At 36.8% G+C, this 70,544-nt stretch overlaps 6 protein-coding genes and 1 non-coding gene across 12 annotated transcripts; 2 read left to right on the top strand and 5 right to left on the bottom strand.

The window, feature by feature from the left end:
- Positions 1-11,033: 11,033 nt before the first annotated feature.
- Positions 11,034-14,090, bottom strand: LOC112202103 (organelle RRM domain-containing protein 2, mitochondrial). Its single transcript, XM_024343014.2, has 4 exons — positions 13,854-14,090; positions 12,673-12,741; positions 12,475-12,581; positions 11,034-11,383 (listed from the first exon to the last, which is right to left on the bottom strand). The coding sequence occupies exons 1-4, from the start codon at positions 14,005-14,007 to the stop codon at positions 11,288-11,290; spliced, it is 426 nt and encodes a 141-aa protein (XP_024198782.1). The 5' UTR covers positions 14,008-14,090; the 3' UTR covers positions 11,034-11,287.
- Positions 14,091-17,114: 3,024 nt separating this feature from the next.
- Positions 17,115-20,495, top strand: LOC112166949 (putative beta-glucosidase 41). 4 transcript variants are annotated; one of them, XM_024303888.2, is made up of 13 exons: positions 17,116-17,432; positions 17,521-17,587; positions 17,700-17,758; positions 18,112-18,187; positions 18,273-18,344; positions 18,434-18,521; positions 18,609-18,864; positions 18,952-19,067; positions 19,177-19,400; positions 19,719-19,750; positions 19,832-19,934; positions 20,009-20,117; positions 20,199-20,492. In XM_024303888.2, the coding sequence occupies exons 1-13, from the start codon at positions 17,316-17,318 to the stop codon at positions 20,404-20,406; spliced, it is 1,527 nt and encodes a 508-aa protein (XP_024159656.1). In that variant the 5' UTR covers positions 17,116-17,315; the 3' UTR covers positions 20,407-20,492. The 4 variants fall into 4 exon arrangements, with proteins under 4 accessions (XP_024159657.1, XP_024159656.1, XP_040375639.1 ...); XM_040519705.1 differs by having other exon boundaries at positions 17,397-17,432; positions 17,499-17,587; positions 18,067-18,187; positions 20,199-20,495; XM_040519704.1 differs by having other exon boundaries at positions 17,401-17,432; positions 17,499-17,587.
- Positions 20,496-20,775: 280 nt separating this feature from the next.
- On the bottom strand, positions 20,776-20,847 carry TRNAW-CCA. The gene has a single exon. It is a non-coding gene; the product is annotated as a tRNA-Trp (tRNA).
- A 94-nt stretch (positions 20,848-20,941) lies between these two features.
- On the top strand, positions 20,942-26,443 carry LOC112166950 (mRNA cap guanine-N7 methyltransferase 1). The gene is made up of 14 exons (XM_024303891.2): positions 20,942-21,209; positions 21,491-21,605; positions 22,110-22,249; positions 22,338-22,406; positions 22,479-22,550; positions 23,426-23,527; positions 23,681-23,737; positions 23,851-23,989; positions 24,919-24,983; positions 25,112-25,162; positions 25,258-25,320; positions 25,556-25,679; positions 25,789-25,850; positions 25,948-26,443. The coding sequence occupies exons 2-14, from the start codon at positions 21,530-21,532 to the stop codon at positions 26,038-26,040; spliced, it is 1,113 nt and encodes a 370-aa protein (XP_024159659.1). The 5' UTR covers positions 20,942-21,209; positions 21,491-21,529; the 3' UTR covers positions 26,041-26,443.
- Positions 26,444-26,798: 355 nt separating this feature from the next.
- On the bottom strand, positions 26,799-28,779 carry LOC112166951. 2 transcript variants are annotated; one of them, XR_002923503.2, is made up of 4 exons: positions 28,318-28,779; positions 27,588-27,765; positions 26,938-27,445; positions 26,799-26,902 (listed from the first exon to the last, which is right to left on the bottom strand). XR_002923503.2 is itself a non-coding variant. In XM_024303893.2 (3 exons), the coding sequence occupies exons 1-3, from the start codon at positions 28,662-28,664 to the stop codon at positions 27,059-27,061; spliced, it is 912 nt and encodes a 303-aa protein (XP_024159661.1). In that variant the 5' UTR covers positions 28,665-28,779; the 3' UTR covers positions 26,799-27,058. The 2 variants fall into 2 exon arrangements, 1 of the variants encoding a protein (XP_024159661.1); XM_024303893.2 differs by having other exon boundaries at positions 26,799-27,445.
- Positions 28,780-40,028: 11,249 nt separating this feature from the next.
- LOC112167409 lies at positions 40,029-41,841 on the bottom strand. Of its 2 annotated transcripts, none has more exons than XM_024304425.2 (2): positions 41,315-41,841; positions 40,029-40,449 (listed from the first exon to the last, which is right to left on the bottom strand). In XM_024304425.2, exons 1-2 carry the CDS (start codon positions 41,730-41,732, stop codon positions 40,394-40,396), a joined length of 474 nt encoding a protein of 157 aa, XP_024160193.1. In that variant the 5' UTR covers positions 41,733-41,841; the 3' UTR covers positions 40,029-40,393. The 2 variants fall into 2 exon arrangements, with proteins under 2 accessions (XP_024160193.1, XP_024160192.1); XM_024304424.2 differs by having other exon boundaries at positions 41,303-41,840.
- Positions 41,842-52,403: 10,562 nt separating this feature from the next.
- On the bottom strand, positions 52,404-55,187 carry LOC112167657 ((-)-germacrene D synthase). Its single transcript, XM_024304707.2, has 7 exons — positions 54,989-55,187; positions 54,554-54,836; positions 54,082-54,457; positions 53,635-53,853; positions 53,375-53,513; positions 53,033-53,281; positions 52,404-52,833 (listed from the first exon to the last, which is right to left on the bottom strand). The coding sequence occupies exons 1-7, from the start codon at positions 55,112-55,114 to the stop codon at positions 52,540-52,542; spliced, it is 1,686 nt and encodes a 561-aa protein (XP_024160475.1). The 5' UTR covers positions 55,115-55,187; the 3' UTR covers positions 52,404-52,539.
- Between the last annotated feature and the right edge of the window lie 15,357 nt (positions 55,188-70,544).

Here is a 70,544-nt window from a genome sequence, read left to right as displayed (position 1 = left end):
AAATGCTTCTCCATTTGCATCTCTTCCTTCGTCCCTAAATTTCTTTGTACACAAAATAAAATAAATTAACAAGGAGAAATATAAAAAAGAAATTTAATCGTACCGCAGCCGCCAGCCGGCCGGTTCAGTAGGATCTCCTCACAGACGACAGTGACAACTTCAGAAGACTTGAAATGCATGTAGAAACTATTTATACGAGGAGCCATTTCTATTAATCAAACTACACGAAGTACGCGATCGAAAGAAAACAATTAGAAAAAGTTAAAATGACGTGTAATTGACACCAAATATATAGTCGTCGAGCCTCGAGCGAGTCTCATGAAATTCTGGAACTAGATAATCATAATCTCGTGACTCAGAATGTGCAATAACTTAATTTGATAGAGATCGAGCAACCTGGAGGTTAGTGGAACTAGTTAAATAATAAAACTGGTACTATTCACACGTAAATTGCACCAATACTGGTTTTATATAAAATACTGTAAGACGATTACTTTGCCGTCGGACCCATACGTTTTCTTGTTCTCTTTGATGATGGTTCATACAATCCATTAAACTAGGTCAAAATGATTTATAATGCACAGACAAGGCGATCAAGCAGTTCTATTAATTAATCCTTGAATACTTATCAGCATGTAAATCGTTTATGAAACAACTATTAACTATCAAGCTCCATTTTCGTTTGGTACTCAGATAAAGAAATATATATATATATATATATATATATATATATGTCGGTTAAACGACGAACATACGATCAAATGTGTCCTTTACTTTCAGATCGACCAAATTCTTGATATGGTTTCATTTACAATGTCTTCAAGGTTTTAATAATACAATTGTTGATGGTCTGCAAATATTTTTGGAAGTACGCATCCAAAAAAAAAAAATTTGAAGTATTAACTAGATCATCATCCTTACACTTGGTAATATGTTACTATTGGTACTTGATAAATTATGGAAGCAAAAAGTTTTATGTGGTGGAGGGAATAAAGGTCTATTGAGGAGTAATAGACGTTTATTAGGGGGCAATAGACGTTTTGAATTGATGTAATCTCCTCGTTTTTTTTTCTTTGATCAAAGTTTCATTTGTCTAATTTTAAGAAGATTAGTTCATATTCCGGTGACCGAAAGTTCGATTGGGGGGCAATAGACCTTTATTGCCCCTCTATTGGGGGGCAATAGACATATATTGGCCCATGTCTATTGGGGACAATAAACCTTTTCGGTGAAGTTTTCAGAAAAATTCGTTGGGCGGCGGCCGGTGACCGCATTCCAGCTGCCGGTGATCGGGCTCCGGCGAAGTCCCCTATTGTTTTTCTCTCTCTCTACGTAACAAAGGTGAGGGTAAAATGATATTAAAAAAAAAAATCTTAATGGGGTATTAGGGAAGATCTCCTTAGAGTGTTTTGGGTAAGAGAGAATTAAAAAAAAACTTAATGGGGTAAGTGGGAAAAAAATATCTAGAAATGGGGTAAATGACAAAAACCCTTTAATTAAAGATAACAATTTAAATAAAATTAATCTAAGATTAATATTTTTTTTTAAATTATATATTTTATGAATAAAATTTATAGCTTTAAATATTAGACAATTTATCACTATAGAGACATAATTTATTTTTAACTTTTAAAACTATAACAAAAAACTTATTAATGTTGTCAAAAATAAAAGAAAACAATTGAAAAAATAACTTCCCAGCATGCATGATTCAAACCTGAGACCAGCTGCAAAAACCATCCATACTTTGCCACTACACCAAGTCAGCTGGCAATGACTTTTCATAAACTCCAAGCTACTTATCGTCGTTTTCATGTACAAAAATTGGGGCACGAGACCCACTGGGTCCCCACGTGGCTCCGCCATTCATATTCATACCAAATCTAAAAGGAAAATGATTTGTGGCCTCAATCCTAGGTGTCATGTCATGTCATCTACACACATCACCTATTTGCCAAATCATGTTATGTAATTCTTGAGTAAAAAGACTATTTTATCATTCCAAAATCTAATGGCTCTAAATTATTTTGGTTTTCATATAAAAATAAAATATATTATTTGGATTTTTTTTCTTTTTTCGTTATATATATAATTATATATATATATATAATTCGTCCAAAAAAAATTATATACAAATATATGTTTGTGTGTATAAATATATATATATATATATATATATATTAATGTCATAATTCTAACCCACAAAATTAAAAAAAAAAATTTGATTAAAAAAAAGTCAAATTTAAAATTGATTCTACAAAAATAGAAAGAAAACATATTAATATCTTAATTATAACCCATCAAATTTGGTAAATTGAAGTAATATTCAACTCTTTTAATAAATGAATTTAATAAAATTAATGGAAGATTAGTTTACCTTACACTAACAAGTTAATTAGAAAAGTCAAAAATTAAATTGGATCCACAAAAATGGAAAGAAAATGTATTGAAATCGTAATTAAAACCTATGATATCTGGTAATTGAAGAGGTAAGAAAATATCATTAATAAATTGAATTGATAAAATTTTAGATTCCATCATTTCAAAATTTCTCGATAATTTAATATTGTCTCATCCAAACGTAACATTAGGAAGTGTTCCTTAAAGGTCAAGTGAGACTTCATTAATACAACTGTTCGTTTATTTTTACATGAAAAAACAATTATAATGTTATTAATACTATGTAGAAATTCAATGAACAATAGGTGTATAACACAGCAATAATCAAAGAAAAAGTGCAATTAAGGAAGGTGTAAAATAGAAGTCATCGTCCACATTAACATAAAAGTCAGCTAACATGTCTTACACGAACAAATAAGTAATAAGTAGCTAATAATGAGCCAGTAAAGTTTACTGGGGACTTTTCCCTAAAGGCATATTTACACTGAAATTTAAAGTCAGCTAACATGTCTTATAATAACAAATAAGTACTAAGTAGCCAATGATGAGCTAGTAGAGTTCACTGGAGACCTTTACCTAATGGCATGTTCACACTTAAATTGAAGCTATCATCTGTTGAAACTGAAAAAGCTAACATGTCTTACACGAACAAGTAAGTATTAAGTAGCCAATGATGAGCTAGTAAAGTTTACTGAGGACCTTTTCCTAATAGCATAATTATACTAAAATAGAAGTCATCATCCACATTGTTTTACAGTAACAAATATGTACTAAGTAGCCAATAATGAGCTAGTAAAGTTCACTGGGGACCTTTTCTTAATGACATAATTACACTAAAATAGAAGTCATCATCCACACTGAAATTTAAAGTTAGCTAGCATGTCTTACATGAACAATAAGTACTAAGTAGCTAATAATGAGCCAGTAAAGTTTACTAGAGACCTTTCCCGAATGGCATATTCACACTAAAATAGAAGCCATCATCCATTGAAACTTAAAATAAGCTAGTGTGTCTTGCACGAACAAGTAAGTACTGAGTAGCCAATAGTAAAGTTCAACGGGGAATCTTTCCCTAATAACATATTCACACTAAAATTGAAGTCATATATCATTCACATTGAAATTGAAAGTCAGCTAAGTACTAACATGTCTTATACAAATAAAAAGGTACTAGGTAGCTAATAATGAACAAGTAGAGTTCACTGGGAACTTTTTTATAATGACATATTTACACTAAAATAGAAGCTATCATTCACATTTAAAAATCATTATTGTCTATTGAAAAATTTGGGATCAACAAAACAAGTATACTTTCAAAAATTAATTTCCTCATGTGCAATATATTGTATTCCATATTAAGCAATTTGTTTTCAGATATCAACTTCCCAATCAATTTAGATATCTAGGTTTTCAATCACCAGACTTTATGAGTTAAAATTACGATTTAAATACATTTTCTTTCCATTTTTGTGAATCCAATTTAATTTTTGACTTTTCAAATTAACTTGTTAATGTAAGGTAACTAATCTTCCATTAATTTTATTTATTAAAAGATTTAAATATTACTTTAATTTACCAGATTTCATGGATTATAATTACGATATTAATATATATATATATATATATACACACACACCACATTCATTCTCCATCGAAAATATATAAATTTTGTGGACGAATTATATATATATATATATAACTTTGTTTTTAACGAATTATATATATACACCCACAATTTTTTTTGAATATGTATAAGGGTCCTTGACCAAAAACCCCAAAATGAGTAAAAATTATCCCACTTACCCCAACAACAGATTTTTATTCCCACTAACCTAATTTAAAATAAAATGACAAATATGCCCTCAGCCTAATTAATAAACTACAACCATGCCATTGTCTCTCCTCTCTCTCCCTCCACGATTCCATGATGCAGCTCTCCTTCTCTGTCCCCCCGTGCCCCGATTCTGAACCTAACGCCTCCGGCACGACTAGGAATCGAAATTCTCTATCTCCGATCTGTATTGTTCCTGCGCTCTCTCTCTCTCTCTCTCATCCCTCTCACTGGATCTGCGTCGGCGTACTCGTCGAAATCACGTCTCGGAAAACGGAAAGTCAATAGCCTTAACGTTAGGGACCATGGTGGCTGGAGTGCAGTACCTCACGACCTCAAGCACCACTGCGTGCGTGTACCTCATCCGCGCCAGCTGGTACGCCGTGATCAGTTCCCGGACCTTGGCTAGAACCTCCGGGTGCAAGTCGAGCGACGCCACTGCCCACAGTATCGACGACGTGGGGCGTCCTGAGCAGCAAATAGAAAGAAGAAGAAGTCGACTCCGACTGCCGGGTTCGAGGGTCCGAGTTCGACTGCAACAGGAATGGAGAAGAGGACATGGGTGCCTAGAGCTTTTCTCTGGGTGCCCAAATCCATTTCTCTTTCTTTTTTTTGGGTAAAATGGTGCATAAGGCCCAAAAAGAGAGAAAAAAAGAAAAGAAAAAAAAGTACTATTGGGGCAATAGATGTTTGTTAAAGCGTCTATTGGGAGGCAATAGACGTTTTAAAATTGATATAATTTCTTCGTTTTTTCTTTAATCAAAGTTTTATCTGTCTAATTTTAGGAAGATTAGTTCCTATTCCGGCTACTGAAAGTTGTATTGGAGGGCAATAGACGTCTATTGGGGGGCAATAGACCTCTATTAGGGGGCAATAGATATCTATTGGGTGCAAAAAAACTTTTCGGTGAGATTTTCAACAAATTCCGGTGGGCGGTAGCCGGTGACCGGAATTCTGCGAACGTTGACCGGAATTCGGCAAAAGTTGATCGGATTCCGGTGACCGGAATCTGGCAAAGTCTCCCATAGTTTCTCTCTCTCTCTCTCTCTCTCTCTAAGTCACAAAGGGGTAAGGGTAAAATGGTATTAAAAAAAATTTAAAAACAAAAAAAAAAATCTTAATGGGGTATGAGGGAAGACCTCCTTAGAGTGTTTTGGGTAAGAGAGAATTAAAAAAACTTAATGGGGTAAGTGAGAAAAAAATGTCTAAAAATGGGGTAAATGAACAAAAACCCTATGTTTCCAAAATAATGAAAAATAAAGAAAGAAAGAAAAACCAAACAATATTTTTTTTAGAAGAAAGTCAAAATAATTTAGAGCCGTAATATATGAAGAGTTTTAAATACACACCCCTATTTTCTTAATACACACCCCACAATCAATACACCACCTATTTAATTTTTCATTCTAATATTAGACTAGATACACCACCCAAATGACCTAAAATACCCTTAATCTCTAAAACCATGAAATATCATATTATCTGACTATATTAAGATTATTATTTAATATGATTATTGTATATTAGTATATTGAGATTTCATAATTTTCTTTTACATATTTTCTTCTATTTTTTGCTGGAAATTTTGGCCTATCCCAACTCCATTATGACATCAATCAATTGGAATTTGAAAATATAAAATTTCGAACATTTGCAAGTCCTTCAAAATTTAAACTTTCAATATAGTCTCCAAAATTTACACTTTCATGCACTACATGTTCAATATGTTACGCAAGATGAAAACTAAAAACTGATAGGAAAAAAAAAACCCAAATGCTTTGCTTTCTTACTCTACTCACTCTATAACTTACTGGTTACCACCTCCAAAACGACGGTGGATCTCAATGAGATAGCTCTCGAGATTACGTTGAATTGTATTCAATACAAGATGAAGAATACATATCTCAACTGAAGATTGTTGAATGAGGTCTTCAAATTCATGTCCATAGTCGAAATTCAGGTGATGAAGTGCGGAGAAGAAAGATGTATTGCAACGTATAGGGTTTAGAAAAAGAGACATAGAAATGCGTGATTCAATTTTTTTTTTCTTCTAATACATAGATGTCTATTTTGGTCATTTAACCTACTTATAAAATCTAATTTGAAATATAAAATAATAGGGATGTGTATTAAGTAGTTAGGTGTGTGTATTTAAAAGTTCTCATTATATATTCAACAACATATATATATATATATATATTTTGACGAATTATAGATATATATATATATATATATTCACAAAAATATATAAATATAATTTTTTTAGACGAATTATATATATATAATAATAAAAATAATAATGTATCTTTTTTAAAAGAAAGCTAAAATAATTTAGAGCTATTAAATTTTAAAAGGATAAGATAGTCTTTTTATTCAAGAATGACATGACATGATTTGACAAATTAGTGAGGTGTATAGGTGACATGGCTTGACACCTAGGATTGAGGTCACAAATCTTAGGCCTCATTGAGGCCCTATATCATTGCCCAATCTAAAATATCTCACTCGTCATACATCGACTATGTGTTGCCAAAGCATGCAGGTACAGTAAACTCTAAATTCTGGATTCCTGGAAAGTAATCGAACTCCACGTTTTTTTGCAACAATCCTTGACATTAGTATTCATATTCTTTTGTTCTTTCTTCTTTGATTTGAGATATATACAATTTCCCATACGTTCTTGATATATATATATATATATATATATATATTCCATGTGTACGTGTAACATAAATGTGGGAGTATTGTATATCTTCCGTAAAAATTCATCAACTGAAGAGGGAGATGAGAGGGAAATGAACATGAAAGAGAGGTGGATGGAGTATCCTCTCCTTTAGTTGAATAAGAAGATAAAGGATATTTTGCGTCCACTAACCATGGATAGTGACCGATCATCCATACCAAAATTAACACCATAAGACTCGTAAAGTTATTTTCTCACATTGCTTCTAGCTTGCACCGTTATTCTTTTGTAGTGTTTGTACTTGTAATGGTTCATTATATATAGAGAGAGAAGATCAAGAGAGGACCTCCTTAAACTTGAAAAGTAAGGATGTTTTTATTCTTAGTATGTAATTTAATAATCTAAACCATTCATTCTCATGTTACGTACACACATATGAATCCTACAAAATATTAGCGAAATCGGAAAATGTTTAACCATTTGATTAACACAATGTTCGTTTTAATTTTATCTAACAGACTACATTTGTTTACCAATTTTGAGTGACCAAATAGTTATGAATTTGGTCTATTTTTTGTGAGATTTTCTAGTGAAGTGCCCTTTCATCTACTTTAGTCTTTCTCCATATATTTCACGTTTATTCGTTTTATTTTATCTTTATAGGTTATAATGATGTTGGCATCACTTGAGTCGTTGAGATTTGGTTTAGGGCATGTAAAACCTTTCATACAATGTTGTTGTTACTTCTATGTCAACTTCGCAATATTAAAAGTAAAAGCTTTCATAACACGATGAAACATTTTCTTTCATAACAAACTTTTGGTAGAAATCAAATCTCAAAATTTTAATAAAGATGTATTTTGGTTAAAAAGAGTCGACTATCAGCTCACTTTCACATCTAGAATTTGTCATTTCATACAAGTGAAATCATGAGATACTGATGCATTAATATTATGTCTCCGGCAAATTGGATCCGCAAAGAAATTAAGTCATATCAGGACGTGAACGGATAACATTATCCATTAGTATTCTCCTCTTCTGCATATTGATACGTGTAATAAGCGGAGTTACTAATATAGGAGAAGAGAAGGATTACGGATCTGAAAACTTTCCATATATTTCCGTATGGAACTTGTAAACACCAAAGTAGTCTATCACAAATCAACAGATGACGAACCAACTTAGAGAATCCAAACTGTCTGTCAAAGAATTGTCTGGACACCTCAACATATAGGCCATTTATTTCTCTACCTTCCTCAGCTATTCAAATTCATCTCCACCACAATTCTAATTCTAGTCTTCCAGAATAGCAAAAGTAGAATCTTCTAAAATCCACTATTCATACCCTATTGGTGACTCATGAATTCTTTCACTTAAATGCAAACTCTCTATCAGAAAGCAACAATCCAGATTCCAGAAACCTCTATGACTCACTGAGTTTCAGAGGCCCAGCTGTCACCAAGGACTGAAATGATGGTTGCTGAGAAACGACGACGCATGCTATATCGCCTTCCTTTAATTCCTACCAACTATTTTCCATCTAACTAAAAAGGATTTGTTTGTCCCCATTGGATGACAAATCGATGGATTTCAAAATATCCAATGTTTCGTAACTTTCAGGCATCAGGGTTATAAATTTTTCTTGAGTTGCTTCAGTCACAAGGCACTGCCCTGTGGCAGAGAAGCTATCGGTTGGTTTAGGCCACCACCTGTAAGCTATTGTTATTAATGCACAGACGCTATGAGAATGTGAGTTTGTAATGTTGTGGGCTGAATTCATCTTCATCTAGACGCCATGGTCAAGCAAAAGGAATCAAACAAATGTCGAATCATCTTGAAAAGAACTGCAAATGGGGCATGCAAAAAAAAAAAAAACCACACACACACACACACTTTGTTCACTCTACCATGCTTAGGTCAGGGACCGAAATTTACTCGGTTAACTTATAACAGACAACTGAAAATCCCCCATACATGCCTGACTGGTTCTCTAATAATCGGAAACTAGACAGAGCTTTTAAATTGTTCTTCAAATTACTGCTTACTTTGAGTTAACCGTATTTTCGAAAATAAAAATGCAAAAGTGAATGAAAACATAAAAAAAATGCAAGACTTATATATAAATTGAACCATTTTTTATAGAGACTGAGATGGGTTGAACGTATTGCGGGTTTGGATGCAGATCTAGGGTATTGCACTGTATCTCGTGTCCCGAAAGAATTCATTCTCTAGTTGGTGCAACGGTGCAACCCTTGGTTATGTGATTGAAATTGATTGGGAAAGCTTTGCTCCAAGGTGAACGGAAATGTCAACATCCACATGTTACCTGGCCTTCAGTTTTTATTGTTGCTCAATTTTGTCCATCTGTATTGCCCTAATTTATTGTTTTCTAAAGACGTGTGGTCTTGTGTGCACATATCCCACCTGATCTAAAAAGTCTCACATCAAAAATATAATAAATTTTAGATAAAAATTCCAGATAACAACGAGAATTCATTAGTGAAATCATGAGCTTCCGAAGCTCAATTTATTATCATCATTGATCAGATGAGCGATCCATGGATGTGGGTGGACTTGCGCTGATGAGAGAACAAATCTACACTGGTCCGCCGTCAAAAGGTGGTCGAACGGCGGAGATCCAACCTAGGCGAACCTAGGCGGGTTTGGCTTGAAAATGGTCGATAGCTTTTAAGTCAGGGCAATAGCTTTTCTATTACCTAAAAATAGCTTTTTGGTTCAAGGCAATAATTTTTTAAAAGATGACAATAACTTTTTTTTAGAATAACAATAATTTTTCAGGAGAATAAAATTAATTCAGTGGCAATATCCTTTCAGTTAGGGACAGTAGCTTTTAGAAAAACAGTAATTTTTCTAGTAAATATCAGTAGCATTATTACAAAAGAGTAATACAAAGTAAACAACATTTTTGAATATCAAACGCATCCCACCATTTTTAATATCACATGCATCACAAGCTAACATCAAGTTCTAACCTTCACCCGTCGCTAATGTCTGGAGGTTTGTGGCCCTTTCAATGCATCAAAACCCACTATAACAACAAAGCAAGAGAAGCGGATCCAAATCTACAAGCCCCAAAGATCAAGGCCTTAGAAAATCTGCCGAGAGGAGCTCGACAATGAACCTAGCCCGATCTTACTAGAGAAACAGTGAGTTCCAAACAAATTCGGCGTTGAAAGGACATCCGCATGGATCCCAAAAGCTTCCCATCTCACCACCCGCACCGGGAGTCTAACGCAACAGCAAGCATCTGCAATCAACCCAAGCATGGTGGATTGATGGGTTGGTTCAAAGGCATTTGGGTAACTTTTCCTTACAAGCTAGGTTCTTGATTCTAGTTCACGTGCCAACTTCATCCCGCATAGGGTGTTCACGACTTCCTCAACTTATTGTTTTTCTTTCTCCTCCACACCTCTAGTTTCTTTTCCTTCATCTCTGAGGATTTTTCTCCTGCCTCTTTTTATTAATCGTCATACAAGTCCCAATGATACTAGAAACCGAACCAATCCAATCTAAGATGTAGGCATACAGACACTATCAATTAAATTGAGAGCTCGGTGTGTTTTGCTGAACCAACTACTACAATTCAACAGTTAAGGTTGATTGTACATTTACAGGGGTCGGTATTGAACATTGCTACGGGAAAGGGAAAAAACAAAACTAACTAACAAGTAACAGCCTTCTGTCTTATCGAGCAGTTACACCCAAATCAAATTATTTTTGCCTCAGACTCCTGCACTGGAGCATATGCCTATTCAGTCTTACACTACAAGAAGCGAGTGTAAATTGGCTAAAGATGAGCGATGTAGACTAGAAATCAAACTCAGAGATCATCTGGAGGCAACACAAGTTATATAGCTTCAGATAGTGTGTAATGAGCTATATTAACTGTGGTGAGAAGAAATCCAAATTATCAACATGAACTGAAGGATATTTTGAGAATCACTCTTGAAAGTATCCATTCATCGGTAATATAAGTTTTCAATCAAAACTATTCACAAAGGTTAGACCCAAATGACGAGGAAGGTACGATTTTAATTTCATATCCTGAGCCATAACAATGCAATTACTTAATTTTTTTTAAAGATAAAAGAAACAAAATCATGGGAAAGCTGGAATAAATTAAGAATAGATCAATACAAGTTCTACATGTTCCACTAAATGAAAGGGTTCTTTCACGTTGTCTTAAACAGACAATCTTAATACATGATTTCCAACCTTATTGGTTCTCAGATTAGGATCATCTCCTCCATTTTAAGAATCAAGGAATCAAGAGGACCAAATTATGAAACAGGATCAAAGAGTCCGCCTGACAAATATATTAATGAATAACCTTGTCGTTTTGAATACTGGAATTAGTAACGGCCATACTGAGTTGAATTGTTCTCAGGAGGTGGTGTAGTTGTTCTGGGCCTTGCATATTCAGCAAATATAACCCAACCATCCAGAAACTACACAAACAAAAACAAAAAGTTACAGTTTCGACATAGACAAGTAAAAATGAAAAAAGTTATATGTTTTTTAATATATTCAGTATTATGATACATAAATTTCCAATTCCTATATGCTTTCTGCATTTGTGTGGGGCTGACAATGTAAAAGGGCTAGCTTTGTGAGGATACTCATGTAGAGGTGTACAACTTAGAAACTCTTGGACAACAGAACATTTGGTTTGGCGGAAGAGGGAATGCACAAACAACCTACTTGTTGAGAAGGGTTCACCATGATCATGTTTATAATTTTGAGATTATCTAACCACGGACTTCCACAGAGAAATTATATAGATGTCCACCAGGGGCTATTACTAGTCTGTCATATTCAATTGCAGATTAAGTCCCACAACCCAGAGTAAGACTACAGAAAAGAGATATTTAAGATGATATAGAAGAAGGGTGCAGTCCTGTATATATATATGTATCACAATTTTTTTTTTGTTTATGTGGATAGAAACAAGAAAACTTAACTATTAGTTCGACTTTTTGGTTGAAGGGTTGATTTCTTGGCTATAGTGAGAGGATTAACATTTCAAATAGATGTTACAAAACAATTGAATCTCGTGAGTCACTGCTTCAGCGGTTCCTGGAAACAGTAGGGTTTTCTTAGCCATGCTGGTATTTATGTTTATCTTAGATTCTCATCCCATGAGCATGTATTTTCCATCAAACAAGGAACAGAAAAAAAGATATATTTTTCAAAAGGAGCTAATAATGATGGTGTTTTCAGTTTCATTTATTTTCATTTTTTTTTTTTTTGAGAAAAATAATCAGTAAGTTCCGTCTTCTCTTAGGGACGTGAGCTTATGCTTTTCACTAAGAAAGAGTTTCATTCACTATTTTAACTGTTTCAGCATTTACATGCCAATATGTGCCCAATGATCACCCTAATAGTAAAACAGACCCCTTTTAGTTGGGTGGAGGAGGCGACATCAAAATTACTAAAATCTAATTTGGCTTTTTCAAAACTATTTTTTAAGAGAATCTATTTTAGCTTAATGTATAAAGTCGAACAAACTTTAACAGTATCGAGAATACTGCCAACTGACCTGTCCATCCATGCCTTGTTTGCCTTTGGCAGCATCTTCTAAGGTTGAATACCTTACAAAACCAAATCCCTTGGAGAATCCTGATACCCGATCAGTCACCACTCGAGCTGTATACAATAGAGAATAATTAGATTATGTTCTAAGAATTTAAATATTAAAAAAAAAAAAAAAAAAGCCAACAATTTCACAGAAGAACACCTTGAACTACTTCACCAAATGCAGAAAAGGCTTTATGTAGTCCTTCTGAGGTAGTACGCTTGTTAAGCCCTGCAAACAAACAGATATTTAATCCAATACAAATCAAAGTACATCAAAGGGAACTCAAGTGTGATAAAATCTAGACTAGTGAAGTACTCACAAACACCACATATGGAGAGAAATGGCTGTAAGATCATATATGTACAAGATAATCCATAAAACACCACATGATCTCAGTTTTATTAAAACAAAAACAGATCACGCCCTTCCATCACTTAATAACAAAAAGAAACAGAAACAATCAGTCATTTGGATGAAACGATTTCAGACAAGAATTAGCATTTGAGAACAAGGATAAATTTGTTAAGAAGGACTAAATGACATTGCATAGAATGTATTTATTATGACTAGAGGCAGTATATGCAATGGATTTGTAACAATCATACAGAAGGACACATTTGAAATTCTATTGTCTCCTTCTAGTTTGATTCTTGACATAAATGGACTGTAATAGGCTAATCAAGCATTTATATATTAACAAAACAGCAAGAGTTGGAATCGGTCTTTTTAAAATCGACCTAACATGGTTAGGACATAACAAATGAAATACATCTGCCGGACTGCCATTGCTCTGTAAAGACCATTAAAAGGAAAGTGATCTTAATTTCATTTCATCAAGATCACCTATGTACTGTTGGCAGCGAGAAAAACAACGTAGGGTGTATTACATAATCATGGGTTCCTGGAATCCTCTTCCACAGCCACTATTTTTCAGTCACTTAAAAACGGTAGTATTGACCAATTTTTTTTCTTCCACAAATGAAAGAGAGATACTTGGAGCTAATGTCAAATGTCAGAGAAAGAGAACACTAGAAATTGATGTTACAATATATACAAAATCAATTGATGTTTCGAAAAACCCATCACTGATGGGTGTTCAAGTTCTATGATGGGTTTTCAAGTTCTAGGTCGCCAAAGTAATAACACATACATATAAATAGTTATCTGTTCTCATTTTCGTCACCAGAGACATTCCTAAAGTCCAGAAACATTGAATAAACCAACACACAAAGGTACGAGCTTTTCCCAATTTTACAGAGGAACAGACCAAAACGGCGATAACCCAATACGAAAGAGAGGTAAATTAGAAGAAAGTCAGGGGCAGAAAGGGGAAAGAGTACCGGAGACGAAGAGGTTGGTGCTTGGTTCGGCCTCTACTCGAGGATTAGGCGGCGGAGAGTTCATCGGAGGAACGAAGCCAGTCGAGAACAGCCGTCTCAAGCCGCGAGTGGGCCCCGCCGCTGCCGCCGCCGCCGCTCTCATAGTCAAAGCCATTGCTATTCGGTTCCCAAAGGGTTTATGCTAAAACCCTTCTTTCCCTGGTCCTTCTAGAGAGAGCGAGAGAGAGAGAGAGAGAAATTCACCAAATGGGCCTCTAAATTGTTGAAATGCTTGTTAAATTACATAAATACCCCTAAAAAGAAGGTGGAAATGCAAATGGTTGTGGGCATTTTAGACATAGGGAAATGAAGTTGGTCTTCGGCTTGGACAACTTGGGCTTTTTCCATACCCAGGATCAAAACTTCCGTATACACCCCAAAAGAGAGCAATAGACAAAATAAAACATGTCTTTGTTTCGTGTTTTTTTTTTTGGAAATGGAATCTAGTAAGAACTTGAGCCTAAGAGTTATTCGAACATGGTGGATACGGGCCGAGAAGAGTTATTCGGTCCGTGGAAACCGTGGAGAGCCGAGGGGGAGACCATCCTCCATGTCACCAGTGGAATGAGGCCCAATCAAACCTGACATATGAAGGTTTGCCCAACATTTTTGAAGGTACAAGATCTTCCTCCGTTTTATTGAAAAACTATTACCAAAGCCTTGCAACTCCTTTCGATATTTTTAATGCACCATTCTCGTTCGAACTTGAGCTTTTTTGTTTTTTTTTTGTTTATGACAGAAAAAAGTTTACAGAACAAAACCACGAGAGACACCCCCTTCCACTTGATCTAGATGGAATGCTGGAGACACAGAAATGGGAATACAAGAAAACCAAACCTTAGGATGTACATGATTATATGCCAAAAAGGCTAGATGATCTGCAACAAAGTTCGCTTCTCGGTAAATATGCCTAAAGATAATAGACTGAAAAGTTGAGGCCAGCATTTTGATGTCTCTGACCAACACTTGAATTCTCCAAGGAACAGCAGCGTTTCCAGAAAGACAATCTATCAACAACTTGGAATCACCTTCAACATATAACTTTCAATAAATTATGCAGCTGAGCTGTGTGTGAGCCTTCATGAAGAGCTATAGCCTCTGCAACCAAAGCATTAGCTGATCTAGGGATGGCAATGGGGCGGGTTGGGGATGGGGATCACAATACCATCCCCATCCCCGGGGTCATTATCTACCCCCATCCCCGCCCCAATCCCCAATAAAAATATATTGGGGATTCCCCGTCCCCATCCCCACTGGGGACTAAGCCTCCAAACCCGCCCCAAATCCCCAATAAGAATTTAATAAATAAAATGATTTTATCTCATATTGCCTTTTTTAAAATCAAAATCTACAACAAATAAATTTAAAATATGATAAAATTCATAAATCATAATTCAGTGAGTGCAAAAGTCAAAACACCATTAAAGTAAAAGTGTAGCCATTAAAATAAAGTAGTAAATGTATATATTTGTGATTTATATTATAAAAAATAAATTAATATATATATATATATATATAAGTTAAATATATGCATATATTATTGGGGCGGGTTTGGGGATGGGGATCACAATACCATCCCCGCCCCATCCCCAATCTTAGATAGCGGGGATTGGGGATCCCCATCCCCATTCCCCATTTGTCCCCGAAAATACCCCCCATTAGGGGCGGGTATCCAATGGAGCTCCGCCCCGCGGGGGATTTTTGCCATCCCTAAGCTGATCCAATATTTCTACAAGCTGCTACAAACGGATTCCCTTGAGAGTCCCTAATAATAAAACCTATAGAGGCTTGATTATTTTTAACCGAAATGGGACATTTTTAGTTGTTTCTTTTGTTATATTCCTCATTAGGTGTATGACATATCAATCTTATTTCTTTACTCGGTCAAGTTCCTGCTCAGTTGTACTCAAACGTCATTGGATTTAAATCCAAATGCAGAGAATAAAGAGAAAAATAAATAAATTCTAATTATAATATTATTCTCCACCCTGTCATCTATATTCAATGGAAGTATTGAGCAAAAAATAATTAACTGAATAACAAGTCTCTATCACATATATAAAGGCATGCTCACCTAAGAGACAGTTTTTAAGGGACTGTGAGGGACAAGTGAATCTGACTGCTGAAAATAAATGCACAGTTTTAAGTTGTTATAATTTCTGCTTTTATATTTAATACATGTGGTTGAGATGTATTTGTCTCTCACAGTCCTTTAAAACTGTCTCTTAGGTGAGCAAATCTGCACATATATAATGTGTGTAAAAGATTCATCTTTATGTAGAATTGTATTTGCATAAGATAAGTAGAATCTATTCTAAAAAAAAGGACAAGTAGAATAAAATAACACTGAACAGAGAATTAACTGAATAACAGGACTCTATAACAGCGAAAATGTGATCGAAAAGTAAATCTCACAAAAAAGTCATTAACTAGTCCTCATTTTAGTGGTCTTCATTAGAAGAGCTCCCTTATATATAATGTTTGTTAAAGATCTTTATTTAGAATTGTGTTTGCATAAAACAAGTAGAATCTATTCTAAAAAAAGAAACAAGTAGAACCAAAAAGCTTGATTTTTGTTGTATAAATCTGTCATGTCTCCCGGTTTGATGGATAAGTCCGTATGTTCCACGCAATTGCACGCCAAGTTCTCTATCCCTTTACTCTAGAAATCCATGTTGTATAATATCTAGGTCTAGAATACCATTTTTCTTTCTTTCTTTCTTGTACAATATCTAGGAAAAGGCAACGTTTCTCAACTAATCATCATTGTAATAAGACGACAACGTTTGTGATGTATGCAGATAGGAGCGGCTAACAATACCTAGTCCTATAAACAAAAGAAAGGGCGGCAATGGAGGTGGTATATATTAGTCCTCTTCTCACCAACCCAGAACTGAGGTTGCAGTGGATGGTACGTACCATTGCTCAAGTTTTAAGACTTTAAGTTTACCCGTCATTTGGACTCTTGCTTGATGCTTACCATTCCTCTCAATCACACCTCTTCTTCCACCCTCGAGAAAAATTTGGGCTAGTCAATTGTTCCATGTGACAATGTTGAGCGACAGAACAATTCAATTGAATTTTTTATTTTTTTATACGTATTAACTTAAAAGTTTTTATTTGTTCGGCACTCGACCCCTTACTGGCGTGTCAAGTGTATATATCAACCAAGTTAAATAAGGAAAAAGAAAGAAAATATCTATTCCTTCAAATAGAAAATATCACACATGTCACCTTCTTCCTACGCGGCTGCTTTTGCCCATTTCTTCTTCCATATATTCTTCACTTTACAGTCAAGGCAGCTTAACGCCCTCTATAAATTTAGAATCCCCGGAAAGCAATCCTTTTATTCTTCAATGACGCTGGAAACTCACCTGGAACACCAGAAGAATTTCCAGCTCGGAAACTGAAGACTACTTCATCATGAGACTATGCATCGTCCTGTTTCTGATGACCAGACTCTTTACAAACTCTCAATCTCTTAGCAGGGCTGATTTCCCACAAGGGTTTGTTTTCGGAACAGCTTCTTCGGCATACCAGGTACTTCTGTGTTTTTGTTTTAACAACATTTAGGAGCTGGCCTGCATATTAAGAGCAGTTTTACAGTTATGAGGTTTGTATTTGGTAGTTCGAGGGAGCTGTAAATGAAGGAAACAAGGGAGAAAGTGTATGGGATACTTTCACAAAAAAACCAGGTAGAATTCATATTCACTAGCAGGTTTAATTGAAGCACAAAAATTCACAGAATTCATCACCTGAGAAGCAGATTTGCAATTGCCTAATTTCCTTCTTTAATATGCTTAACAGGAAAGATTTTAGATTTCAGCAATGCAGACACAGCGGTAGATCAATATCACAGATTTCAGGTGAAGTGAATAGGACGTTTGTTGACTCAGTATTTTCATTTTGAAGAGTTTTAAGCTAACAAGCAACCTCATTACTTCCAACTCACTTTGTTTACATTTCATCCAAGGTTTTTCTAGTTTAGACAAAGAGTTATCTTACCGAATGAGCACAAAACCTGTCACATTCAATGGTAGAAGGGTAATTTCTTGAACATTATATTGAGGAATCTTGCAAAAATAATGAAACTAGCATAAAATTCAAAAGTAAGAATATTCAGATTATGATGATCGATGACAATGATGCATTATCTTCCTTGTTGGCAAAACAAAATAAATTATTAGCCATATAGCGATTAAGCATTCAAAATTTACAGGGTGATGTAGACTTGATGAAGGATATGGGAGTAAATGCATACAGATTCTCAATATCGTGGCCAAGAATTTTTCCAAGTAAGATGTGATTTTGTTCAGATTATCTTCTTCGCTACTAGTTGTCCTGTAGCTACTAAGTGCTTTCGAAACTATCCCTAAACAGATGGAACAGGAGCACCCAACTCAGAAGGAATAAGCTACTACAACAGCCTTATAGATTCTTTGCTTGCAAAAGGTTACCATGAATAAGACCTTTTATTAGGAATATAATTCTTTTTTGAAGTACATTCATTATTGAAAGGTCAAACAATTCTTTCCAATCAGGGATCCAGCCTTTGGTGACTCTATATCATTGGGATCTTCCGCAGATGCTTGAAGACAGATATGAAGGATGGTTGAGCACACAGATAGTGTGAGTGTTTTATAATACCGTACATGCAGAACATGTTATAAGAGTACTGATTTAACTAAGCATTATATATACCTCAATCACTCGCAGAAAAGACTTTGAACAATATGCCTTCACCTGCTTCCAAGCGTTTGGAGACAGAGTTAAGCACTGGATCACCATCAACGAGCCTCATGGTTATGCACTCCAAAGTTATGACTTGGGAATACAAGCTCCCGGGCGATGTTCTATTCTTGGTCACTTGTTTTGTAAGAAAGGAAATTCATCCGTTGAACCATACATTGTTGCTCACAACATCCTCCTGTCTCATGCTGCAACTTATCATATGTACCAGAAATTTTTCAAGGTACCCTGACTTGTATATGTAATACCTCCAAAATCTTTTAGTAATCATTCTTTGTTTTTACTTTTTATCTTCTGTTGGGACACCTAGGAGAAACAAGTAGGTCAGGTTGGAATTGCACTGGATGCAAAATGGCATGAACCTCTATCGGAAAGTGATGAGGACATAGATGCAGCACATAGAGCGAATGAATTCACATTGGGATGGTAACTTCTTTGTAAATATGTTATTTATTCCTACCATTTAGGAGTAGTAAGGAAAATTGTGTATAAACAGAAGTTACAGTACATATATAACACGGAAAAAGTGAATCAGGTTCCTTGATCCACTATTTTTTGGCGACTATCCTCTCTCAATGAAGAAGCTTGTGGGTAAGCGATTACCTGAGATTTCGCAGGAAGTATCAAAATTCTTGGTGGGATCTGTGGACTTTATCGGCATAAACCACTACACCACATTATATGCTCGGAATGACAGGACACGGATTCGAAAATTTATATTGCAGGATGCTACATCTGATGCTGCAGTCATTACAACACGTAAGATACCACAGAACAATCTTCTGCCACTTGGTAGTGTTTGGCTGCTGGAATGAACATAGGAGTGGGATGGAAAGATATCCAAATAAGAATGAATAGGGAAACAATTAAAGGTGACTGTAGTGAAAATTGGTCAGATGTGCAATTGGTATCGTCCATTCCAAACAAGAAAGTGAGCATTTAATAAGAATGCTTATTCCATTCCAAGGTTCATTCTAGTGAACTAAGCACTACCTAAAAGGCTTAAAGTACAAGTTATAGAACCAAAAAGAATTCGGGATTTCAACTGATAACTGTTATACCTGATTTTGATTGTAGAATACAAAGGAGGAGTGGCGATTGGAGAAAAAGTACGTCTCAACCACTTGATATAGCCCTGAATAAACCTTGGTTTAATTTTTAAGAGAGCTCATCACTTCTTCCTCCTCCAGGCAGCTTCTCGCTGGTTACGCATAGTCCCATGGGGCATCCGAAAGTTGGCAAGATACATCAAAGATAAGTACGGGAACCCCCCAGTGATGATAACAGAAAATGGTGAGTAGGTTCAGGTTCAAGTTTCATCCATCAAACTTTCTTGAAATAACAAACACTTTCAATTGTGAAATCAGGTATGGATGATCCAAATAAACCTTTCATATCTATGGAGAAGGCTTTAAATGATGAGAAGAGGATACGATTTCACAGGGACTATCTCTCAAACCTATCAGCTGCTATAAGGTAATAATGGAAAGTTTGAAATCCTATGTTTCCTGATTTAACATTGTAAATGCTACTTGACAGAAAACTGAATCAATACAGGGAAGACAAATGTGATGTTCGTGGTTATTTTGTGTGGTCATTACTTGACAACTGGGAATGGAACATGGGCTACACTGTCAGATTTGGGCTCTACTATGTCGATTACAAGAAGAACCTTACGAGGATTCCTAAATCTTCTGTTCAATGGTTTACAAGATTTCTCCAAGTTAACAATCATCAGAGTTTTGTGCAGACACAGCATATGTAAAATGGATTGATTATTTGATTATTTCAAATCAAAAGTGAACAAAAAAAAAAAAAAAAAATTCAATGGAGCTCTAGAAATTCCAATCCTTTCATCTCTGTATTCCCCATTATCAAACTAAAATCATTCTAACAAAGAAAAAAGGGGGAAAAAAATATAAAGTGATGCAGAACCAAACACTAAAGCACATGTAAAATGCATGGATTATTTCAAACGAAAAGTTAACAAAGGGAAAATTAGCTCAAGAAAGTTCAATCCTTCTCATCTCTGTATTCTTCATTACCAAACTAAAAATCATTTAAGTAAAAAGAAAAAGAAGCAACATAAGAATGATGCAGAACCAAACACACAGACGAATACCAAAAACATCTTTGAACCCGACGTGAATCGAACACGCAACCTTCTGATCTGGAGTCAGACGCGCTACCATTGCGCCACGGATCCAATTTAGGAATGTTCTTATCTAATTAGAAATATAACTAGATCGAACACAAACATGTCTTATACAGAGACCTATAAATCTGCACTTCTAACAGGTGGGTTATAAATCGAAAAGTGTAGCCCATGAAGTGCAATACTCATTCAGCCGAAGATTACTTTGGAATGATGTCAAATCTGTTGTGCATAATATGAAAACTGGACCAAGATTACAGAATATATTGCAGCAAGCCAAATCACATCGGTGAAAGGCTGCAAACTAAAGAGCGTGGTGATTAAGGTCCTACCCGGGAGTTTGCCACAGCGGCGGAAGACGTCTCGTGAAGGAAGACAAAGATTCAGGCCCCCGGAATATCTGAACTGAATAGGTTGGTACTGTTGTCTCTGTCTTTTGATCAAAGAAACAGTCGACATGCTACTTTTAGATTTCCATTTTTTTTCTTCTTCTTTTTTACTTGGCATTAATAAACAAAATACACCCATCAATTAGGTCCACACATTCCAGCAAGCACAAAATCGATGCACTACTCAAACCCAAAGCCCCTTTAAGCCTTTGTCTCTCTCTCAATAAAACCACAATCAATATTTGTTTCTTTGCTTTTCGATAGCAAAGCTCTGATTTTGAGCCGCATTCGATTCTCTCCTGCAGAACCCAAATTGTGTAAGACTGCCATTTTGATCCTTGGCCATGAAACGAGGCTACTCGGAATCGTCCTCCACCTCTGTTGGGCCTCCTCAATCGAGGTTCAAAGCCAACCCAGAAGGTAATATTTACATACCATTTTGCTCTTTGGCTGGGATTTGTAGTTTCATGTGGTAAAGTTTTGATCTTTTTGGTTAGTTTGAGGGGTTTTGGATCTGGGTCTTGTAGTTTTGTGGTCTGCTCTTTGTTGGGTTGCTGGGAAAGTGAGGGAAAGGGAGAAAGATGAAAGCTTTCAAGTGTTTTTTGGTTCATGTTTTCGATTAGTATTTTATAGGTGTAGCATTATTATGCTGATCAATTCGAGCTGGGTTCTTAGTTTGGTACCTTGCATTGCTGCTTGCTTAATTGTCCAATTGGTATTCTTTATTGTTACCCCTTTTCTGAATCAACTACAGTGTCTTATTTACTAGAACAAAGCAAAAGAAAAAGGATATGTTAATAGACAAATGATGAAGAATCTGAATTTGAAAGCTTCATTTGTATTTCCTACAACGCATGCAATATGGTGAATGCAAGCATTTTGTTAGGATTTTGTCTTAATCAGTGTCATACATTGTGCTCTCAGAGGATTCAAATTTTTTGGAGGATGAAAGTACAAAGATATTTGCACGTAAAGTGGCCGATCATTATAGTGCAAGGACAAATCAAACTCTGGAAGAACGAGAAGCTAGTCCGATCATCCATTTAAAAAAGCTCAACAACTGGGTTGGTCTTTTAATCCTCTGTGTACTTGAACGGTATGGTCACACTATATACTTTTGTTGTTGATCTGGTTCCTTCTCTTATCGAGCAGATTAAGAGTGTCTTAATTCAACTCTATGCTCGCCGAGGAGATGCTGTTCTTGATCTTGCATGCGGCAAGGTATTGGTTGTCCAGTTATCTTCCCATCCCCTTTTGTTTTGCTACATAATTTCTAATATCTTATTTCGGTAGGGAGGTGATCTCATCAAATGGGACAAGGCCAAAATTGGGTACTATGTTGGCATTGACATTGCTGAAGGCTCTGTAAGTGCTATCTTATTATAATTTACTCATTGGTTGATATTCTTTTTATAGATAATGTTTGCAGTGACAGAATCATTTTTCATTGCCCATCTGTGCTCTTCATCATAGTTTGTCTTTTTGTTGGAGTCCAGAATTTGATTCTAGAATCATTTTTCATTGTTTTGTCACGGCGTTGCTGGCCTTTTTCTCAGAAGGTGTATATTTGTATTAATACTTGTAGATTTCTAGTTGGCACAAGTTATAGCTATTATGAAGTGTCTTGTATTCAGTTCTCTAGTTTGTGTCCTTGGTCAATGTTGTAAAGTGCTTATTAGTTTCTGGTTTGGTGCGGCTTGAAAGTCTTTTTCTTGTGAAATAAGGAATGGGGTTGGGAGAACTATAACTTGCAGAAAATCCTAGTCATTAGGATGATATTCAAATGATTTCTGGAGTCCTGAGTTGAGAAGTTTAGAGAGGTGTTAACAGATCCTTATTGTTTAATATTAGAATTTGATCTTCCCCCCATGGAGGGTATATTTTCTGAACTTTGCTAATTCTGTTTGCTTGTTTGTTATTCATTTGTTTTCATTTTTGTCTTTTATTTTAGAGAAGAAGGAAAAAAAAAAAACTTCTGGACAATCTCATAATGTGGCGATTCATCGCAAACCTCTTTGTAGCAGTAAATGATTTTAATTATTCTCAGTACCACCCTTCCCAATTTCTTGTTTCCAAGTATGGCATTTTGATTTCCTGAGGACAAACCAACAAAGTAATTACACCTCGGCGCTCAAGTCCTCATCAAGACATGCTGAAGCCTTTTTTTTTCTCTTTAAATTCTTTTATTTTTAAATGTGTGTCATTAACGATCTTATTATCATCTCTTAAACTGTTTTCAGATAGAAGATTGTCGTACCCGTTACAATGGTGATGCTGATCATCATCAACGCCGTAAAAAGTTTACATTTCCTGCACGCCTTATCTGTGGAGACTGCTATGAGGTAACGGCTGCTAGCTAAACTATTATTTTTCACCTAGTGAGCTTGCCTGTGCTTCACTTAGTCAACTATCAGCTATTAAGCAACGTGTGTGGACATGAATCCTAAAAGTAGTTCTTTGCCCTATAAATATTAATGTCGTGTTCATGTTTTCAGGTTCGACTGGATAAAGCCCTAGCAGATGATGCACCCTTTGATATTTGTAGTTGCCAGGTAATCCTTCATGCAACTATAGGATACATTTAAATTGTAACTAATTAAAATAGGAAGTGAGGATAGCCTTTGAAACCGAATCATCATAAGCCAAATCATATTTTATCTTGCAGTTTGCCTTGCATTATTCCTGGTCCACTGAAGCACGAGCACGGAGAGCCTTGGCTAACGTTTCAGCCTTACTTCGCCCAGGTGGAACTTTCATTGGAACAATGCCAGACGCTAATGTGATTATCAAAAAGCTGAGAGAAGGTTATTTTACACCTTAGAGCTTCTGTTTTAGAGTGATGCTAAAGAAATGTTGAATCCATAGAAAAAAAAATCATGCTCTTTGTCAAGTAAATCCTCACATAAGCTGATAAGAAGTTTGATTGTTTTTGGCTTCAGTGGAAAGAGGAGTTCATTAGGATATGGGTGAAAGGAGCCTTAAATGGAAGTTGTAGAGTATGGGATCTTTGTTGGCATGATAATCCCCTTTTGGGAGATGTTATAGTACTCGTGAATGAAACCAGTGGAGTTATACACAACTTCCCTGATTCTGTCTAGAAAGATCAAGGCCTTAATCAACCTTAACACTTTTGTCAGTGTTGGGCTCCACTAAATGGTAGCCCCTCAGTGAGGATCCTTCCTTGTTGAGTACTCAGTTTTATGCCAACCACATGATGGAGGGATTGTTCCCATTTTCTAGCCTGGGTATGTGAAGTGGTTTTAGGGGATTTCTGAGTATAAAATGAATAAATAACTAGCATCGCTTTAGACCACTTCGCAATGAGCAATGTTCTCTGCTTCTTTCCACTGTACGGTTCTTTAGAAAGAAATGCATGTGAGTTCTGGATTTGAAATGGAAAACTCTTGAAGTTGGACGCCAGACATTTAGTTGAAAGGACAAGAGGGAGGGCAGGGAGGCACATGGAAAGACCTGGTTGTGACTGAATGATTGTTCTAACAAATCCTAAGATATTTTATCCGACTATTTTCTTTTCCTGTTATGTTCTGTATACTTCTGTTTAGTTATGTTTTACAGGCAAAATAGTATGTATGATCACCTGATGAAGCTCATGAGAGTAATTTCTCCCTTGTATTTGTGCCGAACATTTTTGAGTATCATACAAAATAATTTGTACATTTTCTCCTTTTGGTCATTATTGATTGGTGATGCTATTTTGTTTTTGATTGTTCAGCTGAAGGCTTATTCTTTGGAAATAGTGTCTACTGGATACGATTTGATGAAGAATTTTCTGAAAAGGTATCTAAACTAATGTTGCAATTATACGCTCTTTGATTTCCAATATTTAGTTCTTCTCCAAGCTGAGACATGATAGATTAAAATTTTGTTTTCCTTCTAATTTGACGGAAATATAATGTGTGGCTCAGAAATTTAAGTCTTCAAGCCCCTTTGGTATCAAGTACAAGTTTCATCTGGAGGTATCTAACTTGTTTCTTTACATTCCCTTTTGCTAATATTGGTTGTACCTAAAATGTTATTCTAGATCATTATGTTTGAATTCTTTGCTTTGCAGGATGCTGTTGATTGCCCTGAATGGATCGTCCCCTTTCATGTATTCAAATCATTGGTAGAAGAGGTATAACTTCTTTTGAAATGGTTTTGATGTTTCTCATAGGAAAATGACCGTTATGCTGCTCAACACTTAAATGAAGATTGAAGTGCATTCAGCTATTTTGACATGCTTTTTAACTCTCAATTTTAACGTTTCAAGTCAGTTATAGTTCAAATTTGATGTTGTCGATACTTTAGGTGTTGTGCTCTCTTAGTCTTTGAATATGCAGACAACTTAAAAATGTATTGACCTCTTGCAGTATGATATGGAGTTAATTTTTGTGAAGAACTCTCATGAATTTGTGCACGAGTATATGAAAAGACCAGAGTACGTAGAGTTAATGCGGAGGCTTGGTGCATTAGGTGACGGTAACCAAGATCAGAGTATGTTCTTTACTCGTACTTGTTTGGCCCTTAACATCTATCACTGACATGATATCTGAGATCAGTTTGGGTATTGATACATTTTTTGTTCTTGCTTTGTGATATCCAGGTACACTATCACAAGATGAATGGGAAGTAGCCTATTTGTACTTGTCATTTGTCTTGAGGAAGGTAAGTGCACATTGGTGCAAACAACCAATATAATTCTAATTTTTGTTGCTGTCACCATTCTTATATGCATGTAACAATGAACCTGTGTTATTTTCAGCGGGGCCAACCTGATCGGACTCAAACAAATAGTAGAAGAGATAAAGGGAAGATGCATATATCAAAAGAGGACGTATTGAACATTGAACATTAGTATATCGTACACCGATCATGTTTCAAAGTTCCATTTTCATAGCACAGAAGAACAATGCCTTTGCAGCACAAGAAACCCTGCTTGGCCAAATGGGAGAGGGAAGAGCTGACTGCTAGGCTGTTCTACTACTTGCTCCAAGAAATTTTGTAGATTTTGCTCCAATCCTAGATATGTATTAGACTACACTGAGCTCATGTCCAGTGGTTTCTCTCCAGTATTGGTCTATTGGATGAGGCTGTACCCATCTCCACAGACCAAAGAAAAAGATATTTGTAATTTACTCGCTAACTGTCGAGGAAGTTACAGTTATGGTACGTTGGTAACTGGAATGATATCAGCCTGGTTGTTGAGTGATTGATTCAACAATGAATAAAAATAGTTCCGAGTTATGGGTATTTGAACACTGACGCTCTTCATAGAAACTAAGAAAATGTACGACATGCAGCAAAAACATTTGTGAAAGTGTGGAGCACTGAAGTCTATTGAAATTACCAAGAAATCTACTGTTCTATTATATTGTGTTGAAAAATAGCAAATCTCGGGAAATTTCTTTCTTTGGCATCCACCAGCAAGGAAATTCTCCCCCGGTTGTATGGAAAATGAAGTTGACATTCCTACCAGCATATCAACTACGACCAAAAACAAACCAAAATCATGTAAATGATTAAATTCAACATTAGCAACTTCAAATTTTTGGAAATGCGTTTGAAATCAGTGAGGATGTAAGGACAGGTTCTGTTGAAAGTAGAAACACAAAATAAAGCAAAGCAGCATCTATGTAATTATCAAATTATGATTGCCCAAATTATGTCTGAGCAATAAACTGTACAGACATGTCATACACAGCCATTAGCAAAATCATCTCTAGAAGTAATTTTTTTTTTGGTATAGAATCATCTCTAGAAGTATTGCTAAAGGATAACAAGAAGGAAAATTTAATCTTATTTATTAAACACTCATGCAGCGAGAAACCATTTTGGATTGCAGTTTCTGATAATTTAGGCAGACCGATAAAGCTCTAGGCACGCTTCAGCAAAACCACCATTACAACCATAACTGCCAGTCCCATGAACCCAGATGCTATTAAAGTTTTGGTAGGCCCATTGTCATCTGCAGGGGGTTCAAAAATGTTTTGAATGTATGTCGACAAATTGCTGACAATGGTATTGACAGTAAGCTTGACTTTATCCACAAAACCATTGAACAGACGTTCCAGGTCAAAAGATTGGCTTGAATCATGTTCCTCTACGATCTCCGATACGGGATTGAAAACCTCTGAATCTGAAGCAGATTCATACCGAGCATAATTTATGTTTTGTTGAGACTCCATGAATTGTTTGACCGCAGAATTTTCCATCATAGCATTCCAGATATTTGGGTCACTTGCAATCGAAGCAACAACATTCTGGGAATAAAACCAAGCAATTAATAATTCCCCTAATAAATTCTATAGTCAGTCAGTCAGTCACATTATTTTTGTAGCTAGAGCTGAAACACTGAGAATCTGAGATACACGTCAAATTGGGAGGTGGAGTTTCAGTCATTACCTGAGCCTCAGTACTTCGACTCAGCAATTCAAATGCCTGGTAAGCATGTTGTGGCACTGAAGTCCTAGTAATAAGAAGGGACTCTGCCTCAGGGTTTGAAAGCTGAGACAGCCCCGACACCTTATCAGCAGCAGTCAGTTCCCCAAGCTCAGTAATTGTGGGTGAAGATAGGTATGCCCTGAAAGTTAACGATTGATAGAATTAGCTTAAAAATATAAACAATACACCAACAATTAGTCAAAATACAAATTAGATCAACCGGTAATGACAGCAAAATCTTTAGAGAGTAAAAATTTGGTGCCTAGGTACATGTTAGAACAACCCCATTATTTCCCCTGATAGATCGAGTTTCCAGACTCGAGCAAAAAACAAAGAAAAAAAAAAAAACACTGAAGTAGTTCCACTACGGAGCAAATATTCAAAGTTTGAAACTTTTCTAATAACATAGGATTTGCATTAACAAACCCTATTTGATCTTCAATTTTTTCATCATCCAACTATTCAACAAACTAGGATAGAATCATTTTGCTATCCAGATCAAAACTCACAAAAATAATATACCAATTACCAAGTGATTCTGATCAACCAAATGATGCTAATCAAAGTCAAGCAACAAAACACACCATCAAAATTAGCAAAAAAAAAAAAATGCAGATTCCCGTGCGCAATTCTAAAGAACCAAAAAAAGAAGAAAGTAAAGTTCTTTTCTTAATGGGGAGGAGCAATATACTTATCCAGAGCATCTTTCAACTCGTCGGTGGCCTCTTTGGCCTCCTGGAAGCTCGGCGCGGCGCCGAACACAACCCTCGGCATCGGCTCGCCGGCCGACATCACCAACTCCCCCTCGCCGACCACTTGCCAGTCCTCCGCCGTCGTCGCCTCCAGCAACGGCTTCTCGATCGCCGACCTATCACCCCCCTTGCCGCTCTGCGCCGATATCCCCGCCGCGACGGGGATCGAGGCCGTCCGCACCGACTTCCCGGGCGACGGAACCGCCGGCGAGCCGCGCAGCCCGCCGTGCATGACGCTGCCGATGCCGGCCACCTTCGCCGCCGTTCTCATCACGCCGCCTCCCATCGGAAAATCGAAAACCCTAGAGTAGAGGAGAGTCTGGTGTTTTTGGGGAGAGAAGGAAAAGGGGTGGCGGTATTTATTGTGGCCTGAAAAAGAGAAGAAGAGGCGTCATCGGCGAGGGAATTGGATTTGCTTTTAACGCGGGGCCGTGTCTCATCTTTGGTGATTCTCTTCGTGCTGCCACGTGGTGGATAAATTTGTTAAATTTTATTGTTTTGAACTTGTATTTACTATTTGCAGATCTTCCTTTTCCCCCCGCGGTACAATGTTTCTTCTGTTTTTTACTATTTCATTTCTTATTATGAGTTTGTGTAGATATCAACTTTTGGGGTTATCCAAGAAAATCATTATAGTGAGTTTATCTTTCCTAATTTTACTCTTGTTGTTATTTTTATGTTTTAAAAAAAACTAAATGATTCATTAGATCATGCGCACATGAGTGAAAAAAAGCTATTATGATATTATCTATACTCAAATATCTTCATACCATGGATTATAGTAAATTAATGTTTAATAAATGAGGGATATAAATGTAATTAACAAACTAACAGAAAAAAAAAAAAAAACTTGAAAGATAAAAAACTTTATCTGCAGATATCTCTACCCATAATCTGCAGATAACTTTCTATCTTTTTTTATAGAAATTTTATATTGAAATTCATCAAGCAATATAAAAACAATGTATATCCCTGCGAGATCGTCATAAAATGTCGTTTACAAAGTACCCTAAAACTCTATTCTAAAAATAAAATAAAAACTAGTATACCCCAAGTACACCCACCTTTTATTTATTTATAACAAAAACCCAAGAACTTCGAAAGACTAAAGAGACAACAGAGTCAAAGATCTTTGCGACCTGAAGAAAAAAATTAAATAGTACTATGAGAAAAGGATGAAAATTCACCCTCAACTCCTTCATCTGAAAACCCAAAGAAAAGTGTCTTTTGGACCCAAGACACCCCATTCCAGCAGCCCCACAACATACGGGTAGCCCACTCCCAAATAAGCCCTAGCCCAATGAGTCCAAAGTAAGAAGCCCAAAAGATAGGGTTATAGTTCCAACCTAATGTGGCCCAGTGGGTGACACCTGCAACACCACCACCTCCGACTCGCGTCTCCGCTGCAGAGCAGCGGTGTAGATCCACCAACAAGCCACCACGACCAAGCCAACTCAAACCACTCCCTGACGGCGCCAGACGACCGTCCTTTACCAACACCAGATCGCCACCATCAACTCTAGCAGTAGTAGCTGCGACTAGCCCTCGACAATGCTCTGGGCTTGACAACTAGGTTGTTACGCTGCCAACGATGCAAATACCAGAGGGCAGCCACTTCCTCCACTTCTATGGATCGATTGTGTTATCCCCAATACCTTCATCACCCAACCCATTTAGATTAAAAGTCAGAGCCAAGCCTGGATTTAACAGTCCTCCACCAAATTCCAAAACAGCGAGCACCAGGAAGAAGAAAAGCATGCAAAGACAAACGATCGGCAACGCTGAAAACAAAGCATGACACGCGGGAGAAGGGGGGGTTTGTGGCAATGGCCATAGATTTGAGAATTTTGTCGAAGACGAGAGGCCAACAAGTAAACCCTAGCAGAGCGGCTAGGTCATGTATGGAGATAATTTTCTGTAATCATGTTTACGTTGAAACCAATAAATTTGAATAGTACATTTGTCTCTTCTTATAAAACTTAAACACTGCAAAACATCTTTCCTTCTCCACAGTCCACACTTCATCACCCCAATTTCAATCATTGACATGAATTCTCAAGACGTGGATCAACAACTTTCAATTGAAGTATGTGTTTTTATGTTGTTTCTCATTAAGATAGAAATGAATTTTATAAATATAATAGACCATTTCTTAGTTCAATAATGCTCATTTTGTGGTCTTAATTATCATTGATTAGTCCATTTTTACATTATAAAATGAGCTCTTTGATGGAGGGTCTTAATTATCATTGATTGGTCCATTTTTGCATTATAAAATGAGCTCTTTGATGGAGGGTGACTGATAACATATTAGGCAAAGTGATCATCTTCTTATATACAGGTCATTATAGTTTGTTCACATTTAGATTTGACTTTCTAAAATGATGTTTTAATTGGTCTGCATTAAGAAAGTGTTTCGCCTTTAAAAAAAAAAAAAGTGTTTAGTGATTATTTCAATTAATCAATACTAATAGATACTAAATATTAGTCTTAATAATTATTTTTTTTGAAACATTTCCTTTATAGTTTTTTTTTTTTTTTTGAGAAAATTCTTTTATAGTTAAAACACTAGAATAATTAATGATTTCTAAGATTAATGGCATTTTAGATAGTGTATTTAGTAAAATATTATAATGAAAAATTAAGGATTAAATTTTGTTTAGTTCCTGTACTCTGATTTTTTTCTCGTTTCAGTCCTTGACGTTCTTATTTAATCTAAAAAGTCCCTAACGTCACAATTTCCTTCCGATCGGTCCTCACCGTTAACATTCCGTCAAATCGGGCTGTTAAGACAATTTGCATGCCATGTAATATGCAAATTGTCCAATATACCCCTGCCTTTTCCCCTATTCTTGACCAAAAAATAACACCAAAGTGCTTGAATTTGTCACTCCAAACCCCACACTTGCAGCAGCAACTTTTCCAAACATATACATTGAAACTCTAGCAAGCTTCTTAAGTTTCAAAACTCCATTCTTTGAGCTCTCGGTGCATAATCACATAGCACCGACAAATTCTAGCTTTGCTTTATGGTTCATGCTCCACAGCTCCGATTATCATATTAACCAACTTAACAAGTATGAATACCAGAAATCAAAGAAAACAACTGCTATTTCTTATCTTCCCCGAGCAACCAGTTTAACCTTCCAATTATCTAATTCCTCCATTTCTTGAATTTAAGCATAAATAAGTAATTAATACATGTTCCTGACCAGTTTAACCTAAAAGCGTTGATCAAGTTTCATACATCACTTACCATCAACGGTGACCGGAGTCGCCAGAAAACTTGCTGGAAGCACCCAAGTTTTCTGGCTTCAATTCTCTCTCATGCCTTATCATCTGGACAAACCAACACCGTGGATAGGTCGGCGAGGACGAGAGGAAGCTTCTGACACCGGTGAGCCACCACGATTTGGCCGGAATCGGAAAACCTCGTTGGAAACCCATGAAGCTTTCAGGCTTGGATTGGCCACCGTCGCCACTCGTTCGGAGCAAGGAAGACGGGAGTCCGGTTTGCTCTGCCAAGAGGAGTCGAATGATACAAGTCCAACGTCAAGAGGTAGCCAAAAAGTAGAGAGAGGGTTGGTCACCGTCACTGCAACATGGGTCGGAGCTTCTCAAAAAATTGACGGAGAAGGGTTCAATATGATGCTTCTTAGATTTAATAAAAGAAGGAGAAAGTGGTCACGATTTGTGTTGCAACATGCTTCTCGATCTAGGTCACCGTTGTTGCAACACGGGAAAGTGGAGAGAGGGCTCGATCTGATGCTTATCAAGAAATGGACGGAGAAGGGTTTGGCCTAAATACCCGTAATAGAGGGCATGGATAGTATGGACATTTCGCAATTGGAAAGGCTTACGTGGCGCTAAGTTGACATTGACTTTAATGCCACTTCATCCTACAAACAGAGCAATTAGACGTAGTGTACTGATCAGACGGAAATTGTGATGTTACGGACTTTTCAGATTAAATAAGAATATCAGGGATTGAAATGAGGATAGAGTCAGAGTACATGGATTTAAAAAAAAATTAATCCAAAAACTAATTGTATAGTGTACTAAGCATGTATTGTGTATGATGTAGTAATGAATATGCATTTAAAACATCTTTCTTTGTTTTTTTTTAAAATAATTTTTACTATTTTTATTTCTAATAAGAAAATTTTCTTGCACATTCAGAGCATGTGGTTGCATGCTACTCTGATATTATTTCAGGACGTGCTCTAGATGTTTATTGTAATCAGAGGTTTAGGCTCAATGTCCCCCCCCCTTATATTCGGCAATTTCATTAATCAAGGCTGGAGGGTAGCCAAAAAAAAAAAAAAAGAGGCTTTGTTAGCCAAAATTAAACATTTTGATAGATTTAACCCTGAAAGATTAAAAAACTTTGAGAATAAATTAAATCACAATGATAAATATGACAATTATAAAATAGATTTTATTAAGAAAATTAAAAAGAAATAATTCCACAACCCTCACTTTTCTCTCCCGCTATTTTCTCTCTGCAATAATTACCAGTGAATCTATTTCTTCTGTAATAACTGTCCACCTTTTTTTTTTTAAACTAAAATTTTTCGTACACATGCAGAGTATGTGATTGCAGATTAGTTTGAGAGATGAGAGGTTGTTAGCCAAAAAAAAAAATGCACCAAAATAATCCTAAAATATTCAAAAACTATACAACTCATTAAATGACTTCTACAAATCGACCATTAGAATGACTTCTGCAAATATGTTCAACCCTAACAATTTATGTTCACTCTATTCAAAAAAAAAAAAAAAAAAATTATGTTCATAATTATGATTTACCATTATGAACATGAACCGTTCAGGTTGGACTGATTTGGTTCGTCTATTAATTTGATCAAGTTCGGTTCATTAATCATTTTCAATGTAGCTAAAAATTTGTATAAAAGATTTACTCATGTAAACCTAAAAATCAAACAATCAATTTGCTATATGATTGAAAAGTGTGCCCCACAAGAAATCCCTTGAAATGGCCAAAGAATTTTTTTTTCCTCTTACTGAAAAACCTCTATATATATATATATATATATATATATATATATATTATATCCATAGTGGAGCTCCGCTTTGAAAATTAACGTGTGAAGTTCGAGTTTTGGGTCACTTTTCAGTCGCATATCCACATCTCGACCGTTCAGTTTTTAGGTACTAGTGTATAGATCGTCCCTACAAATTTTCAGCCAAAATGATGATAGTTAAGGCATTGATAATTGCTTTAAAGCTAGTACGGTTCAGGTTGACAGATTTAGTTCGTCCATTGGTTTAAGTGAGTTAGATACCTTAACGATCATCAATTTGGCTGAAAATTTGTAGAGATGATCTATACACTAGTACCTAAAAACTGAACGGTCGAGATGTGGATATGCGACCGAAAAGTGACCAAAAACTCGAACTTCACACGTTAATTTCAAAGTGGAGCTCCGCTCTGGATAGGATCTGTATATATATAGGGCTAAATACTGTTTAGTACCCTATGGTATGAGTCCAACATCAATTCAGTCTCTCGATTTTGAATTTAATCAAAAACACCCCCGCAATCTCATCTTCTCGTCCAATAGGTCCCTCCGTCGGAATTCCGTCAATTTCAGACGTTAAATGGGACCCACATGGAAGTGAAATTCCCAAAATGACCCTGGCTCTTTAATAATTAATTCCCTCCCAATTCTCTCTCTCTCTCTCTCTCTCTCTCTCTCTCTCTCTCTCTCTCTCTCTCTCTCTCTCTCTCTCTCTCTCTCTCTCTCTCTCTACTCTGTAAGCTCCGAGTTCTCAGAGCTGCAAGCATTTAAAATTGGATTCCTCACAATTGCAAATTTTAAATTTCATCAACAAAGTGAATTCCAGACCTGCAAACGAACCAAACAAGTTCAAACAAACAAGCTTGAGCACAACCATATGAACCACACCTGGAAATACGTCATCGCAATCCCCAGCGACAGAATCACCTACGCCGGAATCTTGGGCGACTGAATCACCGACGACGGAAGCTTATCGCACCGTACATGTACACCCTCAGATCTAACCTCCATCCCTCTTTCACACACCACATCGTCGCAACTTCATCGAAAATCAAAAACAGAAAACCAATTCAAATGCAGCTCCAATCTCACAACTGCATTGCCAAATCCACCCACATTCGTCAAAGCCCAAATTCAAAAACAGAACAAAGAATCGAACTTTGACAGCCTAAATTCAGAAACAGAAGAAAGAAGCAAACTTTGACAGAAGATCGGTGGGGAAAATTCACGATTTAAAATGAAATACGGACAATTAAAATCTCAACAATCCATGACATGAATTGGTGCCTTGACCAACTCCAGAGCCAACTCCACTATCAACCGGAGTTCCACCGGCAACACCTATACCACCACCGTGCTCATCGGCCGTCGACGAGTCTAGTCCAGCCCAACCTCCATGAATTCCGACAATCAATGATCCAGAGCCATCAAAGCACAAGGAACAGACAAAAGCACACAACTTTCCCAATTGGCATTCTCGCCGACGAGGCCTAGACCTCATCCTCGTTCGCCGATTTATAAATTGAGCTCTCCTTTATCCTCCATTAACGACATCACCTCAGGCATCAATTTTAGCAACGACCCATTCTCCTCGGTCAACAAACCATCAACAGATTGCTCGCTATAATCAGAATAAGCTTTTCAAGAATTCAAGACCCAGTCGGCGGCGACCGAGAAGTGTTTGGGGATTTATGAGAGAAGCTCATGGGTTGAGGATTGAGAGGAGGAGAGTAAAGCACTTGCGAGACTGAAGTCTCTAATCAAAACAAGAAGCTGAGCTCCGTCAATGTTAGAAGAGAGAGAAGAAATTGTTTTTACAGAAGTGGAGAGAGGAAGAAGAAAGAGAAGAACAGAACTAATGAAGATCCAGGGTCATTTTTGGAATTTCACTTCCATGTGGGCCCCACTTAACGTCTGAAATTGACAGAATCCCGACGGAGGGACCTATTGGATGAGAATATGAGATTACGGAGGTGTTTTTGATGAAATTCAAAGTCGAGGGACTGAATCGATGTTGGACCCATATCACAGGGTACTAAACAGTATTTACCCTATATATATATGTGTGTGTGTGTGGGAAATTCATACAAAGAGTGTCTGAACTTTTCCAGACTATTAATTTTCATATCTATACTTTGAAAAATATCATAATGGTATCTGAAGTTTTGACCCTGACCCAATTTCCGTATCTAGCAACAGTAAAGTCGTCAACGACATTAAATTTTGAGGGGTAAATCTGGAACTTCAGGTATTATCAACAAAAAAAAAAAAGAGCTGGCCATGGCTCGAACTGTGCAGCCTAACTAAAGATTTGCAATTGCCATGTCTTTCTTTCTTCTTTTTCTTCTTCTTCTTCTTCGAATTGCTGCTGCATCGAACCAAGGACAAAGCGCTCTCTCTCTCTCGACTTCGTGCTCGCGCCACCGGTGAACCCAAACCCGGCCATAACCCTCTCCAGATGCGCCCGCCCACGGAGGTGTCTCTGCGCCCCCGAATTTGATTCAACCCTTTCTATGATTTTGATTTCAATTCTGATTTGTTTTTGCAGTAGTTGGCAAATCATGCCTTCTTCTTCAGTTCACTGACAAGGCGGCAAGTTTCTGAGCGCCGGCCTCGACGAGAAAGATCTCCGATTTGGGGCGGCTGGAGAGACAGCCTCGACAAGAATAATCTCGGATTTTCTGGTCGGCTGGAGCGCCGGCCTCGACGAGTGCCGCTTCGTCTCTACCTCCAGAATCGCCACAGTCGCCGCCGACTCCTACTCCTCCTCTGACGCCGAAGCAACATTCAAATCCATAGGCACGCCTTCGTCTCCCTCAAGCCCTTCAATTCCAGGCAGAAAATCCAAGTAGTCCAAGAACCCTACTTTGTGAAATGGGCATCATCAGTGCACTTTTCTTTGTTGATCTGATTTGGGATTTCCGTCCATTTCAGTGGGTTTGGTTCACTAGTGTTTGTTCAGACTGCAGGACCAGAAATTGGGACGAATTGGTGAAGCCCAGAAGGTGTTCGATCAAATGCCTGAGAGAGATGGTTTTGTGTGGACTACAATGGTTTCTTCTCATACTCGTGTAGCCGTGTAGGGAATATGATTTCGGCGAGGACATTGTTTGATGAGATGATAGAAAGGTGTACAGCTACTTGGAATACTATGATCGACGGCTATGTGAGACTTGGTAATGTGGAGTCTGCAGATTTGTTGTTTAATCAAATGCCTATCAGGGATTTGATCTTGTGGACAATGATAATCAATTGTTATTCTCAGAACATGATATTTGGAGAAGCATTAGCAGTGTTTAATGATACAAGGTGGGTTGAGAGAATTCATGGCTGAGATTTTGAGGATGAGGAGACTGTAGGATAAGAATTTGGTCCAAATGAGAGGGTGGTGTGGAGAAGGAAACCAGAAGAGAGTACAAAGCGTGAAGTTGCAGAGAGATAGGAGGATGAATACTGAAGTTCCAAATTTACCCCTCAAAATTTAACGCCGTTGACGACTTTACTGTTGCTAGATACGGAAATTGGGTCGGGGCCAAAACTTCAGGTACCATTATGATATTTTTCAAAGTATAGGTATGAAAATTAATAGTCTGGAAAAATTCAGACACTGTTTGGACGAATTTCCCTATATATATATATATATATATATATATATATATATTTCGATGACAGAAAAAAGTACAAGAAACTAAAAAACAAAAGCTCTACTAACTCTCACTCCTAGCTGATCCAAATGGAACGCTGGGGGCACAACAAGGGATAAACGAAAGGAAAAAACATACAAAATTATTTTGAGATCTATGAGCCAGCGAAGTTAGTTGATCCACAATGAAATTGGCCTCCCGGTAAATATGCCGAAACACAATGAAATTAAATTGATGAGCCAATCGTCTTATATCCTGCATCATAATTTGAGTTCTCCATGGCACCTCGCATCTTCCTTGAATACAGTCAATTAGCATCTTAGAGTCACCTTTGACCACAACATTAACAGGTTGATGAAGTAACGCCGTATGTAAACCATCCCTTAAGGCAATTGCTTCTGCTACAAGAGCATTAGTGATTCCTAACTTCTTATTAGTAGCAAACAAAGGATTACCATATGCATTTCTAATAATAAAGCCAATAGTAGCAAAGCCATTACAAACAGAATCATCAAAGTTTAATTTAACTTGATCTGTATTAGGATGCTGCCACTTGATATGAAAATATTTAGAAAGTTTTGGAATCCTATTCTTAAAATTTGCCTTAGAATAATTCGAACCTAGCACGATTGCCTAACAAAAATAATGGTGAGGAGATAAACTTAAGTTCTGGAAAATTAATTTATTTCTAGAGTGCCAAATAGACCAAGCAAGTATTAAGATAGACGGAAGATGTACTCTAGAGTGATCGTTGTTAGCTATATGATCAATCCAAGAGATGAAAGAGTTATTCCAGTTAAAAGGTGTTGGAGTGAGAGATCTAGACCACACATTTAAGGCAAATGGACAATGCATGAATAAATGATCCAGATATTCTATTTCATATGAATGAAAGGAGCAAACTAGAGATATATGATGATTGTACCAAGAAACTCTATTTTTTGTTCTAAGACCATTCCTAATTGAAGTCCAAGCAAAGATTTTAACTTTAGGAGGTATATTTAACTTCCATAACTTAGTTAAGAGTGAAGTTCTAGAATGTTCAAGAACTTGCTGGGTCTGCAGCCAATAAGCACTCTTAATAGAAACCTTACCCGAGCTTGAAGGACCCCAAACAAAAGTATCTGGAGTAGGATGAATAGGTAACATAATTGCTATTATTTCATAAGGGCATCCTTATATTAAGTCATATTATGTATGAAATGATCAAATGTAAGAGTCCAATCTAAATTGCTTCTTTGATCTTCTGGAATGATTGAAAGCAAAGGAAAATGCATAATCTAATTAAAAGACCAGAATAAAATAGAATGTCCATCACCAATTATCCATTTCATTCATTGTAAGAATATCCCTAGTTAGCATTTAAAAATACCTTTTCAAGCCAAAGAATTAGAAGATTTCTTATGAACAGTAAGAAAATGACCATGCTTAAGATATTTGTTAGTGACTAGTTGAACCCATCAATTATCTGGCTGAGTTAAGATCTTCCATCCCAACTAAGCAAGAGCAGCTTTGTTATAATTTTTCTTTTGATAATCTTAAATGATCGCTTGAATCTACTAACAATTAACTGTGGTTGAAAAATTACATAAATAATCGGACCCATCACATTAAATCATCATCATTCTCAAAAAAATAAAATAAAAAATATAACGTTGGATCATCATGAAATTTGTTGATGATAAGACCAAAAGGCCTATATATATATATATATATATATATATATATATCCTAAAGGCTCGACTAGTTGAATGGCGTGTCCCATTCCATCAAGAAGGTAGTGCGTCTGGGCCCTATAACAACCTGGAGCCCACATCTTACTGGGCCACACTCCGGGTTCAACATCATCCAACTATATGAAGACGAATTACGAGTCAGAGTGAAAAATTGTACCCGGAAAAAAACAAAAGTCTAGTTTTTTTTTTTTTTTTTTTGGAAAAGAACAAAAGTCTAGTTTAAAACATGACAAAATAACAAAACAAAGGGGTACAATCCAGTTGGTCCGTGAGCTTTTTCCTTGATCATCGACCATAAACCCTAAACACGATTAACCCTTTAAACACCCTGAAGATCAACAAACTTAGTGGCTAAAGTCTAAAGATCATTCGAATGATCATGCAGACATCCAGAAAAACAATACAAACCTCGTGCATGTAATACTTTATTTGTAAATGACTAGGAAGTTGGAAATATAAATCTTAATGAAATGAAAAGAAATCTGACTACAAAGTGTACAAGTTCGTATCAAATCAAGATCATTCCGATACAAAAAAGTATTATAAGATTACTTTATAATAAAGACTTATTAAGTATTTTCAAGTTCAATAATTTAAAATAGGTTGGATCTATTGGTACTCTAGTAGTACACTAATCCGTCTAATTACAAAGCTCAATAACATGTGCCAATCCTATTGATGATGACCAATGACCAACATTATAATTAAGAAGCATGCATCATCAGTTAGCAAACAATAGACATTATTCTCTTCTAATCATGATCAAATAGGTTAGTAGGGAGGAGTAGTAGTCCCCTCATCCACGACATTAACTTATGAACCCGAGCACTTCAGCTGAAATCTTTTGCTTTTTCTCCCTTAATTTACGACATTCCAATCCTTTGTTTTATTTCTAGAGCAGCAAGATGGAATGAGCTCTGGGATCAACTTCATCATCATCCGATAGACCATAAGATTTCTTCTCAATTACCATTAGCAAATGATATTATTAATTAACCTGATACCCTCTAAAACTTTGAACCTGGCACGCATATATAAATATAGATTTAGGATGTAGACTTTGCGTTTAATTCGAAGTGGCTTTACTTCAATACTAATAATAGTCGGTGTAGAGATAATTTCTTTAAACTGAAAGACCATCTAAAGTTGATTATGAGCTAAAAATGAAATTATTAATAAAGAAAAGTCAAAATATTTAAATGAAATTTGCATTGGAACTATCTAAACCTACTCTGAAATACTTGCCTTGCCAATTCATACTTGAAAATTTAATAGTAGAGAATAATAAAAAGAAGTTTGATCCCTTGCTTTGCTTAAACATAAGACAGATTAGGGAACAGGTGAGAATCAAAGGCATTAACAAAGGTTAGAAGATTAGAACCGCTAATATGATGAGGGCATCAGATTCTTCCTGGAGTTAACATCTTTGCATACTCCTCCTCCTTGTCCTCTTAATATACTCTCCTAATTAATCTCATCAAACTAGCCTCCACCTAATTACATATTACTTATACATTAATTAATTAGAAGACTAATCAATACTAAATTTGCTTCATTATAGAAAAGGACAAAGTGTAACAAGCAGGCATCTCCCTATCTCTGAGCTTCAAACCCTTTTTTCAGCCTCTTCACATGATTCTTCAATACACCTGCAATAGTCACATGAATTAGGCTCAAGAACCAAACCCACTCCCCATTTTACATGCAAGCTCTGTGGACCAAAAAGAAGATGCACAACACAGTAGAAATGTCACTATTCACACACTAATTTTGGCTACCTAGTTTTCTTCATGCAGAAATTAATATTGTATAATTAAACAGCTGTTATTTTCATTTCCAATATGTCTTCATGTACCCACAATTTGGTTTTCACCATTTCTAAACACTCACAAAAGTAGTTTAGAACCTAATGAAGTGGATTATCTTTAGTGGTAATTGTATAATATGTACTCATACATACTATTCATGCATATGCAATAGCGAATTCCATAATTCTTGTTTCTTATTGTAGATTGTAGAATGCCAGAGTGCAAATAAGTACTTGATAAAAGAGTCGCCAAGCAATCCAGAGCTTCTCTATGTTTTTGGTTTATTTGTTGTTATATAGGAAAGTTCTCTTCTTTATTGTATTTTTTAATTTTTTTTTATTGGAAATTTTGATGTATCATGTGGGAAAACAGGTAAAATGGGTAGGAAGGAAATAAAAAATATATACGTAATTTCTTTTATGAATAAAACCAAGCAAATTAAGAACAGTTATTGAAACACCAGCCTATGCGTTAGTAGTTTTCTGAAGTTATGATCAGAGACATGGCAGACATTAAAGTCCAAAGAAACTGTTGAGCTCACACAAAAGTATAACAGAAACCCACATGACCATCCATACAAACCGCAACATATATTACAAAAACAAAACGCCCAGAAAGAAAAAGGAAAAACAATACTAAAATGAAAACTAAACAACTAAGCTAATGATGATCTGATATATCATGATAGAATAACCTGAGGGTTTACAGGAAGGAGGATCTTCAAAGAGCGACAGAGAAAGCTGTTTATGAGCGACTCCAATGTCGAAAAGTATGAGACCTGATCCCGGATCATCAACGATGATGTCCTTCACCGGCAGCCACAGAAAGAGCTCTTCCTGAGTCAAACCCTCAACTCCGATGAGACTTCCGTAGCTGAGGTTGGCCCTAACGACGCTGTCAAAGAAAACCCGGTTCTCGAATTTTGTGAGGCACGGAGCGTCGAGGAAGACTTGGAGGAAGCCATCGTCGGAGAGTGAGTAGGACTTGACCTCCTTCGGGAGGAGACCAGCTGGCAGGCCCTGCGAGCGGAGGAGGTCGTGGATGGAGGAAGAGGAGAGAGAAAGGGGTAGAGAGAGAAGGATGGTTAGGAAAGCCCATGAGAGGAGTAGTGTGAAGAAGGACATGGTTGTGGGCTGTGAGTTAGAGAGAGAGCATTTGGAGAGTCTGTGTTTTTCAAGGGGGGGGGATGACGATGATGGTGGTGATCTTTATCTCTCTCCTTTTAAGGGAGAGTTGGAAAGTTGAGAGACTGTTTCATAAGGAGAATTGTGTGGGGAAATTACTACGTTGCCCTAGGTTGGTGACTAGGTGGAAGGGCAAAAAGAGATTTAATTAGTTTGTACTGTAGCACCTAATGCACCTTAACCAGATCTGGGGATTGTTTATTGCTAATCATTCGGTGTTTTGCTTGCTGTTGTAGTGTTGTATATTGCTTCTTAATATCTCCTTTTTTTGTTATCGAGTCCTACTATATATATTAATATACACCTAGGACAATCAACCTCAAAAATAGCTGTAACGAAAAACCATTATGTGTGCAGTGCTTGGATATTTTTAGAGCTATGTCAGCATCTTTCCTCCTACGAAAACGGCCACTAGGCCGGGTTCTTGTCATCCTCCGTGTGCATTCGTTAGATATTTTGGAGAAATTCTCCAATTATTTCCTTGTTTGTATACGGGTCGTTTGATCATCACAGTGGGTGGTGGTCTATTTGGAGGTGACATACATGATACATGTGTTTAACGCATAACGTGGCTTCATTAGTTGTCGATCTCGTCTGATTAGTCGATTTTTACTTGTAGTTTTGTTCGCCATTAAGATATGTTGGTTCTGTGATAGGAGGTAATGACAATCATGTGTTGATTTCTTTCCATGTTTCGGACCTTATTGTTGAGAATGTGAAAAGAAAAACAAAACTCGCACATTGAAAAAATAAAATATTATTTATGGGCTTCTAAAGATTTGAGTCAACTCAAATTGTTGTCAATTGATTTCGGTTATGAAGTTTAGATTACTTGATCACTTATATGATTCGAATCGAAATGAGTATATTTAAGACAGATTGTTCGAAGAAGTGATCAATGAGTTTGCATTAACAATTTCAGTGTCTCTGTTAACTTTAAAGACGTTCTGTTGAGTTGACTTGGGTCGCTTTTCGTCAATCCAACATGTGATAGATCCTTGAATGTGGACTAGGTTTATAATAGTGGTTGGTGTTATTGTAGAGTAGGGTGTTATTGATTCATGGCGGTGGCTTTACTGAGGGAGGCATCCACGATAGGCGTATGCATGGTTGTGACAGGGGTGGTAGTTGAGGGGGTTTTTATGGTGTTAACGCCAGCGATGAGGGTTTCCGCTGGTGTGCTAGGGTCTTTTGGTGTTATTGTTTGGTCGTGTATCGTGTCCCAAATGTTTTTTTGGCCAGACTTCTGTTAAGAAATGTTGTGATGATGTTATGAGTTACTTATTTCTAGGGCTGTCACTCGGTCGGTTCGAATCGGTTATAGGTATTACCAACTTCAAAACCAAAGCTTTCGGTTTCAAAACTGAGATACCAATTACCAACCAAAATTTTCAGTTTTTAATTATATCTACCAAATTCGGTATTTCGGTTTTCGGTATTACCAACTTTAGAACAACTAATTCTTTATAATATAAATTAGAATGAATATTTGAATTTTATAGTCATAAACTTTGTATTCATCTACTAATTATAGCTTTCTTTTGTATATATGACATCAAGTTTTAGGAATTTGCAATAAAACTAGGTTATTTAATCATCTTTGACTAGGTTATTAATGTAGCATATGTAGTAATGTTCATACCATTATAAAAGTTTTTATGTTTATTTCTTAATATACATGTATATGTATTGAAAACTGTAGTATATAAATCTAATATTTAGATAATCAGTAAATTCGGTATTTACCAAAACCAAACTAACTTTTTCGGTAATTTTCGATATCGGTTTTATCGGTCTCGGTTACCAAAAAGTCGGTTTATCAAACCTAAAACATCAGTTGGTATTTGGTCGGTTTGGTAATTACCAAACCAAGTGGCAGCCCTACTTATTTCTCAATGCATGCTCGGTCTTATATGGATTTTTCAATTATTTTTCTCTGTACACGTATAATGGGCCTAGTTGGGCCAACATGCATACGATGAGAATTAGTGGTGGTTTTTGTGGGCTACTCACCAGAGTTTGATTGTCTAGCTTGGTTTAGGCTTTTTTGGGTAAACTCTAATCATGAGGTCAAAATCGGTTGTTGAGTATATTATTCATTTCCACAATACAAAAATAATTTGAAAAAGAAACAATGAGAAAAACAAATAATTTTGAACAGTTTCTTATGAATTGGTTAGTTTTGTGACAGAGAGCCCAACTAAAAGGGCCAAAGGCAACGACAAGTTTCCTCAATTAGTGGCTTGTTTAGTCTAGCCTGACGGCCTTAATCATGTACGTAGAATAGAAATGGTTTAATTAAATTTGCTAAGAATCATTGGAATACATCACTACAAGAAACGTACAACTAAAGACCAACAGCTCAGCCAAATGGACATCCATTCCTGCAACTCACACATATATATAGTCACAATCTGTCATAGAAATTCACAACAAGTAAATTAAGAACAATGTATTATTTAGTAATTACTTATTTAATCGATAAGCAACCAAAACTCCAAAGCATATATCATCCTTTCCAAAAAAGAATTACTATTAACTCACAGGATCAATACTGTAACCATAGGATGCCCATTATGAGCTTAAATGTCCAGAGGATATTGTAAAGTTCTTTGAAATCATTTTCGACGGAGAAGTATTTGAAGATTTCATCTCGTCTCTTTCCCCATTGGAAATCTCACGCAGGACAGTCTGGTCTTCAGACTAATGATTAGGTTTCCTGGAGGGGACCTGAGTAGAGAGCAGATGCCCTACAGCTAAACTGACTTGACACACGCAGCCCAATAAGTTCCCGGCTGAGACACTGAAAGTAGCGTCTAACCTTAACGAAATTTCTCGGATTTTATAGGTTTCGAATCCGTGCGCTTTGTTTCTACAATTTTGTCATCTTCAGGATGAGGAAGTGAGGTATTCCCAAAAATAAAAAGAGAAAATTTTACAAACAGTACCCGAATTAAGGCCGACTCCTAACTTCAGTATCCGACTATGCAAAACTATCACTTTGGTACCCCAAGTTTGAAGCTCGACCCAAGAATGGTACACACCATCCATCACAGCGTTAAGTCTTTGCTACGTGGCAAACCATGAGGGCCCTCAAAATATGCCACATGGTTAACTATTTAACGCCGTGATGGACGGCGTGTACCATTCTTGGGTTGGACTTCAAACTTGGGGTACCAAAGTGACAGTTTTGCATAGTCGGGTACTAAAGTTAAGAATGAGCCTTAGTTTGGGTACTGTTTGTAACATTTTCTCAAAACAAAAACAAAAATTTGTGACTTTTTATTTGAGCTAACCTCTTTTTTTTTTTTTTTTTTATAATGTATTTATCTTTTACCTATACTAATTTTAAGATGATCAAATAATTTCACTCCTACTCTCATGGTGATTTGAATGAAGGACTTGAATCTTAAGTAGTGGGTGCTCTAACCACTGAGTTAACACCATTTTGTCAAAAGCCAACCTAAAAAGCTAAAAAATTAATTTTATTACATTTCTACGAGATAAAGTAGTAGATCTTCAAGAAAACTATTTTCAAACAGCACTAAATAGTAATTTTTTAATATTACACCCACCTATTAATTATTTGTGAATAGAAAAAACAAGCAGGGAACGAAGATAAGAGAAAATTCACCCGTAGGACCACTAGGTCAGAACATTGTTCACTGCATTTTTATGTTTGTTTTCACTTGTCAGATTAGCGTCACTCGACCATGACACTATTCATTCAATATTCTATTAATTTATTTATTGTAAATGAGAAATATATGATGTAAATAAATAGTAATGATGAACATTTCGTGAAATTGGTGTTTTGGGTGCACATGGCCTCTGTCAAATTTAGGACTCGATAAAAAACTTTGCCATGCGACGAGTCCGTGAGAATTTTCGGGAAATTTTTCGGACACCCAAGCTATTCATTACAATTTTTGGAAGTTTCAGAATTAGAGAAAGTTATTATAAAAAAAAAAATGACGCGGTGTGATCTGGGCCTTTCATTTCTTCATCGCTTGATCTCAATTGTTAAATTAAAAAAAAAAAAGGTGTATATACCCAAGATTAGAACATAAACTCCAGCACGTACAATTCAGAACCTCTGATTCGATTCACAACCCGGCGACGCCATGATCCGACTCGACTCTTGCTTTCGACTTCAGCCACCTTAGGTCAACGGACTGGTGGCCTCTATACGGTTTGGAGGCATGGGGCAAGTCATGGTCTTGGTTTCTGTTAGCATTAAAGCCACCCTCAAGTGCAAGAGATACAAGTTATAGAATAGGAGATTAAGTAAGGATGTCGAACCCACGAGGATTGGTAAATCCTTTCCTAGCTAGGGAAAACCTAAGGAAAAACTAGAAGAATATGCAAATGTACAATCACAAACAAAGGCTCACAAGTGAACTAAAGTTCATGGTGAGTATGTGCAAGATGGTGTGTAGAGATTTGATTTTGATTTTGAGATTGGTTTCTATTCAAATTGAAACAATGAAAGCAAGTAATCTAAACTAAGCTAAACTAAACAAGTTGTTATCAAATGGATGGGAGTTAAGGCATCGGGTTTCACCTTTTGCCTCCCTTGCAAGCATTAAAGCAATTGAATATGAATGATGCAAAGCTAATTGTCCAACTACCCTCTTAGCATCCGGATAGGACTACTAAGGCTTAAACCCCTTTCATTTTATTAACTCTAACCGGATAAGTCTAGAGCTAACTACCTAGAGATAAATTCAATTACCGGATAGGTCTCAATCATTTGCCCCTAAATGCATAAAGCTTAGAGTTTAGGTAACCAAGCAAGCAAACCAATCCTATCTCTAGGTGATTTTAGCTCACTACCCTCACATGCACACATGGTGTGCTTTCATGCTCCCTTTTTGCCTAAAGGTAATCAATCTCTAGGAAAAACTTCATGTCATGGCAAACACATAACTCAAATTGATTAGGTCTAAGTAATGCATTCAACTATGACTTAGCATGTGAGAATGACAACATGAATTTGCATCAATTTATAAACAAAAGCATCAATCCAAGCAAGTTTGGCTAGGGCTTTCAACCCTAGCCCCAACTAGTTCACTACTCACACATAGCTAGATACACAAGCTTCAACATTCTATTAAACATCAAATACATAAAGAGATAGGGAGTAAAGGGTGACTATTGATGATGCCGGAAGAGGTGGTGGAGATGGGTCTCCAAGAACATGATGTGGTAGTAGTCACCTCCTTCTCCTTGCTCCAAACTCTTGATATTGGTAAGAATAGTGAAATTTGGAATCTCTAAGGTGAGTTGTGGTGTTAAGTGGTGGAGGAAATGGAGGATGTAGTGTTGGAAATGGAGGTTTTAGAGGTAGAGATGGTGGTTTTAGTGGTGGAAATGGTGGTGTCTTCTCTAGAGAGAAAATTGATCTTGGATAGGATGAAGATGATTGAATGGAGTCAAGGATTCTGAATAATTGGTCTTTGGCCTCTTTTTGATTAGCTAGGTGTGTCATCTTTGGTCCCCAAGTGTGCAAGAGATGCTCTTACACCATTGTCTCCCAAATGGTCTCAAATTGGCAAGGTGATAAAAGAACAAGGTGTAGGGAGATATTTGAATTTCAAGTGATGGGAGATTCTCACCACCATGGTCCTCCTTTGCTGGAGAAAAGACCCTCCTTGAGTGGCGGCTCGCCGGAAAAGTCGTCGGAAAAGTTCGCCGGAAAAGTCGATTTGCAATTTTCTTCCAATCTCCATGTCTTCTTCCCCTAGCTTCAAATCTCCACATTTCAAGCCTCAAATAGTCATTTTATTCTCAATGCAAGGTTTCCTACAAATAAAAGGAAATGGATTAAAAAGAGTAAAATAGCATGGAAGACAAATCAATTTTCATAATTATGGGGCACAATTGCATAAGTAATTTGTGACTCAACAGTTTCTTCATCCGGCGACGAGAGGTGATGAAATGGAGCCTGAAAACTCTCACTTTTCAGGAGGCTTTTCTTGCCAATTTCGGCGACTTCGGCCAAATTCGATAATGAATGAAGTATGAAAAATGATCCTCTCCTCGTGCTCTACATCTTGCTATACTTGGTTTTTGATTTTGGTTAAGTATATCAAAGATTTGGTGTTTTGGTGGGACACGACCTCGACGTCACTATGAATTTATCTTCGGCTACTCTAGAGCTTGGTCTCTTTGGGTCATGATCTAGGTTAAACTACTGACCTGGGTAGTGACCTGGGACAATCATTTGGTAGTGGCTTGGGACAATCATTCTTGGGGTAAGAAAAGCTAGGTGGAAAACTGAAGCTGGGACTTTGAGTTTTTGGGTGACCTGAGTAACAAAATGACGTGGTGCCATGGCAACAAGTCCCCCAGCGGACTCGCTCTAACGAGGAAGGATATCACAGAAAGAGTGAGAAGCAGACCATTATTCATTTCTTACTTTTGCAAGTCTTAATTTTCATCAATTGCATACTTTGCACTCTTAATTGCTAAGCAGCTGCTATGATCTTTTAATTTGCAGGGAATTGACTCTTCGGAATTGTACAATGTTTTAATTTGCAGGGACTTTGCAGAGTATTGATCCCCTTTAAGTGTGCATGGTTTGGATTTGATCGGTTTTAGTTTAAATCTGGAGTCACCAACTAAGGTCCTGTTTGGGATTGCTTCACTTTTAAAAAAATCAGCTTTTGTTCAAAATTTTAGATTTTGTTGTGTTACGTAAATAAATAAAAAGCAGCTTTAATTGAAAGTTATAGGTCACTGGCAGTCAATTTTAGAAGCAGCTTAGAGGTTGCTTTTAGAAGCTGCTGTGGATCAAAACATACTCTGTAGCTGTTTTATGTACTGACAGCACTTTTAAAAATATTATTTACCAAACACGAAATTGTTTTAATTCACAGCTGATTATTCTCACAACACAGCAACATCAGTTTTTTTTTAAGTCACATCAATCTCAAACTAGCCCTAAATCGATTGATTTAGGGTGTCATTTCATCATTTAGTTACTTAACCATCTTGGGCCAAGTCCAAATAACAAAGTTTAGTTTGGTCAGTCAATGTACTTTCAAAACGTAGAGAGATCAATGAGATTAATGTTTATCTATGGAAGATATCGAGACAAAAGGAAAGTGGCTTTGCAAGTTTGAACAATGGAAAAAATATATTTTTCGAGAGCTAAACGGATACCTAACGGCGTACGAGTATGATTGAACACGTCAAAGCGATAAATATGAAATATAGAATGGTATGGAATTGGGGCAGTGAGAGAGATAGTAACTTGGCTATGCTCATCCCTAATATCTATTTTCTTCTCATAAATCCGAATCTCCTCTTCTCTTCTCAATCTCCTTACGTTGGTGTTACTTAAATTTCTACATGCCTATTTGAAAAAAAAAAATGGAAGAAAGGATGAAATAAATCCCAAAATTAAGAACACTCTTTTATTAATACTTCATTTCTTGAGAGAATCAAAGTTGGTCTTGAGGGGTGTAACCTGAGACATCCGTCTCTAGCCACCAATCTCAAGTTAGCTTAAGATAGTTTGATTTTCATATAATTTATAATCTTAGATAGCTTATATCCAATGTTTTAAAAATCGTTAGGTGGTAGGCGGGCGACAGGAAATAGTTTAGCGCCTAATTGCTTAGGCGGGAATTAGGCAGGTGCCTAGGCGGATTTTATTTTATTATAAAACATATAAATAAGCATTCAATTAAAACTAAAAACTATACTTAGTAGTAATTGATTGAAAACATGAGAAAAAAGTTAAGCATATAATGAGTATATGTAAAGATAAAAAATTATTTTTAAGTATCAAAAAAAAAAAAAAATTCTGAACATCTTTTTTTAGAAACCCGACATGCCTAGGTGCTGCACATATTGATCGAGGCGGTTGGCCACCTCCTAGTGCTTAATATGGGCCTAGGCGGTTGCTCAGGGAAATTTTTAAAACATTTTCTATATCTTAATTCTGCAAACAAAATAACATTTCGTTGTTGTTGTCTAGTTGTTAATGCTTTGAGTAGTTTTTGGAAATTTTCTAGGTTCGAAAACTATTAGGCCCCGTTTGGTTGAGCGGAATGTTACATTGGGAAAAGAAATTGTACTAATTTTTCTTTTAATGGAATTGATTTAACATTTCCATTTGTGGTGTTTGGAAGGATTCAAGACTTGAGATTAGAAAATGGTTTGAGAGAATTAATTTGTTAATGATTTTCCAATAATGCCCAATCAAATTAAATATGGAAGATTAAAAATGAATGAGTGGAGATAAGAATTATTAATTGACCAGATTTTATGAGGGACTAAACGAGTAAATTTTCAATTCCATTGAGTGAAGGAATTAAAATACCACACCCTAGATGATATTTCTATTCCGCCTCTTTTATGGAATTGAACTCCGATCAACTCATTTATTTTACTTTTCTTTCCAGACTTTTGATTTAACCAAACACGACAATTTAATGGAATGAGAAACTATTTCACATTCCAGATTTGATTTCCTGGCTAACAAACGGGGCCTTATAGTTCTAGTCCACCACATGTATTGTGGTATGGGCTAATGAGATTGATTGATAGGAACAGTGCTTGTTTTTTATTGGTCTCTTGATATAATTTTTTTTCACCGCTACATTGGGTCCAACGAAAATCGAGTAATCTTATTGTCTCAGACCACCACCTAAAATTGCCACGTGATAGTCCGGGGCTACTGAATAATTACTCTCCAGGTTTGAATCACCTTGCTTTCATTTCACTTTCTAATCATACATTCTTTTTTTGTGATGTCAAGCAATCTCTCTCGTGTGTAGTATCTAACTACTTAAGTAATACATTCAAATTTGGTTATGTATCTAATGCATTACCCTAAGTGCATAAAGATTGTAGATGAAGAAATTATGCAAATTAACCAACCAAGCTTATCTCTATGTTATTGTAATTCACAACCCTACATGCACACATGGTGTGCTTTCATGATTTAACATTTAAAGGTTATCAATCTCTTAACACTATACCATGAATGACAAACACATACTCAAAGTGGTAAAGTCTAAGCATATGAATTTAATTCTTAAACTAAAATGTAGGCATGTTAATAAAAATTGCATCACTTCATATTATAGCATCAATCCATATAAGATTAGCTAGGCTTTCAACCATAATCCCAAAAAGTGACTACTCACTCATAATCATACAAATTTTCATCAAATCTATAACATTTATTAAGGTAGATTAAAGAGTTGAGGAAAGAATGAACTAGTTAAATCTTGAAAAATTGATGATTTCGCCCTCCATGGTTTTCCTTCTTCAATACTATTGAATCCCTCTTCATGGTTGAATGGATGGATGATGAACTTCTTGATGATGATGAATAAAATAGTGATGAAGACTATGCTTTTTTTAATAAGGTTGAGTGGTAGATGAGGCAGTAGTGGTGGTGGTGATGGAGTTTATGGTGGTAGAAGATGGTAGTTGTGGTGGCGGTGATGGAGCAGTTTGAGTTTGGATTTTGGGAGATGGAATGTGTAGGGAATAGAAGATGTAATGTGGTATGTATGAGATATGGATGTAATGAAGATACATAATGCGAGAAAAAGATGCTATAATTTTTATTTACTGTTTTCTGACTCAAATTAATGCTAGGTTTTTATAGTATAGGGTAAAAACTCCAAATGGGACCTAAATTATTGCAAACGTATTTTTTGGTACCTAAATTTTTTTTTTTTTTTAAACTCAAATGGTACCTGAAGTATTGCGCCGTTACTAAATGTAATATTTCCATTAACTTTTCCGTTAAAGTCGCCTATGTGGCATGTATTTTTTGCATAAAAACATCAAATGGTAACTGAACTATTGCAAAATGTATTTTTTGGTACCTATAATTTTTTTTTTTACTCCAAATGGTACCTCAAGTATTACGTTGTTACTAAATATAGTATTTCATTAGCTTTCTCGTTAAAATGGCCTACTAAATATGTTTTGAGTTTTAAGTGTCTATGATCAATATGTATCATATGTTTTGTAGTTTAGGTTTACAATCAATATGTACTGAATTAGTATATATCATATGTTTGGAGTTTTCATCTTAAATTTGTTATCAATATGTATTTGGGGTCTCTGTGGTCACACGACCATCTTTCCTAGCTTCGTGGTGTACTGGAGATGGTGCAGCTTCTTGTTAGATGTATGGAAGATATATTTAGGCCTGAAGGCCTGAATTGTATTATAAGTAGCGTATAATGGCTCCGGTTTGTATTGTTTTAATCTACTTGTAACACTTCTTCTGATTAATGAATTTCATTAATGAAATTCATTAGTAACACTTGGGGATGATAAAAAAAAAATAGTAAGAATGTAATACTTGAGGTACCATTTGGGGTAAACTCTAAATATTCCCTTTGCTTTCCTCATATACGGCGTCACAGTATTTTGACAACCTTTGCTAGGTATGGGAAAGGCTGAGACGAGGAAGAGAGAAAAAAAAGTGTTGCGTTTTACTCTCAATAATAATTTTTACTAATGATTCAAGTTAAGAATATTTTATTTCTATTTTTTATCATAAGATTTTTGTTTTTGGCTGATCAAAGAAAATATCAATTAGTGAGAGGATTGAGCTCACAAGAAAACGCACAATCAGAAAAATACTTTATTAAGACATCTCACAGTTGTCTTTGAAACGGTTCCAAATGACAACCGACTTCTTATTTTACAACATGAACTGATAATCCATATACTTATACGAAACACAAACTATAAAATTTACTTAGGCTTATATAGGCACAGGTTTGATAAGCATAGAAGCCACAAAACCCTTGAGCACACCACCTGCATGAGTATACCCATCTTCATTCTTATATACAACTTCAATCACCCGAGAGAGATTGAGAACTCGCAATAGGAGGGGCCTTGGAATAGTGTTAATCTTCAGCAATTCTTCATTTATGACCTTCCAAGCATCATCCACTTGTTTAGTCAGTGCGACTTTTGCTTCTTCTTCTGTGACACCATATTCTTTCATGTAGCATTCCACAGCTGAGGCGACATGTCCTCTCTTTTGCTCAAACTACACAAACATGAAGGCCAATGAGGTTAGACGTAAGAAAAGTAAATTAGATTAATTAATCAAAAGGCACTGTGCGTGACAATTTTTCTTCTAAAGAATTTTGGTTTCAAATCCCTCAGGTGTTCTCTTTTTCATTCAATACAACTTTTCTTTCCAAAAAAAAAAATCAGTAGGTACTATAATAGTTAAGTACAGGTACCTTATGAGAAGCCATGTCATCCATGAGTCTGCCAACTAACTCTGAAGCCTTGACAATTTTAGGACTATTGAACAACCACTCAAAGGAGTCTCTTGTGACAATATCCCCCATTCCCAGAAAGGATATGGTTGCTAGCATAAAGTAGCCAGATGTAACAAGTGCTAATGACATATATTCATCCAAGGTTGGCGTGTATTTCTGGTGGAACCATTTGGCTTCTCGGAAGTAAGCTCTAACCTGGATTTTCATCTGAGACACCAAAACACATATAGAACTAATCTAAGTACATGATTACATCGGTCTATAAACAAGGTATACTTGTATATGATTAGTTAGGCTTACTGATTCTCTCGCGTAGTGGATGGCATATAAGTTGCCCTCAATTGCAAGCTTTTCTTCCATTTCACGATAGACATCCAACAGTGCTTGGTAACAGATTTTCATATACTCGGGCAGTATATCCATGGCAGAGATGTCCCATCTGACAAAAGTACGTGAAAGTTAACTACTTAACTATATATTAACAACTAAATGTAATTAAAAAGGGGAAAATAGGTGCACAATATGCATATGTACATGCATATGTACATATATGTTCGAACCTCTCAATAGCTTCAGTAAAAAGTTCTGCCTCTTCAAGCGTGCCATACACGTCATAAATGTCATCAATAATGGATGTCATGGCAATTACTTTGCAAAATGTCGTCCTACCAAAGTGATATTGGGGCTCAAAGTAGACTCCCAAAGTCCAGAAGTAACACTCAACCACTCTGTCTCTTGCAAACGGCAGCTTGTTTGCAAAGTCCAAGTCCTTCCACCACCTATCAAATCACTCATACATTTTAGATCTTTTTTTTTTTTCACCCGTGCATGGCATATATGGAACTATTGGTAAATGAGTTATTCCATTGAAACCTTAATGACAACACATGAGTTGTAATTGTGGTTTAACTTATGTGAAAGCGCAATCTTTTTGAGAAACATGTACTTAGTAATATATTTTTCATAAATTTTAACTTCTAAATATAGTATATGATTAAGAAACTAACCTTGCAATATCACTTAGTTCTTTCTGATGGACTTGCTGCAGTAGATTGAAATCCAACTTTGCAAAATTCAAGAGTGTTTCATTATGTGAATTGTGATCCGGGTAAGCAGACAAGTGATGTCTGGCTTCGAGTCTAGTTACACCCTTCCAGAGAGGCTGATACAAGGCATGAGTTACTTGCTTCATAACCAGGGGGTTTAAACTATGGCGAGTTGCCGACTCAAGATGAGTGGAGGTGAAGGTCAATGCATCATCAAGCAGTTCTTCCCCGTGTGTCCTAAGATGTGTGGCTTCATACAAACTTAATAGTCCCGGGACATCTTCAATAAGTGATTCCTTAAAGTTTCCATCATAGTCCATGAACTTCCTAAACACATCTGCTTCGATCACACATGTATTTCTATGATTAGAGGAAGAACGTATACCCAAAATTAGAAAACAAAATAGGAAAACAAAGGAGATCAGAGACTTACTGCATGAAACTTGATAACCCTGTTGTCTTAGTAATCGAAAACGAAGCGCCACAGTGTAGAGCTCATCATCGCTCTCCAGGTCGTCACAGTTGACATAAGAATTGTTGTGAATTTGCTGTAAAATTTCGTGGATCTCATTTTCAAAATGGCGGAAAACTCCTAAGCGCAGAATGTTATCAATCAAATCCAACTTTTGTGAAAGCTTTTCAACCGGAGCCTTCAGCATCGTGTTCACTTCTGCCTTGAATTCTCGGAGATGTTGCTCAGTTTCAATATTGCTTTCCTGAACAGATAAAGTGAAATCAGAATAACAATAATACACATACATGGGTTCATGCAAACTCAAACCACTGAAATTAATCCATGCATTATGCAATGTTGTAGCTATAATAGTAATCAAATAATGTATATTAATAAGAATTTCCTAGTTCCTACCTTATTAGAAGCATATGAGAGAAACTGATCGCCCCAAATGCTAGGAGAAAAATTAGCTGAACGTCGATTAACCTCAGGAGTGGCATTTTGTGTTGGAGCTTCAGATTCTAGTATTTGAGCAGGCATTGTTGTTTCTAATTCAAAATCTGGAGAAGTGCTTTGAATATTGTTTACAGTGCGCGCCTTTTGTAATAAGGGATGGTGTGAGTTGTTAGTTGTGAAGCTTCGCTATTTATAGATAATTAACGTCCATAGCTCTTCAATATTCAACATATATCTATTCGAATTTCCACTATTGTTTGGTGAGAATGATGATTGATGTGAAGTGGGATAGTTAAAATTCAATTATAACCCTAAGATTTCTTCAATATGAAATTCGAAAAGTTCGTTTAAATAAAAATAGGTAATTTGGGAACTGCCTAAGCAAGCACTTAATCAATTTCGAAGCCTGCATGCATTATCTGTCAGGAGAAAAGAAATATAAAAAAATATTCACTTTAATTATTTTAGTTCCCGGAGTAAAACTACAAAATGCCAAGGTTCAAGAAGATATTAATTATTCTAGAAGATTGTCAAGGATTCAACACTCATATTTCATACTTTGATTTGAATATTGATGTAGCGATCTTCCGCCAAAGAAAAAAGTCATTCAGTTATTAGTACCGTTTTCTAAATTTTCAAGGGCTTACGTACCGGCCGGCCATGTAAAAGAGGATTCAACACACAAATCAGAAGTTGGAGCCGCCTCAGAGAGATAAAATTAATCCTGACCCTTGATAGGGTCCCGCGCATTCGTCTCTTTTTAAACCCAAACGATATTAATTAAATTAATCAGACACGTTTTGCTCGACTCGTGTCGTAAAAGCAATTTTTTTTTTTTTTTTTTTGGTATTTGGTTAGGCACGTGTATATTCCACCTTCCCATGTGAAAAACATCTCCATTAAGGTATAATCAATTTGCCAGAGAACGACCACGAAACTCGTCATCCTGACAATAGCGACTTTTTTTTTCTTTTTTTTTCAGAAAATATGGAATGAATCATGATCAGAAAAGTTTACGTCTGAACACAAATCAGAATGCACAACTCTAATATGAACTCCTCGCCCTCTCTCTATCTCTCTCTTACCATCTCTGACTCTCTGACTCTCTTACCATCTCTAACATAAAATTTAATGACAATTGAGTAACACTCTAGACATGTAGGGGTAAAGTCGTCACTACATTGTTCCTAAGGAAATCACTGTTCATAAGGAGTTACAACTTTAGAGTAGAGAATTAGTTAAACTTACTTGGGATTCGGTTTCTTCAGGTTCCTCCCCCTTTTTTAAGGTCTAAAAGATCTAATTTAATTCTCAATAAAACCTTTCGTGTGAGAAGTATCACAAACTACTGAAATTAATTCATGCATAATTCTTCGAGTGAGGAATTCAAACCCTAAAGGCCAATCGCTCTTTGCCGGTATACCGGAAAACATACTCTAATAATGAATGCATTAGTTTCAAAGGAACTTTGCTAGTAAGTAACGGGACCCTACTTAAATAATCGGATGCATTTCTAACATCTTTCCCGTGGGGGTATCTTAGAGACTTTGTATCTTGGTGGTTTTTTTTTTTTTTTTTTTTTTTTTTTCAAGTTTGATTGGTCAGCTTTTGGCTATCTTGGATCTAAATCTATTTTAAGGCCTTTCACTTTTGGGTGCTGAAGGCTGTAAAAATTATTTTGTGGACTCATCATTATATATAGAGAAAAATTCACTATCAGTGCACATATTCTAGTGTCAATGCCAATTTAATACTCAAACTCTCAACTATACCAATGTGATACCTGAAGTCTTATTTTGATATCGACAAGGTACCTTCGTCCACTTTCCATAACGACTCTGTCAAATTGATGACGTGGCAAACACATGAAAATATTATTGGATGGCAAAATTGTCTTTTTCGACTAATTAATTGAAATGAAAAATATAAATTCTTGAATTAAAACTCTGAACTCAACATGAACAACAAAAATGGATTTTCTAGGGTTTTGATCAGAGTGTGGCGGCGGGAGATTCCCAGTTGCCGTCTGTTGTTAGCACCGGCGAGGCACCTAGCGTGGCTGGGAAACTTTGGGCACCGTGGATCGATGGGGCCAAAGGTGTGAATCGCTTCCTGTTTGGGCAGAACAAATCGATCGGTTTGCGTGCTTGTTGTTCGTCAGCGGTAGTCGCGTCTGCCAGCGTCGGAGAAGAAGACTGCAGAGGATCGGGGAGGCAGAGCTTGCTTCTTCTAGTGATTGGGATCTAGGTTTCTCCCAATCTGTGGCCTGGAGGTGGGATTGGGTCGGTGGGCTTCGCTGGTCGGTGAGCAGAGAGGCGGTGACGGCCTGATGTTCGGATGGAAGGGTCAGCCGCCGGAAGATTGGCCGGTGGCGGCGATGGCATGACAAAAGCTGATTAGGGCTGCTACTAGTATTACTCAGATTTGGGTTTGGGCCTATGGGCCTGGGCTCAAGTTTGGGTTGTTGGGCCCTCATTTGTGGGCTAGTAAGGAGGGTGCCTTGCCACCCTCATCTGTCACTTAGCGATGAAGATAGACCTGGCCTGAGTTGTGGACATTCTTGGGCTTTCAGGTCTACTTATGGTCCAGGACCAATCATTTAGGATCATGACTTTTACGGGAGTTGGTAAATATCTGGAATAAGATTGGTTGTCAAGCGGCTTATGGATAAGGATTTGCTCCTATTTGTTTGCTGGGAAATGACTTTCTGTTGGTACCACAATTGCGTGCCTGGCTAATGGAATGCTAGTTTATGATTTTACCCTAGGAGACATGGAGTAGGTCTTTGTATTATAAGCTCGCTTTATAGTGAGCTCAAAACAGACTTGTAATGAGTTTGCATTTGCTTGATAAAGGTCGGGATTTGTACGTCTCCTATTCAAGTACATGGTAGACTCTAGCCCATTATGGGTATTGAATCTAACGCAGTCAATATTCTTTTTCAAAAAAAAAAAAAAACTAAAATGGATTTTCTACACTCCAACAATTCAAATCCACAATCATTCCCAGCCATCAATCTCAAATTCTAAGAAAAATCCAACTCACATTTTCGGTCTCCGAATGCACAGCAACTCTCACTTTACTAATATCATAGTAGCCGACCCCCTTGATCTATTAACCCTGTAAACTCCATTTCTTCGTATGAGTTCTTGTAAAAGAACCCAGATAAGTTCTTGAATAATAACCCAGATATATTCTCAAATAAAGAAAAGAAAAAGATAACCCAGATATGACACAAATTATCTCTGAGGAACTAATTAGAGAGAGACTGGAGTTTTTGGGCGCGGGGGGTCGCTCATTAGTAGCTTCGTCACTCACGGCGTTAGAAAACCGCCGCCACCGCTGCATGTCAAAACCAACCGCCACGGAATCCGCCAACTGAGAAACCCCAATCGATGAACTTAAAAGACCATCAAGCTTCGCGCCGCGATTCGCTAGCTAAGCGATCGTTGTCTCTAAGCTACGTCTAAGTGGGCTGGAGAGCAATTGGTTGGCATCGAGCAAGACCCGGCAAAGTTCATGCTAGCTAACACCAGATTCCAGCGCGGGAGCTTCAGCATTCGCCGGAGATTTCGCACCAGGGCTGTTATCTCGACGCCGATCGCCGGCGTGTCGTATGTGTCGACTCCGATTGTGGAGGAAGACGAGATTGTGGACGGTGATTTTTACCTTCTGGCGAAGTCTTAGTTTGATTGCAGAGAGCGATTTGAGGGTTTTTGGTGGGGAGAGAGTTGAATTGGTCAAGGGGTTTATATATTGAAAAAAAAAAAAAAAAGAGGATCAGATTAGGAAGGGAAGATGGAAAGGAAGAGAGAATTTCATAGCAAAACAAAAGGGTTCTGAGAAATTGGAAATGAGGAAGAAGATAGAATTAAAAATTTCTCAAAAAAAATAAAAAATAAAAGAGGTTATTTTGGTCTTTTGTCCTTTTTTGTATCCTCACATGTTCGTCACGTCATCAATTTGACAGAGCTGTCACGGAAAATGGACGGAGATATCATGTTAATATCAAAATAAGAATTCAGGTATCACGTTGGTATAATTGAGAGTATGAGTATCAAATTGGCCTTGGCAGTAGAGTTTGGGCACCGAACTGAATTTTGTGTACTAGAGTTTGGGTATCATATTTTGTGGACTCATCATTATATATAGATGTAGTAACTACAACAATTAGTTCATGACTTAGGAATGAAGTGATTTTAATTGTATAGAGATTCTAATCCTGTTACAATATGGATATTGTATCTGCATCTATATTGATTAGGGAAACTTTATATTTGAATATAAGGTAATGTATATTGGTACATGATACAGAGGAGTAAACCCTTTTAATTGGGCTTCTGACTCCTAAAAAAATGCTCTCGCTCTAGCTGTGAGAGCTCCGAATCCTAGCAAACCCTAGCCGCCTTGGCTCAAGGCTCCATCAATGGCGTATGACACCACTGTCTAGTAGATCACTCCTCTTTGCATGTCGTTGTATCCTTACAACAAGTCAACGTCGATCTTATTCAATGAGTTCTCAATTGCAGCTACCCCTTGTCGAGGAGACATACTCGGTTTTCACCTCCACCGTGTCACACCGGAATGAATTTGGAGCGGAGGGAGGTTTCGTTGTTGAGGGTCTCTCAAGGTGGATATCTGGATTGGCTTCAATGGCACAGAGATTTCTCCATGCTTTCTGGCATGCATCGAGATCTTTGGAATCTAGGTCGGACTCGAAGGTAGGGGGCGAGACGTTGAGCATGGCGGCGTGCGATGGTTATTTCCTGGTTTTGGTTGAGGAGAATAGCGGTGATGTGGAGTGGTGGCAGAATAGAACAGTAGCTCTTCCTAGTGGGGATTCAACATGTTCATGTTGGCGGTCCAAAAACAAGGCGCAGTGTTGGGCTTTGGGTGCTTTGGCCGATGGGTGTGGCGAAGAAAGTCATTACACGCTGCCAAGGCAGTGAATCGGTGGACATGGCAGTGGTCGGCACAGCCGCAATTGCTGAGGGCTCACCCCATGTTGGGTGCCTAAATCAGTTGGATGGTCCAAGGCCAGTATGAGGCCCAAAATAGTTGAATTTTGGGTGTCCAAATCATTTGGCGAAGCTTCTTGGACTAGGGTCCAAGTTTGGACCAAAAGGTTGGGCCTGATTTCTTTAGGGTATCTAGGATCCCGGAGAATTGATTCAAACAGCCTTGCTTATGTTTAACATAGGTGACATTGGCTTTCTTTTATGTTTGGATTAAACATTGTTTACTCCCTATACTTATAGGATTTCATCGTTTTAGTCCCTGATCTTCGAATTTCACCTAAAAGGTCCCTGAACTCTCAATTTCCTCCCAATTGGTCCCTGCCATCAAAATTTTCTGTTAAAGTTGTTGAAAATGTCTATTATGCCCTCACTTACTTTTTCTTAAAATTTATTTTTACTCTCTCTTTTATTTCTTTTTGTCCATTTCACCTCTTGAAGGTATGTGGATTGGAACTATCTTTATGAGGAGATGAAAAGAAAGAGGTGAGAGAGCCAGAAGAAGAAGAGGTAAAAAGAAAAAAAAAACAGAGAGAGAGGAAGAGAAATATATATATTTTTAAAGTAATTGAGGGTATAATAGACTTTTTAGGGGAAGATAACGGAGTTTTTGACGGCAGGGACCAATTGGGAGTTCAGGGACTTTTTAGGTGAAATTCGAATGTCAGGGACTGAAACGATGAAACCCTATAAGTATAGGGAGTAAGCAGTATTTAACCCTTTATGTTTCTATTCCTATAAACTACATATTAGATTATGTCATAATCATAGGCTCATTTTAAATAGAGAAAAATTCACTGTCAGTGCCCAAACTTTAGTGTCAAGGCCAATTTGATATCCGAACTTTCAACAATACCAATGTGATACCTGAAGTCTTATATTGACATAGCAAGCACGTGGGAATAAAAAAATAGATAAAAGATTAAAATAACCTTTTAACTATTATTATTTTTTTGGACATTTTAAATTCTATCTTCTTCTTCCTCATTTCTCATCCAATTTCTCAGAAGAACTCAGATCCCCCCAAACCCCTTTCACTCCTTGTGGTGTTCATAGAACCCCTAAAACCCTAGTTCATCTCGTTGCCGCATTCCCCAAGCACTAGAACAAGTCCCTTACGCAGCTTCATTCATGGCCTAAACTAAGCACCAAGAAGCCACATTGCACACGAAGCGCAAACCCTATCCTAGCTGCGAAGACCAAGCCTACTACCCCAACAAATACCATAAGCTTTAAGTCTCCGGCAACAATTCTTAAGGAAAACTCAAGAACCAGAAAATTTGAAGAGCAATTCCGAAGCTAAATTACGAGGCAATGTAGATCGCGAAGCAGAAAACGAGGAAGATGAAGAGGAGGAATACGACGGTGAAGAAGAAGAAGACCGTGAATTAGACTTATCTGTGGTGGATCGCAAGGGGAAGGGGATTATGAGAGATGATCAGGGCAAATGGATACTAATAAAGGATATTCGAAGGTCTTCAAGATCAGAATCTGGATTGCAACTGACCATTCTTCCTGTAATTTGCAGAAGATAGTCTTCTCATTCAATTCTCACATGGGCTCTCCTAAAATTGCACAAATATGAACCAGCAAACCCCAAAATCCAAAATCAAATTCAAAAACACAGAACACATGCACCAACCAATCCCCAACAATCATGTTCAAATTCACAAGCAAAAATAGAAAAGAGGAACCTCAAATAGAACGAAAGAATTCACCTCTTCCTTGCCAAAATTTGAAAAAACCACAAAACTCAGAGACCCAAATCGGAGAACAAGTCAGTAGTTGAGAATTGCAGAGAGAGCAGCCAAGAGAAGAGAAGAAGAGAAGAGAGCAGTGAAATGATGTCGTGTTTGAACATTTCAGTCAACGTCAGACTCGAAGGGAACATGTGTTCTAGTTTGGCTAAGGAAAAGAAAGTGGATTCAGAGAGAGGAAAAAGAAGAAGAAGGAAGGGAAAGGAGAAGAGTCTAATGAATGCAATTTTTCATCTGGGTTCATTAAACCCAGAACTCGATCTGTTTTTTTTTTTTTTTTTTAAATTAGTTAATAGAGAAAGACAATTTTTCCCTGGATAAAAATATCACATGCTTGACATGTCAGCTTTTTAATGGATTCTTAACGGAAGTTGGATGGAGGGATCACGTTGATATCAAAATATGAGTTCAGGTATCACATTGGTAGAGTTGTGAGTGTGGGTATCAAATTGACCTTGACATCTATGTTCAGGCACTGACAGTGAATTTTTCTCTTTTAAATAAGTGCGCAATAAGTTCGAATATAGTTGGTCTATTTATGTACCACTGTGTCTCCCCCACGAATCCTTGTTTTGTCCCTTATTATGTGACAACAGGTGGGTATGTAATAGCCTTCTTAGAATGCATTTCTATCAATGAACTTATCATTAATTCAAAAAAAAGTTAATATAGAGGGGTACTTACTTTATTATTAGGATTATTTTTATGGGAAGAATCCTAATATCAACCTCTATATAAGTCAAGGTCCCTAAATTCTCTAGACAACGAGTTATTCGAGTAATTGAAATTAAAAGAAACTTTAATACATTCCTACTAGGGGTGGGCGTCCGGACCCAAAAAACAGAAGACCCGTCCCGAACCGAGCAAAAAAGCCCGATTTGGTTCAGTTTTGACTTTGAAATTCTCGGTTCGGTCTAGGACCCGACCCGAATATATTTTCTCAGTTCGGTCTCGGGCCTCAAATATGCAGAGACCGAAAGCCCGAACTAGCCCATTTTCCAATCATTTGCCACTTTTTCCTCTATTATTGGGTGTTATTATAATATATTAAATATTAAAAAAACCCCAAAGCAGTCAGACCAAGCCCACACTTCGTCCCCACTTTGTCTCATGAAATAAGAATGTTGTTTTCCCCTTTTTGCTTTGTCTCCCACTCTCTAATTATTAAATTCTTATTATATAGCTTATCATGTCAGTATGCCATATGATTGAACCATCTCTGGCTCTCAGCCTCTCTCTCTCTCTCTCTCTCTCTAAACCATGTCAGGCCCTAGTTCTTCCCAAATCTCCGATTATTCAATTTGAAAACCTAAAACCCAGTTCATTTCATCCCAAATTTAATGGCATCAACACAAACTTCTTCCCAAAGTTCAAGTTCTGAATCTGATTCCATTCATTTCAATTCGAGGATGAGACCCAATACGAGGAAGATGAAGAGGATGAAGAAGATGAAGTCATCATGAACCCACTGAAAAGCCCACCAAATTTGACACTCCCGATGCTGTTGCGAGCTGATGATGATGATGAATGTTTGGCTTGCTTTCTCTTTGAGACTCGACCCTTCTGAGAGTGCAATTGCTGAAACCAGTTGAAAGTCGCCGAAGAAGCTCCGGCTGCCGCAGCCGACAGATCTGCTAGAACAAAGAAGCTGAAGCAGTGGCTTGGCTTTGGGACTACTGTCGTCTTCAACCTCACCCACTAAGGTTTCGGACCAAAAAGCCCGAAAACCCGACACTAAACATAACGGGTCTGGCTCCTGTCGGCTCCTGTCGGTTCTCACATCTTAAATAGACCGAACCGGCCTGGACCGATTACTTCGGGCTCCGTCTCGGTTCTGGCAAAATCCGGGCCCAAAGCAGACCCGCGCCCAGGCCTAATTCCTACTTAAATCTCAAAGAAAAAAAAATCAACGATTCATGCAACATTTATAAAACACTTTTCTTTAAACATGAAATCTCGTAAAAATCATATCAACCCCATTGGTTAATCATAAACATAGAATATGGGGAAGAAAAATATCACCATACAATAAAAGAGCCTCACAGGTCTATGCTCGACTGCAACTTACAAACACAAAGTAAGTGAGGAGGACGCCTAAACAAAACCCTTGACTGCAACCCACGTTAGGAGGAGTGCTAAATAAATCAAGCCAAGTATGGTGAAGAAAAATATACGAAAACTGAAAATCCATAAACCTTCACCAAAATCTCGTAATAAATAAATAATCGCAAGAAAAATACAAGTACGATTCCCAACCGTACTCAGAAAATCTCAAACCAATAATCTAAGCTCGAGAGACATAAAATAAATCAATGCGATTATTAATATCAACAAGATTCCTAGATTCAATAAACCATTATATGAGATTAAAGTAAATCATAAATTCCATCGAAAATCTCATTTTTGAAGATCTTTAGGAAAACTCAAAGTCGACGAATATAAATATAATCAATTCTGGAAACTACCTCGGAAAATAATTCGCAGAAAATCATTATAAATCGTAAATCCAAATCCGATCATAGATAATTCATCAAGGTAAATCATTTTCGAAAAATATCCTTTCAAATATATAATGATATCATTTCCAAAAATCACAACCGAAAATTCAATAATATAAACCAAAAATAGAATTTGATATCAAATCATAATCCAAAACTCAATTTGCATTCCAACGCAAATCATATGCTCGAATAATTGAAACGATAACTATATAAATCAATAATTCAGAAAATAATTGCATGCATCATTTAAAATAAAAGTCCACTCACAGTATAGCTTAGGCGGTCACACGTAAGGATTCCTTCATCGAGTAGTAGCTCAGTATGTCGTCATGTACATAGTTATAATTCGTAAACGATGATTCAAAAATTCAGAAGTTAAATACAACTCTGAAATGAAATCTGAAAATCCCTCTTATGAATTTATTTGTCGAACATCCGAAATCACATCAAAATCGACCTGAACTTCCAGGGTTCCGTCAACTTAAATATTTTAACATCCTAATGAAAAATGGAGATGATCCAATGGTTGGATCTTCCCGAGTCGAAACCCGAATTTTTGAAACTTCTAAAATTCCTATCAATCCCAAAATTCACCATATGGCTGCAAAACTATATCCATAAGTTCAGAACAATGAGCTCTACTAAAAACACCAAACTAGAACACCAGAAACGGTCAACGCACCTCCATGCGCCACCAACTCCAACCTCAAATGGGGTCATGAAATTTACATCAACATTTTCCTCTCATCATCCCCAACAACTTTTTCAACTAACACAAAGTCTAATTTTAAGTGTAGAAGCCGGAATTTACCTTGAAATGATTTGGGGCCGATTTTTCTCCAAAAGCTTCCGAAGCTCGACTCTCCCTTCTTGCTTTGAATCATCATAAGTTGTTTGGAGGGTCTTCTCTAGGGTAGATGGGCTTCAAAACCCAACTGGTATCATCGTTGGAGGTGACTGGAAAACGAAGTTCTGGTTGGGTTGAGCTCACGAATTCGAATCGTCTTCGACTCCTCAATTTGCCGCCATGGGTGGTTGTCCATGGAGGGGAAGGCCGGAAACATTACCAATGTGAGGAGGCTCTCTAAAAGGGATCAATCTGGTGGTCGGATGGCGGTGGAACTCGCCAGGTTGTGAATCCGGGTTGGGTTGGAGGTTGGGTCTGCCGAGAGAGAAAAAGGAAATTGTCCTTTGGGTAAGTTTCTAAAAAATAAAATTTACCAAAATGAAATTACTATATATAGTCAGTTTCTAAAAACAGTAACTTTTACTTTTTAGACCATAACTTTGTCATACGAACTCCAATTTAAGTGTGTCGTGTTCACAAAGTGGGTTTATCATCCTTTACAACATTTGTGAAGAAAATTTTCTCAAATGATGAACGAAATGAAAAGTTAACTTTTAGAGCCTCTAAAAGTATCGAAACGAAGTTAAAAGTAAAATAAATTTTTGTTTACCGCCCAAATGATTAGTAAACATGTAAATTAAGGTACGGAAAATAACACCATATTAGTTCATGTATGATTCAACAACCTCCATATTTGTTTGATAATTTGATTTCTGTGAATGTTTATGCAAATTCAACCAGATCGTTCTTAAATCTTCATTTTGATAGTATGATTAATTTTGGATTATCAACTCTGAATTTTTAATTGGACCTACAACTATGATGAGAATTTTGGGTTTTTTTTCCTTGAATTCATCAACTCTAAATTGAATGCGTGCCAATTTCTATGGTTTCATATAGGTTTCCGAGAGAGGGAAAGGATCATGGTTCGTTCTTCTCAACTTTGCCAGTGTGAAATTCAGGACTGATGTGGGTTCTGTTTTCTATTTCTTTTTGCTTCACTTTAAAGCTTGACATGCTTTATTTCTTTCATTCATATATCAATTTTAAGAGTGTATTGGTGCATACAGTTTAATGTTGTGTGGTGATCTAAGTGGGTTAATTGTGTTGAGTAATGAGTACCATGATCGATGTTTTGCAATAGAAGATGAGAGGGCCCAATTTTGGTGCGAATCTGTTCTTGGGCAGTGTTGGTGTTCAAAAGACTGGTTGAAATGTTCATTTTGCCATTATTAGGGGTTCAAAATCTGAAAAATGGGCCTTTATGTCAGTGCTGATAGGAGCATTGTATGCAACATTATTATTGTTATTCTCTATACTTTATTTGTTAGTTCATTCTATTTTCTAGCAATTTATTTATCCTTTATGTTTAATAGGTTTATGGAGTAAACATGTGAAAAGGAAATAAAAAGGAGAAAAAGATGCGCGAAATAAGAGTAAAGCTTGAAGTTCTAGCCCAAGTAGGAGATCTTAATGGATTGTGGAGCCCAATACATGGAGATGACGAAGCAAATAAAGAGAAAATTTGTCAAATATCATTGATGATGTGGCGAGCTTTTATTGGAAAGATGATACGGAGGATCCTAAATCAAATAGAGAATTATGAAGTTGGCTCTCTCTACAATTCAAAGAATATTATTCCAAAAAGGAATGAAAGATCAAGGATATCAAAACTATGGATGGTTGAGTAACTGGTCCCTTCCGATCCCTCCTAACCTCAAAATTTTCCTTTGGTCCTTTGTCTCAGGTAAATACTGACTAATGAGCAGAGGGTGATCAGAAGGCTTGCAACCAACTCCTCTTGCCAGCTCTGTGTTAACACTCTTGAGTCTATGTTACACATATTTCGGGACTTCCCTAAAGCAAAACAGGTGTGGCAATGTTTTAATATCCCTCCAAATATGTTGACTACATTCAGTTTATGCTAGAATGATTGGATTTTGGCCAATCTCCTATAGAAAGGCTATTATATGAGGAATCTGAACTGGAACATCTTCTTTCTCTTTTGTTGTTGGTTCTTATGGAAATGGAGATGTAAATGCGTCTTTGATCCTAACTTCCACTATCCTCACAATCCTACTGATGTAGTGTTTAACTATGCGGATGAGTGGACTAGGGCTAGTGATAAGGCTAGTTTGAAGAAAAGAAGCTATGTTTAGCTGCTTTCTTGGATTAAGCCTGCGGTTGGAGTCCATAAGCTCAATATTGATGGGTCAAGAACAACCAATGGTTCTATTGGAGCAGGGGGTGTTATAAGGGACAATACTGGTTGCTGGTGTGGTGGTTTTATGATTAATATTGGTGTTGGTGAAGTTCTCCAAGCTGAAGCCTAGGGTCTTTTCCATGGTCTACATCTTGCTTTGAGCTTAAAAATATCCAAGTTGGAAGTCGAATCGGACTCTGCAATTTTGATCAACCTCATTCAAAAGGACAATGTTGATTTACATCCTCTGGGGACCCTAATCATGAATTGCAAGAATCTAATGATGAATTTGTCTCAATTCAGGTCAAGCATATCCATCGTGAGCGCAATTCAGTTGCTGATCTCTTAGCTAAGAACAACACTCTTCATGCTAAAGGGGTCTGCACCCTCCATGATCCTCATGCTTAGTCAATGAAGCTCTCCTTGATGATATTGTTGGAGCTCCTAGAGCTAGAAATTTTAGTGCCAGCAATGCTGGCTAGTTTCCTTTTTGTTGTTTTCTTTCTGGGTGATTGCCCATTCTGGAAAAAAAAAAAAAAAAAAAAAAAAGAAGAAGAAGGACACAAGGAGCATTATAAAAAGAGAGAAAAACATTGGGAAAAACTCTTATGCGTGAAAATCAATCAAAGAGATCTGAGCAAGAAGGTGAGAAGACTTCTCTGCCATCGTTCAACTAGTTGATATAGTCATTTCGACTAGCTGCACTCAACCCTGAATCAATTCCTATTTTTGAGTTTTCTTCTTTCTTTCTTTTATATGATGATTAGTTTGTTCTTCATCCAAACTATGTGTAACTAAACTTCTAGGTTAAAGGTTGTTGAGACCCTAAACATGATTTCAGTAGCTATTTAATACTTGATTATTTTCTATGGTTATTGAATGAATTTTGGATGTCTATTTTTTCATTGATGATTCCTGTATTTGTTTTTTTATGGAGGTCTACGTAGATGCATGTTCGAGGCTCTTCTCTTTGATTGATTTCTCACAACGCACTTTGATATTGATTTCTTTCTTGTTTTTTCTCAATCAAACCAAAAAGAAATCCTTTTCTGAAACATTTAGATCCAATAATCTACTGCGAGAGATCCCACTTCCCTATTCTACAATTGATATTCAAAATTTCGTTGTGAATTTTTCATCTGTGCTATTTATGTGTAGATATTTCAAAAATTAAGAAGTTCGTAAAAAATTAACGGAAAATTTCGGAAAACTCCTAACGGAAATAACATAACATAAATGTCACGCCCCGAATTTTTAATAATTAAATTCAAATCCGAAACGCGATAACTTAACAAGCACAAGAAAAACACAGAGAAAATTTTTCATTTAAATTAAGCAACAAAACAAACTGAGCTCACAATGTCAATACTGACTCATTCTTTAGAGTCACATATTACATTACAGATAGTTTACAAATCAAACTGAATGACAATTCAATAAGTAAATACACCCACCACAACTCACTACCCAACGGAAGACTTAAAACTAAGAGTACCATTCGACGTCCACGCTACCCAATGTACACCTCAGCTTTGACGACGATTAATCGATATTCTAACCTGCACAAAAACCCCTACACCATAGAATAGTGCACCGGGATTGAACAAAACAAACCCGGTAAGCTTTTTAAGCCCGTATGAGTAAACTCAAATAAAGTGACTCACGTCACGCATGCTTATAATTTCTCAACTTGTGAGATTAAATAAAGTGACAATATAACTCCACAAGGCACAACCAAACACACAATCACACTAGGTAATAATTAGTAATCCCTGCATCGAAAGTTTAGTTCAGGAGATCACCAAAAGTATACTAACCAAAACCATAGTAATCCCTGCGTCGAATTTTAGTTCAGGAGATTACTATTAAAATCAACAATTAGAATGAAACGGAAATCGATAAAGAATTCAAACAACTCACACCAAAGTCGATGATCACCCATCAACACCAAGTAGATGATCACCCGTCAACTCCAAATAAATCATCTTATCACAACTCACCCATAACATGAAAATCAAGTCCCTCTTGGACAATAAAAGAAAGAAACCACTTGAAACTCTCTTTTAAAAAATGTGTACTCAAGAGCACGGTAACACAAAGTTATCCCCCAAGCAGTACAATGTACCCAAGGGCACGATAACGCGAAGTTATCCCCCAAGCCGTATATTTGGCAGATAGACTAGAGCTCTAACTTATCGTAACCACTCACTCGGCCAAAGGCGTGGTTCCCGATATACTTGCCTTGATCACCAATGTGACAAAAGGTCCTCAGACCGAACATTTAAAAGTCCACATGACCCAAAATGTTACACTCAACCCAAGATACTCTTTAACACAATCACATCAATCAATCACATAATATATTGCATTTCCGAAAAGAATAAATGCTCAGAATAATAATCCAAATAATTCACAAATCATACGCATATCACCACGTCATGCCATCAACATATATATATTCCACGTAAATATATATATATATATATATATATACACACACACATAGTCATTCACGCAGGAATGACCACTAATACCAACTATAGTTCACACATTTTAAAACCAAGAAATTCATTTTATACTTAAATTCATTTTTTTACCTGGGAGCCGTAGCCCTATGAACCGTAGTCGATCGAGTTCATATTATTTCAAACAAAGCATTAAATTTGAAAACGATTTACAATTACCACAACAATTCCAACAATTAAATAATTCGGTTCGTAAATGAACCATGTGAGATTTACTCACCTTAAAATCCCACTGCGTCTTCACTAACAGTCAAGATAAAATACCGGATGTATTGCCAATCACCTAAAGCAAGTACAACTCCGATTCAGTACACGAATTAACAAAACCCATTTAATTCCGAAACTCCCGAAACACACTAAAAATCCGAAAGTGACGCCAATCGAGGAAAAACTTCATTCAAGACCACCCGAGGTCTCCAGAATACTTAAACGATCAACATATCAAAACTACAAGTCGATCGGAAGTCCGGATCCTCACGGATCGAAAATCAATCCAACCGAGAATCCTATAACTTTGAAAATTCACAACTTAATCATACGATATCCAAAATTTATGAATTATATGTGCAAACGATCGTATTGATAAGTAGAACACAAGAAAGGACAGAAACTGTTCTTGGGGTGGCCGGAAGTGGCCGGAAACCACCACCACAGTGGCGGCGCCGC

The sequence above is a fragment of the Rosa chinensis genome, chromosome 5, assembly GCF_002994745.2.
Source record: "Rosa chinensis cultivar Old Blush chromosome 5, RchiOBHm-V2, whole genome shotgun sequence".
Taxonomy (NCBI): Eukaryota; Viridiplantae; Streptophyta; class Magnoliopsida; order Rosales; family Rosaceae; genus Rosa; species Rosa chinensis.
The sequence above is the reverse complement of the archived record's forward strand: the minus strand, read 5'-3'. Positions and strand labels throughout refer to the sequence as shown.

Excerpts from the sequence above, each read along its gene's own strand:
- LOC112167657 (XM_024304707.2), bottom strand. The coding sequence starts at position 55,114 with ATGCCTGCTCAAATACTAGAATCTGAAGCTCCAACACAAAATGCCACT. Across the intron at positions 54,837-54,988 it reads TCTCATATGCTTCTAATAAG|GAAAGCAATATTGAAACTGA; the intron begins GTAGGAACTAGG and ends TTATCTGTTCAG. Across the intron at positions 53,282-53,374 it reads TCCACTACGCGAGAGAATCA|ATGAAAATCCAGGTTAGAGC; the intron begins GTAAGCCTAACT and ends TTGGTGTCTCAG.
- LOC112202103 (XM_024343014.2), bottom strand. The coding sequence starts at position 14,007 with ATGGCTTTGACTATGAGAGCGGCGGCGGCGGCAGCGGCGGGGCCCACT. Across the intron at positions 12,582-12,672 it reads ATTTGGTGAAGTAGTTCAAG|CTCGAGTGGTGACTGATCGG; the intron begins GTGTTCTTCTGT and ends TATTGTATACAG. Across the intron at positions 11,384-12,474 it reads AACAAGGCATGGATGGACAG|TTTCTGGATGGTTGGGTTAT; the intron begins GTCAGTTGGCAG and ends TTGTTTGTGTAG.
- LOC112167409 (XM_024304424.2), bottom strand. The coding sequence starts at position 41,732 with ATGTCCTTCTTCACACTACTCCTCTCATGGGCTTTCCTAACCATCCTT. Across the intron at positions 40,450-41,302 it reads TCCTTCCTGTAAACCCTCAG|GTGTATTGAAGAATCATGTG; the intron begins GTTATTCTATCA and ends TGACTATTGCAG.
- LOC112166951 (XM_024303893.2), bottom strand. The coding sequence starts at position 28,664 with ATGGGAGGCGGCGTGATGAGAACGGCGGCGAAGGTGGCCGGCATCGGC. Across the intron at positions 27,766-28,317 it reads TTGAAAGATGCTCTGGATAA|GGCATACCTATCTTCACCCA; the intron begins GTATATTGCTCC and ends GTTAACTTTCAG. Across the intron at positions 27,446-27,587 it reads GTCGAAGTACTGAGGCTCAG|AATGTTGTTGCTTCGATTGC; the intron begins GTAATGACTGAA and ends TTTTATTCCCAG.
- LOC112166950 (XM_024303891.2), top strand. The coding sequence starts at position 21,530 with ATGAAACGAGGCTACTCGGAATCGTCCTCCACCTCTGTTGGGCCTCCT. Across the intron at positions 25,163-25,257 it reads AGTACAAGTTTCATCTGGAG|GATGCTGTTGATTGCCCTGA; the intron begins GTATCTAACTTG and ends TTTGCTTTGCAG. Across the intron at positions 25,851-25,947 it reads TGTCATTTGTCTTGAGGAAG|CGGGGCCAACCTGATCGGAC; the intron begins GTAAGTGCACAT and ends TGTTATTTTCAG.
- LOC112166949 (XM_024303888.2), top strand. The coding sequence starts at position 17,316 with ATGAGACTATGCATCGTCCTGTTTCTGATGACCAGACTCTTTACAAAC. Across the intron at positions 18,188-18,272 it reads GTGGCCAAGAATTTTTCCAA|ATGGAACAGGAGCACCCAAC; the intron begins GTAAGATGTGAT and ends ATCCCTAAACAG. Across the intron at positions 19,935-20,008 it reads AGTGATGATAACAGAAAATG|GTATGGATGATCCAAATAAA; the intron begins GTGAGTAGGTTC and ends TTGTGAAATCAG.